Genomic DNA, 72,089 nt, shown 5'->3' on the forward strand with positions numbered 1-72,089 from the left:
TGTGGACACGATAATTCCCGGAGTAATACTTCCAAAACATTTGTTGTTTGCCGCTATGCCGCTTCAACAAAAAACTTGCAACTCGGCAATGTCTTGGTAATCACATCAGCAACATTATGATCTATCGAAACCTTCAGCACTCGGACTTCTCCATGCTCGATTACTCCTCTGACGAAATGCAACCTCACATCGATGTGTTTGGTTCACTCGTGATATGTTGATTTCTTCGACAGGTATATAGCACTTTGAGTAACACTTTTAACAGTGATACCTCGACCTTGAAGTTTTAGCTCTTTAGCAAAACCTTCAAACCACAATGCTTCTTTTACAGCTTTAGTGAGGGCAATATATTCCGCTTCAAGGGTTGGTAAAGCAACAATCTTCTGAAGTGTTGCTTTCCAACTCATTGTTGTGCCAAACATAGTGAAAACATATCCATAAATAGATTTTTTGAAATCAAAATAACCTGCCTAATTAGAGTCAACATATCCTTCAACTACTACTTTATTATCTTCACCCAAAGCTCCACCAATGATTTCCAATGAGGCTTTCCAGGATTCTCCATAGACCTGCTTACAAGACTTACTGCATATGATATATCTGGTCTAGTATAGATCGTAGCATACATGAAAGAACCTACTATATTAGCATATGGAATAATATTCATATAAGCTCTTTCGACATCAGTACTGGGACACTGATTTATACTCAGCTTGAATTTAGGGTTTGCCAGAGTCACAACAGACTTCGAATTCGACATACCAAACTTTTTGAGAATCTTTCATAGGTATGCCTCTTGAGATAAGCATAATTCCGACTGCTTTCTATCTCTTCGAATGTCAATCGCAAGAATCTTGGATGCAGCTCCCAAATCCTTCATATCGAACTCCTTATTAAGTTCAGCCTTCACCTTCATTACATCTTTCACATTGTTGCTTGCTATGAGAATATCATCCACATACAGTAACAAAATACTCCTTCCGGTCTCAAATATAAGCAAATTTGCAAAAAAGCTCACCCTTTAAGGAGAATGTCTCAATGAATTTAATTCTTATCCTCTTTCTAATTTTACCCCTATTTTTTGCTTTGGAAATTGTTACAAACATTTAAAATGTAAACAATTGTAGGGGTATATTTGGAATAGTGACATTGAATGTAATAAATATTGATTTTTTTGCTTATATTTAAGACCATAGAATTTTTTTTGTTGCATGTGTTTGAGACCGGAGGGAGTAACAAATGAATTACCAGGTAGAAATCACACGTAAGCACAGTGGTCAAACTGGCTTCTAAAAGAAACTTATGCATGCCATGAACTTGTCGAATCTCCTATTCCACTATCGAGGAGATTGTTTCAGTCCATATAACAATATTTTTAGCTTCCACATATAATCTTCCTTCCCCTTTTCGACATACCCTTCAGGTTTCTTGATCAGTTCTCAAGTGTGATTATCATGAAGAGATTTCATCTCATCATTCATGGTCTTCAGCCATTTAGTCTTATTTTGACTCTTCATAACTTCATTCTAGTCTCTAGGTTCTTTGTCTAAAACCTCACTTGCAGAGATTAAGGCATAAGCTATAAGATCTGCATACCCAAGTCTCTGAGGTGGCTTGATGACTCTTCTCGACCTATCTCTTGACAATAGGTAGTCATCAACAGTTTCCTCAACTTCCTCAGCATCTTCTGCTTCTTCTTCGACTTCATATAGGATATGCAATTCAGCATCAACATGCTCCACCTTAATAGGAATCTCTACCTGTTCCATCTCTTTGTCAGATATTTCTGCACTTCGACCAATATCATCATTTTTCTTAAAAGTCATTTCAGCTTCATTGAAAACTACATCTCGACTGGTGATACTCCTCCTGTGAACTGACTCTAGGCACCATAGCCTATAAACTTTGACTCCTTCAGGGTATCCCATGAACATGCATTTCAGAGCTCTAGGTTCGACCTTGTCTTACCTAATGTGAGCATAGGCTACACAACCAAATACTTTCAGTTTATTAAAATCTGGTGGATGTCCCGACCAAACTTCTTCAAGTGTCTTCATATCTAACACAGTCGAAGAACGTCTGTTTATTAGATATGTTGTTGTTGAAACAGCCTCAGCCCAAAACACCTTCTTTAACGCAACACTAGTCAGCACGCATCTAACTCTCTCCAAAATAGTTCGATTAAACCTTTTAGCCAAACCATTTTGTTGTGGAGTACCTGCAGTAATTTTATGCCTTGCAGTACCAGAGGCAACACAAAAATTGTCGAACACCTCATTACAAAATTCAAGGCCATTATCGGTTCTCAATCTCTTGACCTTTCTGCCAATCCGATTTTCGACCAGAGTCTTCCAACTTTTGAAATTCTCAAAAGTTTCATCATTAGTCTTCTGGGTGAATACCCATAATTTTATGGAATAATCATCTACTATGGATAGAAAATACCTTGCTCTTGAATGTAATGAACACCTTGCAGCCCCCCAAAGATTAGCATGGATGTAAGCATATAATCAGAGAATAAGCGTGCATATAATTCCAAAGGGTGTCACATCGACATTTTCAAAAACTAAAAGCTTTTAAAAACCGACAACATTTATCCACAATATACAATACACCTGGTCATTTCAATAAAACTTCTCATTTAATCATAATTCATCCAGGATATGCATTCACAGCGGAAAATATTAAATTTACTCATGTACTTTATAAAATGATTCATGTCCCATACCATGATCATATATCTCAATAATCATCTCAACATAAAATAAACCATAATCAGAATATTTGGCTTAAAAGCCTCTCAACAACAAGTAGCCAAATAAACAGGTTCTCAAGTCATAACATAATACATAACCAAATAGAAACATGAGTTCAACACGACTAGTCTATATACCCAGTGTTAGATGACCAGAGCATCGACTCACTACCTAATCGCCAACACACACGGAAGAAAACTCTGGTTAGATCGCACACGAGCTACTAAACTCCAGAACATGCATGTCGCCAAACGAGGGCAACATTAAAACATAAGGGTGAGAATATGAATCATTACGAAGAAATTATAATAAGATACAATGGTTAAGATCAACAATTATAGGAATTTATTATACCATGCCTAATCATGTAAAATAATACAATTCAATATATTCACATATATTAAGCATTCAACAAGTATAAAGAGTTTAATATTTTAATTCCAATATTATCTTTCCAATTATGCACATATCCATAATTATCACATATTCACACATTTAACCAAGTATGTATCCAAACATCACCCATTTCAATTATCAAACTCATACACATATCACAACTACATCAATTTCACATATTCAATCATCGCATAACTCTAATGTGACTCAATGCAAGATATGTGACACTATGCATGTGGTACCGCAATGTGAACCCAATGTTTCACTGCTTTCCGATTCAATATCTAGAACCCAAGCCACGCTTCCGATCCGGACAAGATCAAAGCCACCACGTATGTTTCCAATTAAGGATCAACGTATTTTACGTCTATTTCCATTCAAGGATCACCGTCTATTACCATGTGAACTCACAGTTTCACCGCTTCCACAATAAAGCCGACTATGCCATGAATGAATGTATAATTACCAAACAACTATACAATTAAGATTATCTCATCAATCTTAACTAACCGCATACCCATAATAATTCAACTCTATGAATTATATATCAAATTGTACACAACATTCACAACGCATTGATATCAATCCACATAATAGAAACAATATTCAATTATGATTCACAAAATACAATTAACATTAGTAAATCATACAATCTCATGTTAATTCATATTTCCAACAAAATATAAGAATATACTTCCAAACCAAGTATCAACTCATTAGTATTTAGCCAAAATATAATTACGGTCAACTTTCTGAAATACCGTAAGTTACCGACAACCAAATAATCAATTCAATATCTATTACATTCCAATCAATTATACTTATTGAAATTAATTTAACTATTAAGTAAATCAACTAATTATTAATTACACTACATTAGTTCCAAGTTACTAATTCATTTTCTATTCCAAAACTAATATTTAATATAAAAAATATTTAAATCCACACTATTTCGGTCGGTTCGTAAATATCACATTTTCAACAAAACAACACAACCATGTTAATCTACTAATTAAACTTAGCTACCACGTAAATTTTCATCAAATTCTGAACAACTAATTATACCGCTTAATTCGGCTATTCGATCAAACAGGACTATTACTATCTCATTTCTATAATATATATCATTATATATTCTCTTTTGTAAACCATGTGCCAACATGGAGACTAGTATCACCTAAACACTAAACAGAATATAAAAAAAAAACAAGGAATATATGTTATAAAGATATATGTGATAAGGCTTAAGCTACAATAATCAAAAGATAATTCCCACGCCAGGATACTCTCGCTACAGTAAGGTAATGCCATAGTATATAAAAGAACAAGCTACAGGAAGGTACATACAAGACGAAACCGCAACACAGTATTGATATATATATATATATATATATATATATATATATATATATATATATATATATATATATATATATATATATATATATATATATATATATATATATATATATATATATATATATATATATATATATATATATATATATATATATATATATATATATATATATATATATATATCGCCATTTTTATATCAATACATGGAATAGAAGAATATAATGCTACAGGATCTACTTACTATAGTATCAATATATGTCAATTCGTGATTCTTAATCATTCCCTAATTTCATTAATGGATCAATTTTTAATATCCAAACATTTTTCTAACATCAATTTTTGAATTTCAACCAACAATAAACCTAATCATGTTAATCTACCCATTGACCCAATCATACTAACCCATAATAAAATGGATTATCCCCCTTACCTCTTCAATTTCTTCAACCCTAGCTTGTTCTTGTTCTTCCCCTTTCTCCTTTCTATTTCCTTTTTTTCTTTCTTTCTCAGCCTCTCTCTTTGCTATCCGTGGGAAAATGAGAGAAAATGTTACCTCTCACTAACCAAACCTCTACTAACTATGTCATAGTGGGCCTCAATATAACACCCTCTATTTACTCCTAACTCCAATAAATAAGCCCAATAAAATATATACTATATATTATTCTACTTTAGTTACTAAATTAAATAACATCAATAATTAAATAGACACAGATATATACACCAAGTTAATTAATATAATCAATTATTATACTATCTAACAATCAATTATTAATTAACACACCAAATAAAGTCAAATAAAATAGTAAAATAAATATTGATAAAATCCTCTAATAACTCAATGTCTCATATTTCCGGTCAAATCTTAATTACTTGGAAAATTCTCAAAAAGCTAAATATTAACTCATTAATATTTCTAATACTAAAAATATTAAAATTTTCGATTAAATATCGATCCACTATCCCGAACTAATACCGACTAAATCGTCCCAAAAAGCAAAAATTTCAATAAACATCACAAATGACTAAATTAAGAAAATAATTATTTTTCCGGGCGTTACACCTTTCACTGACATGGCCCAATCTCATGTGTCAAATTTGTGTCTTCAACAAAAGTTTCATGGATGCAACATTTGTCGAACAACAACTTCAGCCTCAAGGCTAAACAAGCCTTGTTTCTTCATGCCTCTTAAGACTTCCTTCGACCCCTTCATGACTTTTAGGATGCTTTTCTCTCCTTGGAAAACATATTCTTTCTTGTCGAATTCACCAAGAGAAATCAAATTTCTCTTTAAATCAGGTACATACCTGACTTCAGCCAACAACTTTATTGACTCATCATGGAACTTGAATCTCATAGATCCGACACCTGTATTCTTGCAAGCTTTGTTGTTTCCCAGCAATACATACCCACCATCTTAATCACATAATTCCTCGAACAAGTCTTTGTTTGGAGTCATGTGCCAAGTGCAACCTGAATCCAAAATCCACTCCTTACTAGAGTCACTGCTCGAAACCACAAGAACATCATATGAGTCGAAATCATCTTGAACAATGGTTGCGTTATCATTATCCTTACCTCCATGATCTTTCAAGAGTTCAGAGCACACCTTTCTTGTGTGACCCTCCTTCTTACAATGATAGCATTAAATATCAGATGCTTCGCCACTGTAAGACTTTTGCTGACGTTTACTTTTCTTCTTGTCAAACTTATCATCCTTTCGCAAGAATTTTCCCTTAACAAAAAAACCTTCACCAACCGTCAAAGGTTTATGCTCCTTTCGTTCGTCCAAGTCCTTAGAATACAAGGATGATTGAACTTCTTCGAAGGTCAGGGAATCCCTTCCATACAAGAGAGTTTCTTTAAAGTGGACATGTGTTCTAGGAAAAGCGCACAACAACAACAACGTTTGATCTTCACCATCGCTCTTCACATTAATATTTCAAAGATTGAGAATCATCTTGTTGAACATATCCAACTGCTCAGCCAACACTTTATCTTCAATCATCTTGAATGGATACAAAGCTTGCTTCAGGTATAGTCGATTTACCAATGATTTGGTCATGTACAAATGTCATGCACTCGGTTTTTTACCGTACCTTTCGCGGAGAGATACGCGAACTGACTCTTTTCTTTCTGCTTTTGTGTTTTTGAAAATCAGAGAGTCGCCACCGACTTTTATTTTATCCAATTAAGGAAAGGTTTATAAAAGAAACAGAAAAAGACCTTTAAGAAATTCTGGGTAAGGGGGTAGGTTATACAAAGGGAAGGTGTTAGCACCCTTTGTATCCATGGTTATCCATGGGCTCTTTAATTTGCTTAGCTCACTTCTTTTGAATCACTTCTCTATTGCCTTGAAATGCTTGTATGTGGTTTCAAATACTTTTGTAAATTGCCTTTGTAATGATCCTTGTGCGGATGTATACAAAGTGTTTTTATCTTTCAAAAGATGTTTTTGAAAAAAGAACGTTAACTTCGTAATGATCCTCGTTTGGATATATACAAAGTATTGTCTTTTTTTGAAAGTTTTATTTTGAAAAACAATGATATATGAGAGATTTGTTTGTTTTGATCTGAGCAAGCAAATTAGGAGGTCTACCCTAAGTTATAAGGTCTTTTCCTATTTCCTTTAGAAAACTATCCTTTTACCGGATGTAAATGAAAGTTCGATTTTTGCATTTGAAACAGTAGAATTTGATTCTGATTTTGAAAAGAGTAAAAGAGGGATTACACTAAGAGGTGCAAGTGTGATTGTGTTTTGATTCAGATATTTTATTTTTGAAGTTAGTGATCTAACGATTCAATTTTATCTTTGGCATACACGCAGTTTTATATGTACTGAAAATTAAAATGCGGAAATGTAAAATGTGGAAAGTAAATCTACGCTATTACATCGATTTTGCGGGAATGTAAACTACGCTATTTACATGAATTTGACAACCTATACACTTGATCTATGAATTTAAATTGCAAGAAAATAAAAGAAATATTTTTGGATTTTTTGATGATTAATTTTAATTAGAATTAATGCATGATTAATTTAATTAAAATGAGAAAAAGATGGAAATAAAATTTAAACCTAAAAATTAAGTTCAAAATATGTTTAAAATGCTTATTAATTAATTTTAAAACAAAACTAATTTTTTTGGAATTTTTGAAATTGATTTTGAAATTATTAAGTTAAATAATCATATAATTATATAAATAATTACACAAATAATTAAAACTTAAAGAGAAAATTATTCTACATATGTACAAAATTAGTCTATAATATATAAACTATATTTAATATAAAGAACAATTTTTTTTTATGATTTTTTGATTGGTTAAAATAATTAAAAGATAAATATATACATATTATCTAATTAGTTATGCAAAATATTTAAATTATGAAGAAAAATAAAATATTTTTATATCAGAAAATAAAGTATTATTTTATCAACTTAAAAACATTTTTTGTGCATTTTTTGGATTTTTAAAACTATTTTAAAATAATTTTATAAAGAAAATTAAATAAAAATAGAAAATATATAAACAATGATCTGGTGTGGTTATTAAATGAAGTCCATGGTGGGGGTGCGCGTTTTGATGCGTTGGATAAACTGCTGGCATGATCTGATGGTTCAGATTTTGAGGAACACGAGGTGTACAAAACCTGCAAAACACAGAATCACAAGTTATTTTAAAAAAAACACGCGCGCGCTCTGTCCAATGAGGTGAGGACACCTCATCATCTTCAACCTCTCGCCAACACATTTAACAGCGTTTTTATGAGAAAAGCGCTGTAATAGATGAGTTCTAAACCTGCAAAATAGCGAATGGGGGTAAACATGAATAAAAATTTGGCGCGACATGTCCATTCGATTTGGCTTGATTCACTGAGTTCGAATATGCCATTAATTTTGCTTAATTTTGCTTCTAACGAAAAGCCCTAAAATTGAGTTCACAAACCCTAGAATGGTATCTTCGTGTATATGCAACCAAACTGCAATTAACTATCCAGAAATGATCAGAACCCCAAACTAAACTTAAATATGAGTCTACATCTTGTTAAATATGCATGTGTGATGAGATTTTTGTAAGTTTTAGTTCGAGCAAACCGTGAGGTCTAGTGGACGGTTCTGAGTGTTCCAAGGCTTGAAACTGATTGGAATGTATTCAATGATGCTTGGGGATTGTATTTGAGTGTTTAGTTTGAACTGAAACAAGCTAGAAATTAAAATTCGAATTTTAGATTTCTTTAAAAAATTCAAGTTGATACAAGTATGTTACAAGCAAGGCTTAGGTTCTGAATTCGTGTCTCCTCTATTACTGAAGTGTGATAGCCCTTATATAAGCAAGTAAGTGCTTAGAAACTAAGCTAAAAGCATTAAGTGCTTTTGTTGAATTTTTGAATTTTTTAATATATGTAGCTTTGAATTCAAGCCACCATAGCTTGAATTTTCCACACCTCTTCTGCTGTACTTCCTTGGCTGCAGAATATTGAATGATCTTTGATGAGTCATGCTTAGAAACTAAGCTACACATTATCCTTCCATTTCCTTTTTTAATTTAATCTTAAATATGATAAAATTAAACCAAAAAAGGAACAAAAATGATGTGGGCTTTGTCTTGGTCGTGGGAGGCCCTTCTCATTATGGGAAACATGTTTGGATTATGGAAATTAGGCCCCATTTGGAAAAAACACATTTTTGATCAATGTTGATTTCATGCATTTTCCCAAAAAATGGTCAACTTCAACAAGGCATAAATCCTTCAATTTTTATCATATGAAGGAGATCTTGTACTTTTTGGAAACCTCAAAGAGTCCTCTAACCAATGTCTTTGGTCTCATGTCAAAATGATTTTCCATGCTCCTTGTGTATCCTTTTGAAAAAAGTGACTTTTTGTTGACTTTGAAAATGACCTGTAATGTCTTGATTCATATTTTTCAAATGGTGAATCTAATGACCATGGGACCAATTGCATTTGAAAGATAATTGAATTTCCTTCAACATGAGATTTGGTTTGAATTTTTTGGATGAAGGATGAGAGAGTTATGACCAGTCAAAGTTTAGTTGACTTTTTAGGAGAAAACCCTAATTTTGAAACTTAGGGTTTTGTTGATTTTTGATCTTTCCTTGATGAATTATGATCAACCAATGATCAAATGATGAATCCTTTGACAAAATATGGAATTTGACAAAAAAAATTCATTTTTGACTGTCTGTTGACTTTTTGGTCAAACGGGTCGTCTGTTGACTGTTTGAGCTGCTGACTGTGCGTCTGAGTGAATTGAAGTTTGAAAATTTGTATGATGGTACTTTGAGATATATGGAGGTCCATGAAATCCATTTGAGGTCTCAAAAACTTGTTCTCCTGAAAAAACAAGAAAACCCTAGTTAGGGACTGTTTGTGTAGGAGACAGTTAAGCGTACCTGATTTTTGTGCAGTGCTGAGTCTCTGCTAATCATGTGATATTCAGAAGACTTCTAGGACAAAAATCTTGGAATTTTGAAATGCAAAAGTTTGATTTGATTGATGGTACAAAACACGGAGAATTGCACTGTCGGCGGTTTGACTGTCAAATGACTGTTCAGGCATGTAGCAGTTAAAGTGAAAATTCAACAGTCAAAGTTAATATTTTTGTTGTTTTTGTTTTGTTTTTTTTTGTTTTGTGTTAATGATGAAAATTTATTTACATGAGTGGCTAGTAAAATACAGACATAGTAAATAAATAATAAATACTGTATGCGAGCAAAATTACCAATAAATCATTTAATGCACAGAAAAATAAATATTTAACTGGCAGAAAACACACAAAATATTATCTGGACAATTAAGCAACAATATGACAAATAGTACGACATTTAATACTGACAGTACAAATATTACATACTATAATGAACAGTACGACGAGTAAACGGTACATTAAGAAATAAGAGATACGGCAAACTTTAAGAATGACGATTAATAACCCATGCTACAAACAGTAACATGTAGATGATTGGGAGTGTCAACATCCCAGGTCCACATTTTTCAGGGCTATGCAGACAGAAGAAGGACATGATTACCACCACGACGGTGATGATCATAAGAAAACACGTTTCCATCCGCTTCGCCATTTTTGTCGGGGAAGAAGAGAGAATGAATATGAAGTGGGAAATTGAGAGATGAGTTAGAATTTGATGTGAGATTTTATGGAAAAAATGAGAGGTATTTATAGAATGAAAAGAAGGATAGAGACGTTGGGGAATGAAGTGATTCCGTACAAAACGTAAATTTGAGTGGAAGTGAGATTTGAAAGAAAGTGTATGATAGTGTTGAAAAAAGAGAGATGTATATAATAAAGTTAGGATTTGATTTTGAAAGAATAGATTTGAAAAGAGATTTTGAAAATAATGGAATATAGTACAAAAATTAGTGGGAAACAAAAAAATTAATAATAATTTACTTGTTACCAGTACAGTCTGAATCCCCGGACTATGCGCCTGCAAAAGATTTAACTCTGTACCAATTGCGTCAGTACTATTTATCTGTAAATAAATATCAAATAAATAGCGTATGTGAAGTAATAAACAGTAATTGGCGTTTGCGTAAGAATAAATTCAACAGCGAGCCAAAATACCGTATAAGAAAAATTCTAAAAACCAAGTATTCATAAATCAGGATATAAAAATCCAAGATTATGTGAAACTCTTAATTTTTAGATTGAAGTTTTCTTGAAAAAAGATGCGGGCAAATTTTGGGGTATAACAACAAACTTTCAAGTTTCACCCATAACCCTGATGTCGTTGTCTCCTTCGATAACTGTCGAAGAACCTTATCACCAAGGCTCAACAAGATTTCACTATGGGCTTTCTCTATCATGGTCGTCATTTATTTTTCCGTTAAAGCATCATCCATAGTTGTCGCTCCCTTCAACGTTTCCAAACAACCCTGCTAGACCAGTAGGGCTTTCATCATCAAGTGCCATAGACCGAAATCGTTCACTCCGGTGAACTTTTCAATCTCCTACTTTGTTGAAGGCATCTTCTCCATGCTCACCGCACCAATTTGTTGTGAAAAACGATGTCAAAATCACAAAGTATAATAGGTTTCTTTTGGAAATTAACCCACAAGGGCAAGAAAAAGTATGGGAGCAATAAGAACACAAAGATTGGTTATAACTGCTATTCTTTACTTTCTCTATCAATCAAACTTACAAGTGTTACAAGAATAACAAATAACCCTCTCACCCTAAATTAGGATTTGTAGTATGCAATAATGAGAGACTAGTATGGTATTTATAATAAACCTAACATACTAAACTAATGAGTTTTTTTTCACAGATACCCATTGCAAGCTAACTTAGGGTACAAGCTAAATTAAATAATAGGACATAACAAATAGACCCAATTAGTCATGCTAACAAACCTAGCATTTTCGACAATTACATGCTTGACCATACTTCGACTGCATGTTAATCTTTGTCGAACTTGTCGAACCTCGAAGCTACCCTTCAATCCAATAGAGTTCGATCCAATATCTCACATTCTTGTATTCATCTTCTTCAAGCTAAAGCTTATCATAAATTTTTTGAGTTTTTTTATCTCCTCATATGGTATCAGTCACATACATTGATTGATTCCTCTTTTTCTTTGAATTTCTATGTAGATTATTCTTCGATTCAACACCAGACCATTACTAATGATTCTTCTTCTTCTTTGAATCTCTATGTGTATTATTCTTTGTTTATCGCATAATACTTTTACAACACCATTACTAATGATTCATTTATTTCATTTTTAGGATTGAATCCTCCAGCACTTCTCACACATATACAGTTGGTCATATGTTCAGACATACATGTTGAAAGTATATTGGAGTACTTTTATTTTATCGTTTCCACAGGGATTGATGTGATATCACCGCTGTTCTATAGTTTATATTGTTTTGAGTTAAAATTACTTTGGGTTTGGTTTCGATTTTGGTAACGGAACTCTTCGATCTCATACAAGAAGTGATAAACTAGATTTGTGGTTTTAAAAGATGGTAAAAAAAATGTCAAGATTAGGATTTAATAATTTACTTCATATGTATTTTCTTGATAAAGCATGTGAACTCATAAATGACAAATATAATCACAAATCTCACAATATGTTAGCTTAATATAGGTGAATATCAACTCACAAAGCTATTTCTAAAATTTATTTGTTGATAGATGAAAAACCTAGTTCAAGACTTGAAAACTATTTCTCAATAAGAAAACAAATCACATATACATATAAACACAAGGTTTTTCACCATATATTAATCATCACTTGTTAACATACAAAGGATCAAAAGAAATACATACTACAAGAAAAATTATCTACCTCTAATCTTGACACCAAGAAGGATTTAGCCACCCATTTCCATGGTGACTTGAGCAACAAGTAAACAATCAAGCTTTATGAACATCAAACTTAAAGTCTCAAAGATTGATAGTTAAAAACTTGATTTTAGTTAACAATGGAAGATTTAGGGCTTTTACACAGCAAAGGTTGATTTCTATGTCAAGAGAGAGAAAACAAAAGATGGAATGATCTCCAAATATCTACAAAGTACTTAAAATAGCATGGGCTTTCTGCACAAATTCGTCCGGCGGCCCAAAAGCAGCGCCGGGCGGAACCCACTAATACTCCCACGTGACCACCAGTAGCGCAAAAATGGGGGAACAAAATATCTTCTTCCGCCCGGCGAGCCTAATGCTCTGTCGGGCGCTCCAAGGCAGAAACGAGGCCAAAAATTCACCCCTTTCGCCTCCAGCTCGTCGGGCAGCTCATCGCCTCCAAGCCACGCGCCTCCAACACGCCCAACGAGCTTTCACAAACACTGACAGTGTCATCCAAAACCTCGATTCTTCAGCTTTTTTCCCAATTTTTCTGCACTTTTACAATCACCTAACACTAAAACACTAGAGAGCGCATTAAAAATATCAAATATTCACATTTGCCAAAATCACTTATTTACAATAAGCTATTTTACTAAAAAGCATAGAAAAGGGCTAAAAAGCGACACAATTCTACAAGAAAAACTAACTACAGTAGACACTTAACAATACACTAAGGATATGCCACATGCTTCTGCATTCTTCCGACTTAGAGGGAATTAGGCGATGGAGCCGTACCGAGTGTATCTTGACCACTTGGTAGCAGAGGACATACATTTCCATACTTACAGTCACCCACCGTGAGACACGTCCCTTTGACAACATACCCTTATACTCGAGATAGTTTACTTATGGTTCACGTCTATCCTCATATGCCTGAGCTTATCATGTCGCAGTTCGGCTATAGGAAATTTATTCTCATAGACCCTTTTGTGTATGCTCATCCCGCTATGACACATAGATATATGGATGCTATGTTTGATGATTATCTCAATCATCCAGTACGGGTGAGACACATAGTACCATAACTCCTAGTGACTAGAGCTATGCAGAAAGTTACATCAAATGGTTCTTCAGGGTGTCACATCCTTATATGATACAAGATGCTCCGGGAGATCCACCTAGGCCAGCTCATCAGGCGGTACTAGAGGAGAAGCAGGCTAAGAGCATATCATATTGTTGATATGTTTTCCTAGATGTCGCCGTATCATGGAAATTGGACACACGAGTATTGATAGAGGAATATTTTCATATGGCTTTGAGGCCAGAGACGTTGTAGATATCATAATGGGGAAGAATGTGAGGCATTGTAGTACAGGAGGCGGCGTAGGAACAAAGGGGGCCGAGTCCGTCATACGCAGTAGTTTCTAATACTTATATTAGGAGAACTATTATGGATTGTATTTTATTTTGACTTCGTTTGTACTCTGAATTTATTACTTTATAGTTTATATATGTCCTTTTTATCGTATCTATTGTATGATGATAGTATAGATATAATATCTCGTCAAATTCATCAAACCATACTTAAATCAATGTTAAAATTACTATCAGGTGTGGTTTTGGAAATGAATCTCCAGATTATGTCTGATGTGCATACAGAAATGCATCTTTGGAATAATTTATGTCAAAATAGAGTGTTGCACTAAGAAATGCATAGGGTGTTGCACTAAGAAATGCATAGGGTGGTATGGAGTTGTTCCAGAAATGCATCTTCAAAATAAACTTTAAATATAATATGGAACTCAACTCAAGTGGTGGTCATGATTTTGATGAAACAAAAAATACGTCCGAAAATACATATCAAAAATCATAATTTCAATTTCAAATTTTCATAGAGGACTTTTCCAATACTTATGGTGAGATTAACAATTCCCTTTTTATTCTGCCCTCCACCACCTATACCTCACATCCTATATTTTATTTAAACAATATATAAATGATTACTTTATTTATACATTTCAAAACATTTAGCAAATTTTTACAGCCTATTATGCAAATTTACAGTAAAACCCAAACTTACTGTAAATTATAAAAACATAAAATCTAGCTTTTTGTTGATAAATATAATACGCACTTATGCACTTTTACGACATTTATCAGCAATAGTTTCATTATAAAATCCAGGATGAGCACCACATTTTTTGTTTTCTTTTGCGTTTAATATTTTTCTTTTTATTACCTTCTGATACAGTAATGTGTCATTAAGAATTTGATAAGATTCTACACTAAACTAATTGAATATTATGCATATGTAATAAATTGCAATTCTATTTTTCTGCAAATAAAAAAGGATAAAATAATAATTTTAACCCTTCCACATTTTTAAAGAGTGACAAAAAGATAAGGTATGCCACAAATTTAAAAAAGAATTGCTTATTAATTGTTAGTTAGTCTAGTAGTCATTGGCGTTGGTAAGAAGAGTTACGGTTCGATCTTCCGCAACTGTGATATGAAGGAGAACGGAACCACTTGATATCTCACCTGGTAGAAAAACATCATATGCAAATCTAAAAATATCTTCCAAGTTTCTGAAATACACTTTCGGATGCAGCCTGAGTCTCCATGAAACACGTCCTAATTGAGTTTGATCCAAAAAATATTTCTAATTTAACAATCCGGTGAAACTTTCGGAAGTACATTTTCGGAGTTGTGAAGCGGGAATTTGAAACGCCGACATCTTATCAAAGAATTAAACAGTCATAAAGAATCATACACACGACTATACGGGAAATTTTTTTATGCAATTTATGAATCTCTTGTTCCTTGCATTAGTGGACCGGTACTGGAGAGAAAATGGACGCGCTTCCTTGAAATGAGTAATCTTATATCAAGTGTGTATGAAAGAGTATGTATTGATCTAAAAAGATATGGTTTCTCATAAACATTTTTTCCACTACACACTATCCCAACTCAAAAGTCAAATGATCGTATTATGTGTATTAGATGATTCTAAAAAATGTGACACTTTGTTTAAGTTTATTTGAAATCGGAATGCCATATACCACTAACTTCACCGGAGTGGACAACTCATTCAACAAGATTGAAAGAGAAAGAATTAAACAAAATTCAAAGGCACAATCACTCTAGATTTGAACGGTGACACATGTTTCGATTCATTTTAGCTTTTATTCGACAATGTATTTATGTTATTAGACATGTTTTGTATGTTATCTTGTCTTTATATTAATGAAGTCAAATATATACATTTTCAAAGATTTCAATATATTTTTAAATTTCCAAAATACTTCCATTCTAATCTAGATACTAATTCTGTAACTGATTCTATGTTGGGTGGTTCTAGAAATGCATTTCTGTAATATCAGGTTAGGGTGGTCTCGAAAATGCATTTCCAGAATTTTCCATGGTACATGGATAGAATTAGGGGTGGTAAAACGGGCCCGGACCGCTGGGAAAGCCTGTTTTACCCGCATTTTTTTGCGGGGCGGGGCAAGGTTTTAGGCCCGCTCTCTTTCATGTGTCCGCCCCGTCCCATTTTTTTGCGGGCATGAGCTTTTTCATACAATTTTACTATTTTTAGACCTAAAAGGTTCAATTCCCGCGAGCTTTCCCCGCCCTGCCCTCACTTTTTGCGGGACGGGACAAGGTTTTAGACCCGCACTCTTCAATATGCCCGCCCCGCCCCGTCTCGTTTTTTCGCGGGCTTTTGCTGGGCAGGCCTAAACGCGGCGGGCATGCCCGTTTGCCACCCCTAGATAGAATGTCTAAGGTCAATATTGGCCTAGAAGTTATATAAATATGAGTCTCTCATCTCATATTTTCTTACAAAATCACATTACACTAGAATGAACATAATTTTGCATGTCGTATATGTCTACTTCAACAACACAGAAGGTCTGATCAAGTTGGATGCGACAATTGTGAAATCGATCGAAAATATTATGAAGATGTTGAAATGTTCATCTTGATTTTCAAATATAATGTGTGATTTATGTTAACGATTATCTATGTAATTTTTTTTATGTTATCGATATTACTTTGTCTTCATTTCTGCATTTGTTTTGTTTATGCATTTCTTTCTGATTCAGTATATTCTAGAAGTACAACTCCGTAAGATTTACGGAGATGTATTTTTGAATTAAATTCAATTAAATAATTAGATAGTGACTCAAAAGTAGATGGGTTCAGTGTACCTAAAGTCCATTCGAAAATATATTTTTTAATTTTAAAAGTAGTTTTAATTTTTCACGAGGGTGTGAAAGCATCTTTAGAGTGTGTTAAGCAATTCTTTTAAAGAATGCAGACAATATTGCATTGGAAATTTCTTTACCCACCTCCTAACCTTCTTAGTCACCTCTGACGAATTTACCAAAATACCCCTTTTCTGAAATACATTTTCAAAAACGTACTTTTATTGGAAAAAAAGGTGTTTTCGAAAATGCACTTCCGAAAACACGAAAAAAATGTGTTTTCGGAGATACATTTTCGAAAACACCCCCTTTTTTGAGTTTTCGGAGATGCATTTCCGAAAACACCCCCTTTTGGGAGAGGGGTGTCTTCGGAGATGCATATCCGAAATATTCCAAGGCCAAATTGGTCTTGGAATGTTTCGGATATACACTTCCGAAAGAATTCAATAATTATTAAAAAATTAAAATCAAGGTGAATCAATACAATTAATAGGTATAAAATCAAGGTGAATCAATAAAATGAAGGTGAATCAATAAAATCAAGGTGAATCAAAATTTCCTAAACAATTTTAAAGTTAAAAATTATTTTACTAACTTATATAAATCAAAAACATTTTAATTTCATAAGTAAATTTTGAATTATATAGAGTTAAATATAAAATTTATTCATTAAATAAAATTAAGACAAAATCTTTTTTTAATTTTTTTAAACTAAATAAAAAATTATAACTCATTTTTAATTATGAATCAGAATAGAAATATATAAATATATAATAATAATTATTAATTTTGTAAGTGAAATATATAAATATATAATAATTATTATAAATTAAAATACTCATTTTTTTAATTTTTTTAATTATTATATAAATATATAAATATATTTATAATAAATATATAATAATTATTATATAAATATATAAATATATAATAATTTTTATAAATATATAATAATTATTATAATTATTATATAAATATATAAATTAAAACACTCATTTTTTTTAATTTTTTTTGTAAATATATAATAATTATTATAAATATACAAATATATAAGTAAAAAATTATAACTCATTTTGTAAGTGAAATTATTTTAATTTTTTTAATTAAAATTATTTTAAATTTTAAAATATGAATCAGAATATAAATATATAATAATTATTATTCATAACTCATAAATTATATCAAAATATATAATTATTATTATTCGTTACTCATAAATTATATCAAATTTATGATATGTGAATTAATTAATATCCTAAAATTAATTTTTGGGATTTTTATTTTTTTTTGTTTTTTCGGAGATTTATCTCCGAATTAATCAAAATTTCAATTTTTTGGATTTTTTCGGAAATGCACTTCCGAAGTCTGGAAAAATTTAGAAAAAAAAAATTCGGAAATGCATTTCCGAAGCGGGGGTAAAGTGGAGTTTTCGCTGGGGGTGACCCCCATAGGGAGGTGGGTAAAGAAAAAACTTATTGCATTTAACAACAAAAAAAATTAAAGAAAATATAGGTTGATTTTTGTTTTGAAATGGTAATAATGGAAAATTTGTACAATTTTGCTTTTTCGTTGAATTGTTGCGATTTTCAGAGATTTTAATAATAATTTTTTTAAATTGTAAAAACTTTAAAAAGTAAATTAAGAAAAAGGTTAAATTTATTAATTTAAAAATTTGGAAGTCTTTATTTAACATTAAAATAGATATTAACACCTCACAAAAAAATAGATATTTGCATTTTCAAAATATCAACTCTAAAATTTATTTAAATAAAATAACAATTTCCAAATTTTAAAAAGAAATGTTTTTTTTATAATTCATAGTAACACATAGTCAGATAAATTTAAACTGTAAGCCATTAATAGCAATGCACAGAAAGTTTCAATCACAACAAAGTATCTATTGTAACTTATAAATGAATAATTATAAGTACTAATGAGCTTAACTATATCACTAATCATTTGAAAGAAGTAAAGAAATAATACATAATGTAAACAAATTGCATTAATCCAAGAAAACACCTTAATCAATTGCACTAAAAAAACAAATAAAAAAAATTAAAATTCTAGCTCTCTCTTTAGAACCTACTAATAAGTCTCAACAACAAGAAACTTGAATCTTTGTTGTCAAATTTGATGTTTTTTGTTGCCTAAAATTCTCACCTTGGTTATCATCTGAAATCAAATGCTTCCTGAACATAGCTATGAATGCTTCAACTCTTTCATTCAATTCATCCTTAGACAACACTTCCACATGTTCGTCTTCTTCTCCATCATCATTCTCATCAATCTCATTTTCAACATCAACATAATGAATGGTACTAGTACTAGAACTAGTACTATTCCAACATTGTTTTTTGTAACACTCTTTATCTTCTTCAATTTCTTGAGAAAATTCACATGCTCCTTTCTTCTCTTTGTCACCATTTTTAACTTCTTCAACATTACTTTCATATTCTAAATTTCTTTTACTCCAATAATTTGGCTTCATAGACATGTAAAGAATGGCTAATAGAGTCACATTGAGGAAGAGGAATACATAAGAACGCCATTTTTCAACTAAGAAACTCTTTAGACAAACCATTAGAAGAAATGTACCTAATGTGAATATTATACTTTCTATACTATCTTCATTGAATTCTTCTTCTTTAGTTTCTCTCTCACATTCACTTTTCTTCATCTCCATATTGGAAGTTTAACAATTTCTTGATGTTTGCTTAGTGGTGTGAGGTAAAGAACTTGAAAACTTGACTATAAATGAATTGAGAAAGTGGTTTTCATGTGGAAACAAGAATGATAGTTTTGTTAGTGGTGTTGGGGACTTGATAATCACAAAGAAAGAGTGAAGTAGTGATGATGAGAGAATATAACAAGCCAAGATGTGAATGTGAGTGGTGTAAGGTGATGAGGAGACATAACACAAACAAGGAATGTTGCTTTGTCACAAATACTATTTGTTGGTATGATTTTCTTATCCAACATAGAATCAATTTAGAATTTTTGGTTTTGGGTGCAACACCAAATCCGCTCAATAGTCATTAGCCTTAGTAGTAATAGGTTTGTGACATGTGAAAAAAATTCTTATGATAAGAAAATATAGCAATTATGTAAGTTAGCACGTGCGGAATTTTGGATATTTTATTCTGCCACCTCTTACTTATATCTGGCACCTCTTTAAGTCATGCTTTGTACCGTTATATTCTTATTTAATTTTTTTTAATTATTTTAAAAATGTCGTATGTTATTGGATTTTTTCATATAATATCGATTTTTTAATTTGTGAGATTTTACATGAGTTTATACTGGATTTTTGTTAAAAATATCGGAGTTTATGAGTTTTTATGAAGAAATATCGTATATTTCCAAAATATCCGATAAAAATATAATAATTTTTGAAAAATATATGAAGAAATATCAGATTTTAAAAATAATTTGGTGCAAGACAATTGTTTTTCATGATTTTGCACCTATTACAGCTCTGTCTCTAGCGGTCAGTGACGGGAGGCAATGGACAATCAGGTTTCAACTTCACCTGAACCATATTGTTAACAAAACCAATTACAATAAGCTTTGCAAACATAGATGGAGACACCACTAGTGGGAATAAAGTGATGTTAAGGTTCTTAGACAACGAGACCAATATGACATTGTGTCTATAAGCAATAGGGTAACTCATATCAAGAATCTTCATACATTTGTCACGACCCTGAACTCCCAATGTAGTTACTCACAACAAACTCCTAACTTCAGAAACTGTGTCATAGAATATATTGGAGCAGTTGATGATTTTGATATACTTCACCATCTAACTGTATTTGAACCAAAGACTACTAATCTTCACGCAGTCCAAAAGTTGCAATAGCACAAAAACCACAATTTACATCAGGCTCCACATCAACAATGTCATCAATGTAGTCATGTAAGAAAGCTGAAAACTGAGTCAAGTAAAGATGTCTTGCAGACTGGCTAGACGGTTGACTTGGAGTTGGTTTTGTACATGATCTTTTCGTTGTCTGACTTCCCTGCGAGCCCTTAGCAAACTTCCACTATGAAGGATCAAGATGTACATCACTTTCTTGAATCTTTTTACTCTTCTTATTTCCCTTATTTGGCTTGTACTTCTCTAGTGTTATACGCATGGAAGTTGTGGATGGATGTGTTAGTGCCCGAATATTTTTTTCATTGCCCTTTGGCCAACTATATCTAATATACTGAAATACCTCTTCAACTCTTCTCACTCTTATTCTAAGTCCAATTATGTCTCATTATCTTCTTGACTGACTTCATGCTCTTCAATGTTTAATTTCTTTCTAAACACATGAATCAATTCTAATAGAACGGGCTCACGTTGTATTTGAAGACCTACAAGTTGACACGCACAAGGTAATTCATGTGAGTTATAATGAAGCAACCACGTGAATCTTTTCCAGAACCAACGAATATTACTCTTTCCAGCTCCTTTGTGACATGATGTATACACTATCTTAAAACGAAGTCGTACAATCTAGAGTAAAATGAAATGTTACATTGATGCTCAATATTGGCAATATTTTTTTGAAATGATACTCTGATTGATCCTATTTGGAACTTTAACATGGTGTTCTCAGCATCCCAACTTCTGCATAAATCTCTCTGACTAGTAGTTAACATATTTTTGTGTCTCCAATGAATAGACTCGACTCTAAAAACATAATTAGAAAAAATGTTATAATTTGATAATTAGTATTGTAATACAATCAAAGTCATAACGATGTACCTATTTGTTGCCGGACTCCCAAAATGAGTCACTCTATTAGCTCAAGCAGCGACAAACTTTTTTTATAGGGTGTCAACCATGTTTCGTGCACATACTGAACAAATAAAGGAATATTGACACATACTACCTCAAAATGCTTCAAGTGTTTCACAAACTCAGACCCCATATTCGAATACATGATTTTGTTCCATATATCCATAACATCTTATTGCCTATTAGGTGCGACATAGTCCTTACACTTCATACTAACATTTTTTTAAAATATGGAACAGACACAACCGATACAATGAATATGGAAAAACAACTTCCATGGAATTCATCAACGCGAGTTTCCAATCCATCACCACAACATTCGGTAGCAACTTCTCAGATACGAATAACTCTTTCATATTCTTTAGTGTCCATGTGAAGTTTTCCTCCCTTTCGTGTTCCAAATAGGAAAATCCAATCGAAAACGTAAACTTCGTTGATGTAACACCAACAATCTCAAGTAGTGGAAGCTGGTACATGTTTGTTTTGTATGTACAGTCAATAATCAACACAATATGAAATTTAATCAACAGCTTTCCAGTTTTCAGTTAAAAGAAAAGTTATATTTATGGGGGAAGGCATTACTTATTTGTTTTGTATGTACAATAAAAAATCAACACCAAATAAAACATGTTCAACAACTTCATTGAATTAGGATGTGTCTAAAAGATATTAGTAACAACTTTTGTTTCGGGCCTGTTTTTGAACCAATACATGTATTTCTCATCATGAATTAGACTCACTAGATGTTGCATTTTAGACAATGGACCTTTCTTACTAGTCCTGCTTGTAGATCATACCTTGTACACCTGCATAATGCTCATTAGGTTTTCAAAATCTCTATATTTCAAAGCAACAAATATGTACTTAGGAGCTATATTGTCTTTTGTCATATCATTCACAAACAATCTTCCATCATGTTTTAAACAGTCTAACATTTCATGTACATCTAAATTCATAGCTAGTTAATAATTACGAAATTCTCGTGTCCATCATGCTTTTGAAATTGTTAGTTACAGATTTGGATAAACTTGTTTTATAAGTCATTATTTTATTTTATTTATCAAATTTTTTAATGGTCGGACTCACGCATTTATAAATATGAAAAAGTAGACACTTTAATATTTAAATTCATATTCATTCGCATATTATCTTAAAAAATCTTTATTTTATATCAGAATTTGAATTTTTCTCTCCATTATATCCTATTATTTTATTATTTTACCAATTAATAGCAACCTAGAGAAAGTTTACATACTCACCAAAAAAAAGAGAAAATTTAAAGTACAACAAAGTATCTGTTGTACAATTATAAGTACTAATAAGCTTAATTATCACTAAATAATTCGAGTGAAGTGAAGATATAATTAATAAAGTAAAGAATATGTCTACAAATTGCATCAATCCAAACAATCTAGTACCAAGAAAACATCCTTAATCAATTAGACCAAAATAACAAATAAAAAACAAAAAACAAAATCTAGCTCTCTCTTTAGAACCTAAAAAGTCTCAACAACAAGAAACTTGAATCTTTGTTGTCAAATTTGATGTTTTTTGGTGCCTAAAATTCTCACCTTGTTTATCATCTGAAATCAAATGTCTCCTAAACATAGCTATGAATGCTTCAACTCTTTCATTCAATTCTTCCTTAGACAACACTTCCACTAGGGGTGGACAAATGAAGACCACCCGGTATTACCCGACCGAACCGAAAGAGTTTATTAGCCACGGGTCGGTTTAATGCGGTTTTCGGTTTTTATCGGTTCACTTATATGGGTTTCAATGGATAACATCAGTCGGATTCGGTTTTAAATATTTCACCCGTCGGAATCCGAACCCGACCGGAATAAAAATATTATTATTATTATTATTATTATATTAGTAATTAGTAATCAGTTTATGTTAAGGCCCAGACATTTGACCCAAGTTAGCCCAATTTCAAAAACCTATTCATGTTCTCACTTCTTCAATCAGTCTTTGTTTTCTCTCTGAGTTTCTAGGGTTTTCGCCGCCGCTATTCAACATCATCCCTTCGTTGAACTTCAAGCCACCAAGCCACCGTTGGTTTTTTCGTTCTCTCCTTATAGCTCTATGTAAGCTCTCTCTCTCTCTCTCTCTCTCTCTCTCTCTCTCTCTCTCTCTCTCTCTCTCTCTCTCTCTCTCTCTTCATCCATATAATTTCTTCTTTCTTTGTTAGTAGACTCGATGAGTTCTGTAATGTATTTCCGATAATAATGATGTTTTTATACAATGTTTCCTTCTTAACAGAACACAAACGTTTTCAATGGCGAACATACCCTCAAGAACGTTTTCAATGCTGTTGTAACCAACAGGTACTACTTGGAAGTTTTCGATAATGTTACTCTTCAGATTTTTATGCATTTGTTAACTAATGTTTTGAATATTAGACCATGTTGTTACTTTGTTAACTAATGTTTTGAATATTATTTGTCTTTTCAGAGTTTTATTTTGGTTCAAGGATTCTTCCACTTAATACAAGGTGATTGTCATAATTTTTCAATCTTTTTCTTGTTGATTTTTATTTTCTGTTTTTAATTGATGATTACCTTGTGATATTACCTTATGCTAATGTATATATTTAAATTTGTTTGGCCAAGGAAAAGATGCAATTCACACAAGGAGTTCAAAACATTCATGTTGATGGGAACACACAAGGAACTAGGAGCTTTCAAGATCATTGTAAGTGTAGATTATGTCTAATGTATGTAGTAGGTTATTTAGTTTCTGAACTTGTCTATGTTAAGTCACTGTCTATTAAATAATATATCATTGTTTGTATCAAATTATAATGTTAAGAAAAATGGTCCATTAAGTATATTATCTTATTTTTTTCATTGATCAGTACCTTTGGTTTTTGTTGGAAGAGCCGTGTCCCACATATATGGTAACTATGGTCTTTACTGGTTGCTATGGCCTATATATGGTGTATGTATGGTAGCTATTTTGTTTAAGTGTGAATTTCAATAGTTAGAATGGCATGGTAATCATTTTGTACTACTATATAGTAAGAATTTCAATATACTATTTTTCTATAAATTTGCAGAGCTGCTATGGCATGGTAATAAGTGTACTTATTGTTTTAGAGAATTGTTTATTTGGTGATCTTTAGAAAATATAAATGTGTAGAAATGCTTGTATCAATGTGAATGTTAAGTTTAGGAATGTGTATGTAAAGTAACTTTTTTAAAAATGTTGCAGCTGTACCTTCTCAACCTAATGATACAGTCATGGAGCAAGACACTCCAACAGCAACAGCACCCATTGAACCAACCGCACCACTTCCTCCTATTAGTCGGAAGAAAAGAAGAGCTAATGCAAATTCTATTAGAAAGAGGTCTGAGGTATGGGACCACTTTAATCTTATTCCTAATAGTGATCCCGCTACTGCGGCATGTAAGTATTGTCATCAAAAGTACATGTGTGACTCTAAGAAACATGGAACGTCAAACTTAAAGAGTCATATGAAAACATGTCCTAAGTATCCGTTAAACCTCTCAACCGACCCTACCCAAACCGTATTGACATATTCAACAACTCAGGGAGGTGTTTTGGTTCCAACATCTTCTAGGTTTGATCCTTTAGGTTGTAGAAAGGGGTTGGCTTACTTTATCATTTTAGATGAGAAGCCATTTATTACAGTTGAAGGGGATTCAAGTACTTTTGTAACCAAATGCAACCCCAATTTACTATACCATCAAGGAGAACCATAGCTAGGGATTGTTTTCAGATATATCTTGATGAAAAAGTGAGGTTGAGAGCGTTATTCAAGTCTGATTGTAGTAGGGTGGCAATCACAACAGATTGTTGGACTTCCGTTCAAAATCTTAACTACTTAACCCTCACTGCCCATTTTATAGATAAGGATTGGCAATACCAAAAGAGGATAATTAGCTTTGCGGTTATTCCAAATCATCGAGGTAAAACAGTTGGTAAGAAGGTTGAGGATGTGTTGAAGGAGTGGGGGCTGAAAAACATTTCTACTATTACAGTAGATAACGCGGCATCAAATGATGTTGCTGTTAAGTATTTAGAGCAGAAAATTAGAAACATGAATGGACTTCTGTTGGATGGATTTGGGTTTCACATGAGGTGTTGTGCTCATATATTGAATTTGGTCGTGAGAGATGGATTAAAAGTAGCTAGCACCTCAATTGCAAGTGTTAGAAATGCAATTAGGTTTGTAAGATCTTCACCCCATAGAGCTTTAAAGTTTAATGAATGTGTGGGTTATGCCGAGATTACATGCAAGAAGTCGGTATGTCTTGATGTTTCAACTCGATGGAACTCGACATATTTGATGTTAGATGCGGCTGAGAAGTTTGAAAAAGCTTTTGATAAGCTAGAAGATGGAGATGAAGACTATAGGGATTTCTTTGACGGTGGTGATTCCCCCCTACTAGTCAAGATTGGGATAATGTCAGGGTCTTTATTAAGTTTTTGAAGAATTATTATGAAGCGACAAAGGTTTTTTCTGTTTCCACTAAAGCGAGCTTGCATACGGCGTTTCCGTTCTTGGCTGGAATTTACGTTGAACTTAAGGAATTAAACATGGACCTTAATGGATTGTTTGCTAATGTAGCTAGGGACATGTTGGATAAGTTTAAGAAATACTGGATTGATATCACTAAGATGAACCAACTCCTCTATTTCGGTGTTATTTTTGATCCCCGATATAAGTTACGATATGTGGACTGGTGCTTTAATGATATGTATGGAGAATCTTCAGAAACTAAGAAATATTTATTAGAAGAGATCAATAACAATCTCTCCAAAATTTTCATGGTTTACAAACAAGCCAATGACAATGCTGAAGGATCTGTCCAGTCTATGGCAGCCACTGTTTCTCATTGTGAAACTGCTGCCAGCATCGAAGTACCGGCACATGTGGCTAGACAGAATGCATTTCAGCAACACTTGCAGTCTATGGATTCAGTTGAAGAAGAAACTGAGCTACAGAGATGTGTGTATTGAATCCATGAATAACACAACCAACCACTTTTTGAAAGAATATCAATTTTTGATTTTGATCCAAGAGACTTTTGAAAGATGTGTGTATTTTGCATCAACTATCAAGGTAGCCATCTCTTCTCTTTTTTACCATTGTTATTATCTTCCTTGAAATACTTGTTCAGAAGACCTGTTTAATATCTGTAACAGATAGCTGATTGGAAAGGGATCGGAACGAATCCTCCGCTGCAGAATCTGGCCATAAGCATTCCTAAGTTTCTGGCCCGTAAGTCAAAGAAAAGCTCTTTAGTTTTATTTTTTATTTCAGCAGTCTAATATTCTTCTGCTTTGTAGTCTAATTTTCTATTCCCTTTTACCTTGCAGCCTCAATATTGCTCTGTCTATTCTGCACCTTGCAGCCTCAATATTGCTCTGTCTATTCTGCATGTTGAGGTGTGTTTTACATTCTGAAGTATACGTTGAATTAAAGTCTCTTTTTGGTTCTAAATGAAGTCTCAAATGCTTTATGTACAGAATTTGATAAGTAACATTTCTTATGGTCTTTAGTTATAACATCTTAGTGTACTGAATTTGATTAGTAATCTTTTTTAGTTATAACATCCAAGTTTTATGTGATATTTGAATGTAAATGGTTGTAATGTGATATTTGAATGTGAGTGCTGAAAAAAGTATAGAAAGAAATACTTATAGAATGCAGCTTATCCTGGTTTAACATATATGATGAATACTGAACAAGTAGGGGAAAACAGATTTGGGTAAGTTGAATTTAGTAAGTAGCATGTGATTGTTGCTGAATTTAGTGTACTTGTTGCAGATTTGGGTTAGCATCTTAATGCCTTAATGCTCATGGAACTCACCTGGCTTTACCATATAGTAAAGGGATTAATCAAGACAATGTAGGCAACCCAGTTCAGTTCATGGTTAGTATGCTTCTTTATTTCTAATGTAAACATGATTCCACTTGAAATTAAACACAAAAACATAACAGACAGACTAAGAAAACAGTCCTAAATCTTCATATTGTGTTTTATTTAAACTCTTGAAATTAAACTATCTATACATATTGTGTTTTGTTTAAAAATCTAAATCTTCATTTCAACATGGTAGACCTGCATCTGTTGCTGCACCTTCTCCAGCTACAACTCTTAGTGTTGTTCTTACTCCTGCTTCTCTATCTTCAGCTACTGCTATGTAAGCATCTTTAGTGCTGCTCTTACTCCTGTAGTTTTGTATATTGAATGTGAGAATACAATTATCTTGATTCTTCCATTAAACCCTGTTAATGGTAAAATGATAAAATTCTTTGCTGGAATTATAAGACTGACTTGCTGAATATATATGTTGCAGGATTGAAAAAGAAATTGGAAGAAATTAGAAGAAATTGGAGCTCTTGGAGAAAAAGAAATTGATTAAATATAATTGGTTGTGTTGTTATATTAAAATAGTATTGGTTGTATTAATGTTGAGCAAATATTTGTAGACTCAAAAACTAATATTTTATATGGTTATTTTATAACTTATGCAATATAAGAATTTGGTTGAATTTTAATCTGAAAAATTAATGAATTCTGATTAATTCATCATTCAGCTCATATTTAAGGGGGGGGTGTGTGTTATGACTTTAACTTAGTCAGTTTTTTTTTTATAACTCAGCTCATATAAAAAAAGTGTTTGAAAATTTTTAAAATTGGCCCATTATGGCCCAAAACGCAACAAAAAAATTAATTGGGCCCAACAATATCCGACCTGTATAACCGAACCCGAAACAATCCGAACCCGTGTAATCCGAAAACTCAATTGGACTGCATTGGGCCATGTTCTTTCACCCGAGGGTTGGGCCGGTTTGGAGTTTTGGGCCCGAACCCGAACCGGCCCGAACCGATGTCCACCCCTAACTTCCACATGTTCATCTTCTTCTTCATCCTCATCAATCTCATTCTCATCAATCTTATTCTCAACATCAACATGATGAATGGTACTAGTACTAGTACTAGAACTAGTACTATTCCAACATTGTTTTTTGTGACATTCTTTATCTTCTTCAATTTCTTGAGAAATCTCACATACCCTTTTCTTCTCTTTGTCATCATTTTTGACATCTTCAACATTGCTTTCATTTTCTAAATTTCTACTACTACAATAATTTGGATTCATTGACATGTAAAGAATGGCTAATAAAATCACATTGAGAATTATAAACACATAAGAACGCCATTTTTCAACTAAGAAACCCTTTAGACAAATCATTACAAGAAATGTACCTAATGTGAACATTATAGTTTGTATACTATCTTCCTTGAACTCTTCTTCTTTGGTTTCTATCTCACATTCACTCTTCTTCATCTCCATATTGGAAGGTTAGATTTTTTTGTTGTTTGCTTAGTGTTGTGAGGTAAAGCACTAGAAAACTTGACTATAAATCATTGAGAGAAAGTGGTTTTCATGTGGAAGCAAGAATGATAGTTTTGTTAGTGATGTGGGGGACTTGATAACCACAATAAAAGAGTAAAGTGGTGATGATGTGAAAATATAACAAGCCAATATGTGAATATGAGTGGTGTAAGGTGATGGGGAGACATAATACAAACTAGGAATGTTGCTTTGTTACAAATACTATTTGTTGATGATTTTCTTATCTAACTTAGAATCAATTAAAGGGTGTTTGGTTTTGGCGTGCAACAATAAATCAGCTTAAAAGTCATTAGCCTTTGAGAAATGATAGGCTTGTGACATAACCACATAGTGAACAGAACATTTACGATAAGAGAATCTCGTAATTATGTAAGTTGGCACATGGGAATTTTGAAATAAGATTGATCGGTCTATAACTCTATATTACTGGCTAGGTCCATATTACTGTTTCGGAAGTTATATTTTCTTAGAGGATTACTTTTTTCACCTTTAGGAGTGATTTTCTCCTATAGTGAAAAATGACCGTTGTTTTTAAAATTTGGAGATGCATCTTCAAACGTATATTTTTTTACACACTCTTGAATGAAAATTGTTGACCTATTTTTATTTTACCAAAATTTAGTCCATGTTTGGATTGACTTCTACAAACCCCAAAAGCACTTCTAGTCCACTTCAACTTGAAAATTGGTTGTTTTTTCTTGTTTTTTCAAAATCAATTCCCCTCCTCCAAAAGCAATTCTAGTTGAAGCTACATTTCCTAACTTTAGAGTTTAGGAGAATCATTTCTACATTTATTATATATTATTTATTACAATTCTTTTAAATTTTCCTTCTTTACCCTCTTTAATTTTCATCAATTACTTCTTTTCTTTTTTATTTGTATTAGAATTTATTACGATTTTGGTAATTATACAATTCAAAATCAATTTTGTTAAAACTATCCAAACAACATTAATCAGTAACAATCACTTCTATATCATTCCATCCAAACATAAATCAACTCTTTTAAACTCAATTCTGTTGAAATCAATTCTACCAAACTCAATTCTATCAAAATCAATTCTATTCACCGCCAATCCAAACACGCCCTTAGTTCGGAGATATATCTCCGTATTAATATTAGGGTGACCTTAGAGATGTGTCTCCATAAATCTTCTTAATTCAAATTTCACGGAGTTTTGCGAAGAAGCATCTTCGGGTGCATTTTATTCATAAACTCGCGTCAGACTCTTCCCTCTTTCTTCTTCATTTGCTACAAACTCTTCCAAATCTCATTTGAACTCTTTTGTTGCAAAGTTAGTTCAAGTTCATCTTTCAAGATCACTTAATCCATTCTACTGCATTTGTTGCAAAGTCATTCGTTTCATTCAAACCTATCGTCCTCAACTCTAATTTGGTAAGTTTCTCATTTCATTTCTTTATTTGAGCTTTGAATGATGATTTTGGTAGCATAGATCGTTTAAAATGCATTGGATAGTAGTACATTCAAAATAGGTAGTTGGTATAGACATGGATTCCCATTTGGTTGGAGTTTAAGGAATTAATGGGGTTTCATCCATTTCTGCAACTCACGAGATCATCTAGAGATGCTTTTCCAGAATTTGTCTGAACTGATTTTCGGAGATGTGCCTCCGGATTTGGCCTAACTTCATTTTGATGTGATTTTCTAGTTTTATTACAGTTACAATGAATGAAAACAACCAGGAAAAAATTATACTTGGTCGTGTGTCCCAACACGCGTCTATACGACGAGAGAGGGCCAGGAGCAAAACCACAAGGCCACGAGTCAATGCTATTTTTTTAATTTAATTTAATCGCGAGTGATAGTGATATTTTTTTACAAAAGCGTTTATGTTTAAAATCCATAAACCACAGAAGGAAGATTTTGGATTTGGAATAGCTCGAAGATGACTAATTCAAGAATGTTATCTGCTACTATGGACTTGTCGATTTATGTGTTGTTGCGTACAAGACCCTAAACCATGGTATGGAGGTGGTATTTTGCAAAGAAACGACATTCAAATACGTCATCTTTCCACCTTCCTCTTAGCGAGATGACCATTACCCTAGATGACGTCAAATATCTCCTACATCTTCCCATTAAAGGAAAATTATTAGACCCTAGAAGGCTCAATCGAGAGGAAGCCAATGAGATGATGGTTACCTATTTGAGAGTTCATTCAACTGATGCTGCAAATGAGGTATCTAACACCAGAGGTGCTCATGCTAGATTTAAATTCTTGGAAGAACTTTATAAAGACCACCTACATATGGTCGTGGATGCCGAAAATGAGCAGATTTACTAGTAATCCAAATGGTGAGCATTGGAAGGCCATCACAAGGATTTTCGATTATATTTTGAAAACCAAAATCTCGACCTCTATTATGGTAGGTTTCTTGCCAATTAAAAGGATATACCAATGTGAGTTAAATATCGAGTGTTGGGGATCATAAATTTCCAACTAAGTGGATATTTATACTAGATGTAGGTGCAATTTCTTGGAAGAGCAAGAAACAAACATATACTACTCTTTCGACCATGGAATCAGAGTTTGTGACTCTCGTTTCCGCATGTCAAGAAGCTGAATGGTTTAGGGACCTTCAATTAGAAGTTTCATTGGCTAAAGACAACGTTTCAAAAGTGTTGTTACATTGTGATAGTCAAGTCAATTTAGCTAGAGCATTTAGTAGAGTGTGTAATAGAAAATCTAGGCGCATAGGTCATAAACAATCTTTTGTGAGAAAATTGATTAACGATGGAATCATCCCACTCACATATATTAGATCAAGCTATAATTTAGATGATCCCTTTACTATACCACTAACCATGGATTTAGTAAAGACTGCCTCGAGAAGTATGGTATTGAAACTCTTTGAATAAGAGTTCCAACAAAGGTAGCAACTCAATATAAAGTTAAGAAAACCTTAATCTAAAATTTAATAGGTAACAACAAGTAGTTGATTTGTATGTTTATGCGACATAATTCAATAATATTGACTATTGTATATTAAAGTGGGCACATCAGCTCAACAAATTATGTTTTAGGAGGAGGTTGCAAATTTTACTCTTGTCAATGAACTTTTTATATGTAATTGATCAATTTTATAAAAAAATAACTTGCAAAAATTAATTGTTTAGAACTAATTCACAATAATATAAATTTTTATCCTACATCAGTTTACCTTTAATTATTTATAAAAAATAATGATTTTATATATTATATGTATATTCTTAAAAAAAAAATATTTTGTATTATCAAAAATGATTATGACAAGTAAAAATTTATCAACCATCTCAAACTTTCATAATAAAATATTTAAAATTTTATTATTGATCAACTCTCATATATATATATATATATATATATATATATATATATATATATATGTATGTATGTATTGTTAGATTTTATTTTATAATTATATATTAATAAATTAAGTTATTACATTGAAAATATTTTTGATTTAAGGCCTAATTTATTATTTGTAAACTTTTATAATATTTTTCACTAACTCTACTTTCTTCATGATATTATATTAATTCTTAATAAATTCTTTAAATATTTTTTAATGAGAAATATTAACGTTTTATTCAAAAATATATATTAGTATGAATAAATATCAAAGTACGTCAGATACAAGTGCAATCACGTCTTTAACGTAATTTTTTAAAATTGTGAAAGTATCATAATTATAAATATTTTCAAAATATAAAATTATAAATATTTGTATTTCTCTATAATTATGATTATAAATTGACACATGTTACGATTGATTCAATAGCTATGAAACATGACAAAAACTATATAAATAAATATGTTCTACAAGAAAAAATCAGAAATAATAATTGTATGATTTACATTTCAGCCAAAGTATTTATTAATAATTTTGAGCTAAATAGATGACTTATTTACAACGACTTTATTTATGTGTTTTGAATCCATTCGATTCGAGGATGTATCTTCAAATACATCAATAATATTTTTGACTTTTAAGAAATATGAGACGCACTCTATAGGGTGAAAAAAGTAACCCCTTTAAAATATAATAAAGCCCAAAGTGACTTTAGCACATTAGAGTTTTAAGGGTTTGTTTGGCCCTATATTAATAAGTGGCCTTTTGGTTGTGCAAATTTTGAGTTTTATAAGAGAATTTCTTTGTAGACCTTCTAGGGAATAACCCCTGCGGAAAACTCAAAAATACCCCTACTTCAGAAATGTATTTTTGAAGTAATTTTTTTTTTAGATTTTCTCAGAATTCGGAAATGCATCTCCGAAAACATTAAATGTGGGGTGTTTTTGGAGATGCATTTCCGAAAGCTCTGAAAATTAAAAAAAAAAACGTTGAATTTAAGTATCAGGTGTGTGTCGATTTGACGAGATTTGGATTTTCGGAGACATTGTTTCTGCTTCATAGTCGCACGCCTTTGGACGCGTCTAGCCGCATCATTTGTCAGTGGACGGCACGTCATACAAATGAGGCGGATACTTGGTCGGATCCTTTTGTTGAAAGAATGGCGGAGTTTGAAGAAATGATGAAGCAAGAGCGTGAGGAAAATAGAGAGCGGTCGAAGAACTTACCGGTTTTAGATTTAAGCGCCACCGATTGGTTCGGCGAATTTTAGTTTTTACCGGACCCTTTTTGTTTGTAATGACCGGGTGTGTGTCATTTTTTGTATGTATTATCGTTTAGAATGTAAAATCAAACCGATTCAATACATATATAATATACCTATACTTTATGTTGTCATTGTTTATGTTTTGCTTATGCTTGGTTGAATTTGTCATTATTTGTCAAAACAGACTGCACAGCTCAAGACTCAAATTTCAAATTTGTTTCTGCTTAATTCGGATATATATTTTCGAAATTTAATTGTTTTTGGGCTGTTTTCGGAAGTACATTTCCGAAACATCCACTGAAAGCAAGATAGGATTGTTGGGTCATTATTACTCCAATAAGTCTATAAATACTACTACATTCCTTTTCATCAACATCAAGCCACAAAACAACAATGACACAAACCTACTCGTACCTTGTGTTTGTCTACTTCAGCAGTGGCTACCCGATGCCGTTCCAATTTCGCTTCTCGCGCGACACGCCGTTTGCGGAATTGATAACGTCGCTCAACACTCTCTTGCAATATCCGGAAAATCGGAAAGTTGTCAAGCTTGAGTACTGCTCGCCTTCGCTTCACGACGAGGGAGACGTTCAGTTCACCCCATTTGAAGTCAAGAACGACGAAGATTTAGCGGTTTTGTGGACAACTTTCGACCGATTTTTTTCGAACGGTACGATCGAGTTGGATGCAAAACTTCAAAGATCGGGGGCCGACGTTATCAAAATGTTGACTCATCCTCACCTATCTGTGTTTAACAATATGTAACTTTAATTTTATGTTATGTGATGTTTGTAATTTTCATGCTTTATAATAAATCGAAGCGTTGTTGTTTGTTTCATGATTTCTGTATCAGAGAAGATTTCGGAAGTACATATCTGAATTCTTCCAAGGGGGGTGAATTCGGAGATGCATCTCCGAATTCATCTTTTTTCTGGAAAATAACTTTATTTCGGATGTGCATCTCCGAAATCACATTTTTTCCAAAAAAAAAAAGTGTTTTCGGAAGTGCATCTCCGAAACCACCTTTTTCTTCATAAAAAGTTGACTTCGGAGATGCATTTCTGAAATATAGGGGCATTCTGAAAAATTTGCCGCGGGTGACCAAGAAGAGTAGGAGGTCTACAAAGAAATTCTCCTTTTTGTTTAGCATCTCTATGCTTATATCTCAAGAAAAACAGCTTTTTACGCATTCAAGCACTCACTCTATTTATAATTGTTGGATCTTAATTATAGGATTCAAATAAATAACATTACTTTTATATAATAATAAAAAATATATATTAAATTTAATTAAAAATCGTTTGATCTTGATCAGACAATTAAAAAAGTTTGACTTTATGACTGCAAATAGGGATGACAGTAGGCAGAATCTAGACAAGGTACTATAGTATCCTTCCTTATATCTACAGATGAAAAAAATCCATGTACTCGAGCCCATACTCGTTTGGACACCAACTTTAGCACACATACCCGTGCTGGCGTGCCCTATGGATATATAAGTAGCGTGTTGTACCTGTTACCCGCATTTCTAATAAAAATAAATAGATCAATCATAAAATATCATATCATATTAAGTTTTTAAGAACATTAAAAAGTTTTCAAAAAGTACTTTGTTGGATTATGAAATAAAAAAACGCATGTATTAAATATGTAATGGTTTAACATTGAAGTATTTTTTGAAATTGATAGACATACATTTTTATAAAAATAATATAAATTAAAATATATGAATATATGGTGTAGGGGAATGGGGCAGGTTAGGTATTAAGGTGTTCAGACCTGCACTCATATCTAGACCTGCACTCATATCTGTTTATTTTAGTGGATAATTACTCGAGCTCATGCTCGTATATATTTTTGTGGGTTTTTACCAACCCATTATAGATATTTTTTTACAGGTATCTACTGAATTTGGATCAAATTATAATCCCTAAATGTAAAGAGTCTTTAACTACAACAAATCATAGTCCATATCTCACATCCCTACATTATTATATGTGGAATGACTATATTCTCCTTAATATAAAATAAGTAAAATAAATATAATAAAATTATTTCATTTACACATTTCAAAATATTTGGTAACTTTTCGCATTTTTCCACAAGTTCGGCTTTTCTTTTAAACTCTTACACTTATAATGCATATTAAGTTATATTGTATCAAAAATGCTATTTTGATACCATATCATGACATCAACACTTACATCTAAGCATACGATGAATAATTTTTTTTTTAATTTTTTAAAATAAAAAATAATATGTTTTAAAATTATTTTTATAATACAAATATAAAATTTATCATTAATCAATTTTATTGTTACATTAAACATAAAAATATATATTATTAGCCACATATATATTATTAAATCAATAAAATGCATAACATTAACCAAGTTAATATTTGGTTAATATGAAATGTAGTAATTCGTCTTTACATTCCATTAACTAATTTTATTTGTTATCTTTCATATATTTCATACTTTAATATCAGAACTTGGTTAATAGAATCTAAAGATTGGTTATTATATTTTATAATTTAATGTCAGTATTTGGTTAATGTGATATATTTTATTGTTTAATGGAATAATAAACTTAATTAATGAATTATACGTAAAATATGTGATCAATAACATATATTTTTATAATAATGCAATAATAAAATTAATTAATAATAAATCGTATATTTATGTTACAAAAATAATTATAAAAATCAAAATATTTTTATAAATATTATTTTTTATTAAAGTTTATAAAAAAAACGTTCTTCACCATTTAAATACAATGAACAATAATTGATGTAAATATTAGTGTCAAATTGGATGTCAAGATGCATTGCAAATATTATATATATGCAATGCATTTTTACAATATTTTGATATAATAATACGGTATAAAGTATAAAAACAATTGAGTTTTATATAATTTAAACAACTTGTCTACAAATTGCATGAATCCAAACAATGTAGTGCGTACCAAGAAAACATCCTTAATCATTTAGATCAAAATACTAAATAAAAAACAAAAAAACAAAATCTAGCTCTCTCTTTAGAACCTACTAATAAGTCTCAACAACAAGAAACTTGAATCTTTGTTGTCAAATTTGATGTTTTTTGGTGCCTAAAATTCTCACCTTGTTTATCATCTGAAATCAAATGTCTCCTAAACATAGCTATGAATGCTTCAACTCTTTCATTCAATTCTTCCTTAGACAACACTTCCACATGTTCATCTTCTTCTTCATCATCATTCTCATCAATCTCATTCTCAACATCAACATGATGAATGCTACTAGTACTGGAACTAGTACTATTCCAACTTTGTTTTTTGTAACATTCCTTATCTTCTTCAATTTGAGAAAATTCACATGCCCTTTTCTTCTCTTTGTCATCATTTTTCACAACTTCAACATTGCTTTCATTTTCCAAATTTCTAGTACTACAATAATTTGGATTCATTGACATGTAAAGAATGGCTAATAGAATAACATTGAGGAAGAGAAACACATAAGAACGCCATTTTTCAACTAAGAAACTCTTTAGACAAACCATTAGAAGAAAAGTACCTAATGTGAACATTATACTTTGTATACTATCTTCATTGAACTCTTTAGTTTCTCTCTCACATTCACTTTTCTTCATCTCCATATTGGAAGTCTAAATTTTCTTGTTGTTTGCTTAGTGTTGTGAGGTAAAGAACTAGAAAACTTGACTATAAATGAATGTGAGAAAGTGGTTTTCATGTGGAAACAAGAATGATAGTTTTGTTAGTGATTTTGGGGACTTGATAATCACAAAGAAAGAGTAAAGTAGTGATGATGAGAGAATATAACAGGCCAAGATGTAAATGTGAGTGGTGTAAGGTGATGAGGAGACATAACACAAACAAGGAATGTTGCTTTGTCACAAATACTATTTGTTGGTATGATTTTCTTATCCAACTTAGAATCAATTAGAGAGTTTTTGGTTTTGGCGTGTAACACCAAATCCGCTCAATAGTCATTAGCCTTAGTAGTGATAGGTTTGTGACATAGGCACATAGTGAAAAAAATTCTTATGATAAGAAAATATAGCAATTATGTAAGTTAGCACACGGAGAATTTTGGATATTTTGTCCTGCCACCTCTCACTCATAACACCTCTTTGAGTCATGTTTTAAACCATTGTACTCTTATTTAATTTTTCTGATTTTTTTAAAAGTGTCGTGTGTTATTGGAATTTTTATATAATATCAAATTTTTTAGTTTTATGGGATTTAACATGAGTATATACAGGATTTTTGTTAAAAATATTGGAGTTTATGAGTTTTTATGAAGAAATATCTGATATTTCCAAAATATCCGATAAAAATATAATGTTTTTTGAAAAATATATGAAGAAACATCGGAATTTTCAAAAAAAAATCGGTGCAAGACAATTGTTTTTCATGATTTTGCACCTTCACTACAGCTCTGTCTCTAGCGGTCAGTGGGCAATGGACAATCATGTTTCAACTTCACCTGAATCCAATGATTGTTGTTAACAAAACCAACTATAATAAGCTTCGCAAACATGGATGGAGATACCACTAGTGGGAAGAAAGTGATGTTAAGGTTCTTAGACAACGAGACCAATATGAGACAGTATCTAAAAGCAATATGATAACTCGTATCAGAAATCGTCATGCATTTGTCACGACCATGAACTCCCAATGTAGTTACTCGCGACGAACTCCTAACTTCAGAGACCGTGTCATAGAATATACTAGAACAATTGATGATTTTGATATACTTCACCATCTAAGTGTGTTTGAACCAAAGACTACGACTCTTCATGCAATCCAAGTAAATTTGCAATAGCACAAAAACCACAATTTACATCAAGCTCCACATCAACAATGTCATCAATATAGTCATGTAAGAAAGCTGGAAACTGAGTCAAGTAAAGATGTCTTGCAAACTGGCTAGACGATTGACTTGGAGTTGGTTCTGTACATGATTCGTTGTCTGAATTCCCTGCGAGCCCTTAGCAAACTCCCAATGTGAAAGATCAAAATGCACACCACTCTCTTGAATCTTTTTACTCTTTTTATTTCCCCTCTTTGGCTTATACTTCTCTGGTGTTATACGCATGGAAGTTGTGGATGAATGTGTTAGTGCCCGAACAATTTTTTTCATTACCCTCTGGCCAACTATATCTAATGTACTAAAATACCTCTTCAACTCTTCTCACTCTTCTTCTAAGTCCAATTGTGTCTCATTATCTTCTTGACTGACTTCATGCTCATCAACGTTTAATTTCTTTCAATACATATGAATCAATTCTAATGGAACGGACTCACCTTGTATTTGAATATATGCAAGTTGACACGCACAAGGTAACTCATGCGAGTTATAATGAAGCAACCTCGTGAATCTTTTTCAGAACCAACTAATTTTACTCCTTCCATCTCCTTTGAAACGTGATATATGCACTATATATCTTAAAACGAAGTCGCGCAATCTGGAGTAAAATGAAGTGTTATACTGATGCTCAATGTTGGCAATACTTTTTGTGAAATGATACTCTGATTGATCCTATTTGCAACTTTAACATGGTGCTCACATCATCTCAACTTCTACATAAATCTCTTCGACTAGTAGTCAACATATTTTTGTGTCTCCAATGAACAAACTCAACCCTAAGAAACTTAATTAGAAAAAGATGTTATAATTTGATAATTATTATTCTAATACAATCAAAGTCACAACGATGTACCTATTTGTTGTCGTGCTCCCAAAATGATTCACTTTATTAGCTCATGCACCGACAATTTTTTATAGGGTGTCAACCATGTTTCGTGCACCTACTAAACAAATAAAGAAATATTAACACATACTACCTCAATGCTTCAAGTGTTCCACAAACTCAGACTCCATATTTGAATACATGATTTTGTTTCATAGATTCATAACATGTTCTGGCCTATTAGGTGCGACATAGTCCTTACATTTCATACTAACATTTTTTAAATATGTAACAGACTCAACAGATAAACGGAATATGGGAAAACAACTTCTATGGAATTCATTAACGCGAGTTTCCGATCGACCACCACAACATTCGATAGCAACTTCTCAAATGCGAATAACTCTTTCATATTCTCTAGTGTCCATGTGAAGTTTTCTCCCTTTCTTGTTCCAAATAGGAAATTCAATCGAAAACACCAACTTCGTTGATGTAACACCAAAAATCTCAAGTAGTGGAAGTTGGTACGTGTTTGTTTTGTATGTACATTCAATAATCAACACAATATGAAATTTAATCAACAGCTTTCCAGTTTTCAATTAAAGGAAAAGTTACATTTATGGGGGAAGGCATTACCTGTTTGTTGTGTATGTGCAATAAAAATTCAATACCAAATGAAACATATTCAACAACTTCATTGAATTAGGATGTGTCAAAAAGATATCAGTAACAACTTTTGTTTTGGGCCTGTTTTCGAACCACTACATGTATTCTCATCATGAATTAGACTCACTAGATGTTGCATTTCAGTCAATGGACCTCTCTTACTAGTCTTGTTTGTAGATCTTACCTTGTACACCTGCGTGGTGCTCATTAGGTTTTCTTGATCTCTATCTTTCAAAGCAGCAATTATGTATTTGTATTTGAGAGCTATATTGTATTTTGTCCTATCATTCACAAATTGTCTTCCATCATGTTTTAAAGAGTATAACATGTCATGTTCGTCTAAATCTATAGCTAGTTAATGATTATAGAATCCTCGTGTCCATCATGTTTTTGAAATTGTTAGTTATATAGTTGGATAAACTTGTTTTATAAGTTATTATTTAAATTAGACTCGCGCATTTATAAATATGAAAAGTGGAGAAATTAATATTTAAATTCATATTCATTCGCATATTATCTTTAAAAAATCATTATTTTATTTCAGAATTTGAATTTTCTCTCCATTATATCCTATTATTTTATTATTTTACGAATTAATAGCAACCTAGAGAAAATTTACATACTCACCAAAAAAAGAGAAAATTTAAATTACAAAAAAGTAGCTGTTGTACAATTATAAGTACTAATAAGATTAATTATCACTGATAATTCGAGTGAAGTGAAGATATAATTAATAATTAATAATTAATAATGTAAAGAATATGTCTACAAATTGCATCAATCCAAACAATCTAGTACCAACAAAACATCCTTAATCAATTAGACCAAAATTACAAATAAAAATAAAACAAAAAATTCTAGCTCTCTCTTTAGAACCTACTAATAAGTCTCAACAACAAGAAACTTGAATCTTCGTTGTCAAATTTGATGTTTTTTGGTGCCTAAAATTCTCACCTTGTTTATCATCTGAAATCAAATGTCTCCTAAACATAGCTATGAATGCTTCAACTCTTTCATTCAATTCTTCCTTAGACAACACTTCCACATGTTCATCTTCTTCTTCTTCATCATTCTCATCAATCTCATTCTCAACATCAACATGATGAACATGATGAATGCTACTAGTACTAGAAATAGTACTATTCCAACATTGTATTTTGTGACATTCTTTATCTTCTTCAATTTCTTGAGAAATCTCACATACCCTTTTCTTCTCTTTGTCATCATTTTTGACATCTCCAACATTGCTTTCATTTTCTAAATTTCTACTACTACAATAATTTGGATTCATTGACATGTAAAGAATGGCTAATAAAATCACATTGAGAATTATAAACACATAAGAACGCCATTTTTCAACTAAGAAACCCTTTAGACAAATCATTACAAGAAATGTACCTAATGTGAACATTATAGTTTGTATACTATCTTCCTTGAACTCTTCTTCTTTGGTTTCTCTCTCACATTCACTCTTCTTCATCTCCATATTGGAAGGTTAGATTTTCTTGTTGTTTGCTTAGTGTTGTGAGGTATAGAACTAGAAAACTTGAGTATAAATCAATGAGAGAAAGTGGTTTTCATGTGGAAGCAAGAATGATAGTTTTGTTAGTGATGTGGGGGACTTGATAACCACAATAAAAGAGTAAAGTAGTGATGATGAGAGAATATAACAAGGCGAGATGTGATGTATGGTGTTGAGGAGACAAAGAAACATAATACAAACAAAGAATGTTGCTTTGTGACAAATACTATTGGCTATATTTTGTTAATGATTTCCTTATCCAACTTAGAATCAATTAGAGAGTGTTTGATCTTGGCGTGCAAAACCAAATCACCAATAGTCACTACTCTTAAAAGAGTGATAGGCCTGTGACATAGGCACATAGTGACCAGGATTTTTGTACTAAGAGAATCTCACAATCATATAGTTGACACATAGAAAATTGAAACAAGATCCAACGGTCCAAAATATTGATTTGTTAATTATATATCTTATTATATAATGCATTTAGTCAAGATCAATGATCGAAATTGTTAATTGTATAAATGTGTGAGCCCATCGAGACAAGTATTTTGGAATTGTCAGACCAAGATCAAATCGTCTATATTACATATTCAAAATAATATATAATGCATCATATAAATTGTTTAAGAATGATGAACAATAGATAGATCAAGGTTTGTCTGATGAAGGCAAACACTAATTTCTCGTCATTGGAAAATCCTTCAATTGGATAGAATATTTATTACAAGTTTGATAAATAGATATCGCATTATATAAATCGTTCGGAAACAATCAACCGTAAGGATTGTCAAATGTATAAATATGTGACTTTATAAAATTTACTATTTCAGACAAAATCCTAATTTTTTATTATCAAGAAATCTCACAATTTATATAAATCGTTAGATCAAAACCAAACAAGTATACATCTCATTATGAAAATCGCCTTATCAACACTTACAAGTTTTATCAATTGCATTACTTAGAATCCATTTTCAAACACATAGTGGTTGGTAGTTACTACGATTCCTCATTAAACTACAAATATATTTCATTCAACTTCAAGTTTAACTTTGCTTTGGTTCTTCAAATCTTGATGTATGCATTTTTGAAACAAACCTAGTGGAGTAAAAATGGGAGCCAATGATGTAGAAGTAACACTAGAAAAAGCAAAGCATCTAGAGAAGAGGGAATTGGAATGTCCTATTCAAAAACAGAAGGAACAGCTGGCCTATTTTGTTGTGAGTAAAGATCACTATTACATGCTAGATTTACTGTATGAAAGACAAAAAGAAAAGGTTGAAACGTGATGGACCAAAAGCACGCTTGATGTATGCATATAATCACAGAATATCCCCACATGTCTAATGATGTAAGCTATTTTTACCTTGCTGTGTTCTTACCTTTTTTTTTGTTGTGCAAAAAGGGACCAACCATAGTACATTGTATAAAGTAGAGTCCTTTTTGTGTTAGTAAGTCATTCATGTTTTTTGTAACTCGATATTCGACTTAAAGACATGCTAATATGATACTAATCTGAAAGATCAATTTCACCGTCCATTAGCAGATGATCCAATGGATTTCAGAGCAAAAATCTATATGAATTGATCCACCACAGAAATTGTGAAATCAAAATTTGAGAGATCTAGAAGAGCACACTTCTAAGTCTCGACTCCTGTCTTCACTTCCATACCAATCTCTTAAGAAATGAAAGTTATGCGTCTAGACTCATGTCTTCCCTTCCATACCAATCTCTTAAGAAATGAAAGTTATGCATGTGAAGAACCATGTAGGGACTTTGTATGGAACACCTTGGCTTTTTGTATATGGACCCACAATAGTGGTGAGCTATTATCTATGCTCATCAGAACTCCTCTCAGAAACAGAGATGCAAATAATAGAATTAACTTTATATGCATTTTTACTTTTTTAATCCATGTTACGAAAATTCAATACATCAGTTAGTGTTGCTTGTTTGTCAAGTATATTTTTATTATACAAGCATTCCCCAACAATAATAGTGTCCCAGAAAGTTGAAAAATAGATGGAATTATAATTCATGATTTTCAACTATTATACAATAGTGAGATAATTTAAAGAGTTAATGCTTTAGGCATGTGCATAGACTATTCAGAAGATGAAAACTAAAAGGGAAAGAAATTACTGATTTATTACTAATAATTCACATTTCACAACATTCAATTCATTAAGGAAACTTACATTGACATGAATGTATTGAGTGAGCCTCAACATGCCAACTCAAAATGATGGTGTTTTTAACATGATGACATCATTCATAACAAAAAGAAAGAAAAAAAAAGTATGATTGAGAACATGCCAAAACTTTTCAAAATGTAGTTCATAGACAAAAAGTATGAAGCATGCTGTTGTATAAAAAAACAACTTATGTGAGTGAGACTTGTAAGATGACTTTAATCAATTTCCACCAAATAAAAAGTTATATCTGAGGTAAACTGGTTGGAGGATCAGCTGGAATATCTGAACTTGCCTGCAATGTAAACAAACAAAGTCAACTAAAAATTCTAAAATAAATAAGAAAAAAAAAAGAAATTTTACCTATAATTATTTATTGGATAAAGAATCAGAAACCAAGGTTCAGTTAAAAGTAAGTCTACAAATATGTTTAATTTTTTTCTTAATTCTAGAACAGAGTTAGGATTTGTCATATACCTGAAGATATCTTGTTATCATAGCTGTAGTGCTGAAATTAAAGCCTTGAATTGGTTCTCCTTTTGTGCGAGATGCATTAAGTTGCTTTCTCACTTGAGTGGCTAATGACTGTTAACATCATGCAGCAAAAACAACAAAGAAAATGAAATTTAGTAACTGTTTGTTTTGATTGACTTGTTTTTTAAACTTACTATTGACATAAGCACATGTAAGACTATTTGAGAGAGCTTATATTCATAAGTTGTATTCAGCTTATTTCCAAAAACGCTCCCGCATATATTATGAAAACAACTTACAAAATGAAAATTCAAGGCATGACAGGCGTAGTGTTCATGCAAGGCACAGGAAAATGTCACTAATCAAATACATACCTTCCCTAGCTCCACTCCCCATTGGTCAAAAGAATTGATGCCCCATATGAAACCTTCGACAGCAATTCTGTGTTCATATATTGCCAACAACTGTGAATGCATAAAAACTGATATTAGAGCGAAGAACTCGATTTGTACAGAAAAACCAATTATATAAGTTCATGAAGGGCATAATTATAAACTATTTAAGGTCAAGAAGGACTTACTTAAAACTATTTATAACAAAAATTAGTTCACGGACTTGTTACTAATTATTGATAAGTTTATGGACCTGATTATAAACTTTTTTACTTTAAAAACCTATTTGAAAATCCTCAAATAGTTCAGGGACCACCAGAGTAAATAAATAATTTAAACCTTCTCAATAAACTCACTTTTGTATAAAAAATCCTGTGTAAATAATTCTTGAAATGTGTCTAGAAGGAGATTTTTTTGAAGAAATAGAATCTCAACAGTAAATTTTCAAACATTTTTGAGAAGTTGTTTTAAGTAGCTTCTCAGAAAAATGCTAAAAAACAATCACTTTTTACACAATCTAGAAAACACTTCATAAAATAATGAAACAAATGGATCCTTAACTAGTACTCCCTCCGTCTCATAATAAGTGTCTCATTTCCATTTTTTTCTTATCTCAAATTAATTGTCCATTTACAATTCCAATACATCAATCATTACTATTTTTCCACTATTATACCCCTATTTATTAACTTTCATGTTATTCAACTACTATTAATAGAGGTATTCTAGTAAATGACATTAACTTTTTTACTAAAACCAACACGTCCAATAATTTTCTTAAAAACCGCGCATTGCTCAAATAAGACATTTATTATGAGACGGAGGGAGTAGTTTGTTTTTAATCATTAATCATATAATATGAGCAGAAAATTTTCAAACCTGTCCAACATTATAAGCATTCAATGATGGAAGCAGAAGGCTGACAGAAGGTCGGTTGCCTGAGAATGTCTGCAGCCAAATGAACACATAGTAAGGGAACTGCTTACTGACTCTATAACATCAAAAGCAGTGCGGAAACAAAAAGGAAATTACCTTGTGTGACACAAGATGTGGAGGAACATTCTCTTTCTGCAATTGTTCTGGGGTCTGTAGAAAAGTTATTTAAATCCCACAAAACAAATCAAAATATTGCATTTAATTTACAATCAAGAACTGCCAAAAACATGTCAACATAGAAAAGTGGAGCACATCTCAAACCAGTCAATTAAAACTCTCTTAATCCTAGGGCTGAAAATGAGTCGAATGAGTCAAAAAAAACTTAGATGTTTGGCCTTTTAATTTTTATTTATTTTGAAAAGGAAAAGATTGAATTGCAATAAAAGTTATCCCAAGTATAAAATGTTTAAAGAATAACACAAATACAAAGCATAAAGTATTAACAAAACTGGCCACATTAATTTTATTATTATTTCTAAAAAATAATGAAGAACCCGGTCACAATTGACTTATTTTCTACTCTAGATCTTGAGAAAGAGGAATAAACTACCCTGCTTCATATTTATAAATGACAAATTGAAAAGCATAAATATACCTTGTGATATCCAAGGGCACCTTTGTTTACATTAAAGCATGAATTAAGTAAGAAGGGTAAGAATGTACCTTCCCGTAGGCAAGGGCATCTGGCTGTGCAAAAAAGTTTGACATTAACTCATCATGGTTGCTCACAACCTCTCCTGCATAGAAAAACGCATGAGTTTGAATTATATATCTCAAAACACAAAAAGAACCACTTTAAAATTTAAAAAAAAACACTAACCATAACATGGAAGTAGAGATTTTACCTTTTAAATAAACTGGTTGCTGACTTTTCACAACTCCAATAAAATCACATGGAATAACGCGTCCCTAGAAATTAAGATATTTAGATAGATATGTAATTTAACAACAAAGTTTGTTCATAAAAGAAACAACGTCAACACGTCCCTAGAAATTAAGATATTTAGATAGATATGTAATTTAACAACAAAGTTTGTTCATAAAAGAAACAACGTTAATATCTACACAAATCGATAAACAGATTGGAAGGCACATATACAAATTAATAAAATACAGAAATCATAATTCAAATATCACCTGGTGTATAAGTTGATAAAAACTATGCTGGCCATTTGTTCCTGGTTCACCGAAATCAATTTCACCGGCCTCAAACGGTAGAGGGGTGCCATCAATTGAAACACCCTTGCCATTACTTTCCATGCTAACCTAATTTGAGACACACTAATTATAAGAACAGAGAGGAGCAGCATTAAAAATTGCCTGAGGCTTCGTTCACATAAAAAAATAACAAACATACCTGTTGAATATGTGGGGCAAACTTTTCCAGGGCTTGAGTATAAGGTAGGATGGCCTGAATTTTAACCAGAAATATCAGTTATTGAAAAAATTTGTTAAGAATTGTCCCGAGTCAACAATAAACATTAAGAAAATAAAATTGACCAAATATTAGGTACTCACTCTGGCAGGATATCCAAGAAAGGAGACATTCCATACACTCAACAGTCCCAGAAGCACCTGGTCATGGACAAAATGTTATTAAAATGCCGTATAGATAAATAACTCTGAAGAACAGGAAATATGGGTGTGATTACTTAAATTTAATAATACGGTGTATTACACAGCAGAGTTCTGTCATGTACTATGAAGCACAGACTCCGACACGGACACCGGGACACGACACGACACGGACACCGATAATGTTGAAAACATAGGACACCGACACCGCTACATATAAGCCAATATTTGAGTTTCATTTATCCATATATTGATCAAAATTAATGTCTTTAATTCTTAATTGATAACATTGTTTCAATACATGTTTAACCCATTTAGATGTGTGAAGCAAAGAAAAAAAACAAATTTTTGTTTGAAACATTTGTCCGAGTTGTCGGACATATGTGGTATGAGTGTCATACGAGTGTCAGACACTGATTAAAAGAGTGTCGAAGCAAAGAAAAAAACCATTTTTTAGGGGACACTTGTCTGACTTTTCCGACACGTGTCGTACGGGGGTCATACAAGTGTCGGACACCGTGACATGCCTACTCCTAGAGGTGTCCGTGCTTCATAGGTCATGTATATATTGAATCATAACAAATATGAAAATTAATGTTACCCTATATACTATATTTACATGATACTGTAAGACTGTAAAGTATTAGTAAGAGAGAATTCAAATGAAAATTTAGTTCTCGAAATTGATGTTGTACTCTACTATATGACATAGTTAATGTTACTGTAAAAATCATTATTGGACCTTTGCCGAATAGCTTAAGCCTTCAGCATAGAATGAGCTTGTTAATGATAATTACTTTCTAGTCACTACATTGAAGTAAAATAAATGGCTTAAAGTTGGTAAAATATGTGCGGGAGATCTACAAAAGCAAAGAAAACCTAAAGAACACAAAGGTAGGGTCTTACAGGTATGTTTCTTTCAAATGGTTCTGAATACATATGTTGATCAATGCTGGAAGCTCCCTTCAAAAACCTTCACAAAAGAAATTCAGGATATAAAAAACCAAGCATATGAACATTGAATAATGCCTTGCCAATCATATAAAACAAAAAATAAGTAAATACAATGAAAAGATAGAACTTCTCAATAGAACTGCCATCAACAGAATAAGAAATCACATACTTCTCAACTACTGAGAAACCATATTGTAGGGATAAAGGAAACACTCCTACAGCACTGCAGACTGTAAACAACATATAAAAAATGGGTCAAAAAAATTAACAATTTCCTATTACTATGCTTTTTTTATTAAAACAGGCAAAATGCTTACCACTATAACGGCCACCAACCCAATCCCAAAATGCAAAAGCATTATTAGGATCGATGCCAAACTTTTCCACAAGCTGCAACAGAAATTAAGGCAATAGAAAAAGTAAACACATGCCGCGATAAATAAATTATATTTTCCAAACAATATTTCTGTAACTCAGCTAGCAAATGGCAAAAGAGAAAATAACATATGGCTATACCGCGAGATTTGTACTAACTGCGACCATATGTTTTGCAACTGCTGATGGCCTGAAGTAAAATTGAATCATAAGCAAGTCTTCATAATACTGTCAATTCTAGTTAGTATTTACCTTTAACATAAATGCAAATATATTTTGAAGCCAGTGGGGATATGGGGTGTGGCAAATATAATACTATAAGTTCAAATCAAAGGTCTGTTTAGATTGATAATTTGAATTTATCTACTGACATAAGCACGTGAGAAACTGTTTGGAAATAGCTTATGATAAGTCCATAAGCTGTTTTCAGGTTACTTACATGAAGCTCTTCAGAATAACTTACAAAAATAGCTTATAGCTTATTTGAAAAGAGTTTGATTTCATTTTATTTTTTGTTATAGTCTATAGAAATACTTTTTATATAAACACTTATATGTTAAGCCCTTAATTAAGTTGTTTATCTAAACAAAGCCCAAAGAGTAAAGCCCCCATATCCTATTGGCAAGTCTCTACAAAAAAATATGGAAAGAAATAGTAGGACACCAGAACCATCATTTTACTACAATTATTGATCAAATACCTTTAAAGCTTCACTTACCCTAAGGAAGCTATAATCCATTCTCTGAGTGTTCGAGCATTCAACATGGTTTCAGCAGTCGTAAAAGTCTTTGACACAACCACAACTGCAGAAATAAGAAATATTGCAACGTTATAAAACACAAGATGGATCAGCAGCAATCTCTTAAGTCAAATGTGAAGGAAAATAAGAAAAGTTGAAATGATCTACTTACCTAGTGTTGTTTCAGGATTTAATCCTGTGATTGTTTTAGCAACATCAATTGGATCAACATTTGCAAGGCTGCACATAGAAGCAAATACATAGAGGTTGATTTCATGTAAAGTCGTGGTTTCCTTAATATGTTAAGCTTTAGCAAGACAGTTCCAACAGCAAATATCACACAATTGCAGTAAGAGAAACGCTGTACATAAACACATATTTTGGCCCGAATATATCTCAAATTTCAGCCATTAAATTACACATTGACCCTTTGAAAAAAGATCATGAGATGCCTCTAATAGAAAGTCTGCCTCAGCCAAGTTTACAATTTACATTCACTATTACATTCTCTCAAGCATGTATACCAATCTTTAAGAATAATCAGCAGTGCACAAACTATGAGGCATAATTTAAATAATGCTTCTATAAAATGCATAGTATACTTAGATGGTATAAATCAGAAGTCAGACACCAAAGCAATTTTAGATACTTACAAGCGCAGCTGACGTCCTCTTGCAGATTCAATTGCTTCAGGATCTGTAAGATATAATAAATACATATTCAGCACTTGTTTGAAAGATATCATACATGGTTTTTGTGCTCATTTACATATGTACCAGAAAAGAGTACAAATAAAAATAAAATAAAGATTATATAAATGCCACTAAGAGAGCAGAAAGTGTCAGCAACCTGTTTGAAGAGCTGTGTGAACAAAGAGTGGACCTAAGAAGCTACCACCAATACCGATGGCAACGACATCCTTCAGTTCCTTTCCAGTAGCTCCGACCTGCGGAAATATGATTAGTTTAGTACTCTAATCTCAAGTTCAACAATGTCCACATAAAATATTGACAAGCATATTACCCAAGATCCACTGCGGACCCTCTCAGAGAACTCCTTGATCTTGTCCAGAACATTCCAAACATCTGGGACAACATTCTTTCCATCACTCTGTATAACCGCATCCCTTGAAGCACGAAGAGCTACATGAAGTACTGCTCTATTCTCAGTGCTGTTTATCTGAAAGTCCAAGAAAAATTACAAAATAAAATACGGTACCTCAGAAATGAAGAAATTTAATCCTTGATATATATTGTTTCCTAGATAAAAGGGTGGAATTTCAGAGATCATTTGATAAAGATATAATTGAGACTTAACGCCTTTATTTCAGATGACGGAAGAAGAAAACAACGCAGTTGAATTTGACATGAATATATGTTAGGAAACCAGAAATTAAATTGAAAAGAAAGGTTTGTTTTATCGAAAGATTGAGAAAGAGAAGGAGAGAGAGATCCTGCAAGGGCTTCACCTTCTACAGCAGAGTCAATCCTCTATTACTAAATGTTTACAATACTAAATACTTAATGAATTCCCTCTATTCTTGTATCCTCCTATTTATACAAACACTCCTTTAATTAACTTACTAAATCTTAACTACTTTAAGCCTCTATTTAGATAAACAACGTAACTAACCGCTTATCAATTAAGTGCTTATAGATAAACTATTTTATACCAAAAGATAAAATAATGTGAAATTGTTTTTAAACAAGCTATAAGTTATTTTTATAATCTATCCTGGTGAGCTTATAGAAATGAACAGGCTGAAAATAGCTTATGGGTTTGTCCTAAGCTGTTTTCATAAGCTCTCACTAAACACTAATCCTCCTTTATTTTATATTCTAACAGTATATGTAGAACTCATTGGATCAGTATATAAGTGCTTACATGCTCCCCATTGTACATCTGGTTTATTTTTTCCTTGAGGGATGCAACCTACATCACACCAACAGATACAATAATCAGTAATCAGATTGATCGCATTTCAGTTGGAATAACTTACACTTATAAAAGAACGTGGCTGACGGTCAGAATATAACACAAGCTGTTCAAATACCTAAAATGAAGGAACTGACCTCAGCCAATTTGAAAAGTTTTTCCCTTGTTTCAAGGGTGGCCTGCTGCCTTGAGTAGTCCAATAGAATTCCATCAAATTCACTTCAAAGAATGCAAAATTCAGAAGGTTATTACATCACACGACAAGTACACTAGTATTGGCTCAATTTGTTGCCGCGCACTAAATATTTTCAAATCCTCAAAACAGTATCTCATAAGTTTATTGTCACTACTAAAATATAAAATATCAGATTGTAAGATTATATAGCCTTATAAAGTAAGTGACATACACTGTCAGTGACTGTGATCTCTCTTCGTTACTCAATAGATCACGCAAATGGGACTTTTTAATGTCCTCAGCATGGTCCTATACAAAGGAGAAACATTTAATAAATGTCCACGATTTTTGCATTATTCATAATTAAGAGGTATTGTCCCTCACATACCTTCAACTCCTTCCATGCCTGAGTGTCAGAGATGAGAGTGGAGGAAGCCATTTAGAGCTTTAACTGATAGAACAATTTCCTGCAAAGAAGGTTCCCCAATTTATAATGTTATTTTTTGAACAATTTCGTATAACAAACAATCATACAAGTTTTCTGCACCCAACAAAACATGAAGACAAACTTACATATGGATAAAAAGAACAGTAAAAATGTGTAAATATCTACTTCAAAGAACCTCGGACTCAGTGCATAGTAACTGGTCAGATTTAATATATGAATCAAGTTAACTACACATAAGTGAATTCAATGTCAACTTCTATCTTGGAAACTTCCTAGGATAGAATGCCATAAATGTTAAGACTTAAGAGAGATTAAAATACTTTTAAGTTGGTAGGAGTGCGACAACAATGTACTTTCGACCTTTATTCCAGGTAATTTCTGATTGACAATAATGTATCTTGGTTTCATTAGAAACAAATAATTTTCTAATAATAAGGTATCGTGATTCTCTTTTGGTACACAAAGCTATCATATATGAAGCTGAGCCGCAGCACAAGTAGAACACCCAGCAATATAAACGAGCCAAGGATTATTCAAGCACTAAGCTCAATTTTGTCTAGGCCAAAAGCAACATGATAAGGTTGAAAAAATCAGCCACTAAAGCTTCCTTCTAGTTACTAATTCTGTGAATCAAATGCTATTAAATATATGTTTGGCAATATCCGTTTTTACAGTAACAACTCATGTCCAACCAAAAGCTACAACTAGTTGAATCACACTAACCACATTACCAAACATGCTACTATAAAATAATTAAAAATAAAAGGGATGCAACCAATTTTAGAATTAGGTCCATATAAGCATTTAATCAAACACTAGTTATGCATCCAACATTTAGTTTTATAGACAATGGATCTCCCATCAATCTATCAAATCACTTATGTTATGATTTCACACCCATAGTAATTATAACGATAACTATGAACATAAATTCTAAAAGGGATTCACACAAAATCTGTAAATTGGAATCAAAATCAATCATATTGAATGCATGAAAAATCCAAATAAAATAACAGCAAATTCATTGAATACACACCACAGGAACAGACAGACGCTAAAGAACACGCAGAGAAATGGATTTGAATCGTTACCTGAAAAAGGAATAGCGGAGGGTGGATTCAGGTTGTGTGGACGGAAATGCTATTTCACCTTTTGCTGTTGATGGCTCACAGATACTCAGATTAAGAGAAAGGTGCATGCCACATACCACTTTCATTATTTAATTACAATTATTACGATTAAAAAAGTTGTTTTACTTTAACATCAATTATTACATTGTTTTTTTTTTATTTGGTCAATACTATGAGCTATTGTGATCTATACTTATTTAAGTTAAATTTTGAATTTAGATTCTCTCTTAAATAAATTGTCTTTTTATAAGAGAAAAGGTTCATACATTAACGGTATAAAATAATTTTACACGGTTAACCAATCACAACCTTGTATTAGAATAAATTACACTTTAATTTAAAAAAAAAAAATTATTGACAAGGCACTTTATTAGTTTTCTATTGGATAACAGTGTAAAATTCAGTACATATAAATTAAGCTCTTTTTTTAATATTTTAGTTCAACTCATTTGGTTGAAATTTACATTTATTTATGGAAAAAAGGATATACAGTAGCAGTTTTACAATGTCAACCAATGACGATCATGAATCAGGCAAGTCAGACTGAAAATTTTAAAAAACTTGAATGACATATGAGTAGGGATGGCAACGGGTGCCCGCGGGTGCGGGTTTTATACTACCCAAACCCGCACCCGAAATTAACACCCGAACCCGAACCCAAACCCATAAGCTATTCGGGTGACAAAATAACACCTACGCCCACACCCGTTGGGTTCGGGTTTTTTCACCCAAACCCAAACCCGCAACAAAATATATAAAATATATTTTTCCTACAATTTTCTTACAACTTTCCATAAAATATATATATATATATATATATATATATATATATATATATATATATATATATATATATATATTCGGGTGTGATTTCGGGCACGGGTTTCACACTACCAAAACCCGCACCCGAAATATCGGGTGGCACCCGAACCCGAACTCAAACCCAGTTAACTCGGGTTTTCACCCGTTGATTCGGGTTCGGGTGCGGGTGGGCCCCGCGGATTTGGGTCTGTTTGCTATCCCTACATATGAGAATATTATTTGAATGACTTTTTTACACTTCTTTATTCATTATAAACTTTTTAAAAATGAGAATTTAGAAGTTACTTTAAAGAAAAAGTTTCTTTTGATAATTTTTTTAATTATTTTTTAAATCTCATTAACTATTGTAAAAAAAATAATTTTGCTTTTGTTAGCAAACACTAATCTTTTAAAAAAAGACTCTAAATGTTAATATCTAAATTATAAGGTACCTAACACATATTTATAACATGTTTACTTGTCATTTCTCTTTAACAAAAGAGGCGTGTTTACAAGTCAATAATTTAGAGAATATCTTAATTCATCTGTGACACTCTTAGACTTTGTTTGCGAGTTTGAAGGAGAAGGAGGGAGGATTTTGAAAATTAGAAAGGATTAGGTGAAAATAATAGAAAAAATTTGAGTATAAGAGTTTTGGAGAGTTTGATTTTATTTATAATACTAAAAACCCCTAAAATAGGGAACCCAAAAATTATACTGAATGAGAGTTTTGTAGGGCTTACATAAATTTTTCAAATATGTTTTAGGTTGTAATCTACTGTTTGGCATTTACTAAGAGATTGACCAAATCTATTATCTAACACTTACTAAGAGATTGACCAAACTCCCTAAAATGTTCTTCCCTCAAAAATAATTTATACTTTTGTTTCTCTCCCCTTCATCAGATTTCTCTCTCGTCTGAAAAACAACTCTCACCTTCTACTCATTCAACCCATTTCCACTCAGGTAAGAAGCATCTCTCTTGTCTGAATCCTTGAAGATGTGCATCTTTGGTTACGGTAATGATGTTGTTGCTGAAAGCAATTCCTTGAAACATGACATTCGAACGATTCCTTACAAAATTGACTTCACCGATAACGATGTTGTGGATGTTGTGTGTTTCATAGTGTTTATCATTCAGTTGTTACATCATCATTTGAAGAACATTATCATTTGAAAATATATTTTGATTTTTCATTTTCATTTGGAGAGGATCTACATAATTGATTTCTTTAAATCTTGCAGATCTAGGGCTAAAAGTGGATACATAGAGTAAATGAGAGTGACAAAGACAGATTGTGAACTTGAAGCTTCACGGTTTGGTAAGATGGTGGCCAACAATTTGTTATTCAAGGTTGAACATAGGGTGTTATGGTGAACAGTATGAAGATGGTGTGAATATGTTCGTGTTCATGTTCATTTTCTTCTTCCAGATCCAGTTTCTTACCTTTTCATATGATGGTTTATGTTTATTGTAGTTTTAGATTACTTGACATTTTTGTATCAGTTTCTTGACATTTTTTATCAGCTTCTTGACAACTTTGGATGAGTTTCATTGTTTTGGATATAAAATCATATAAAATAAAGTCTGAAACATAAAAGTTAATTTCCAATGAAAAATAAAGAATTAATCTAAGCAATGTTACCTCTCTATCCCAAACATGTCCGACGGTATGGTCGGCGTACCCTGTCAGCAGGGATAAATCGGAGGGACATCATCGGCTGGAGGTGGCACAGACCTATCCCGACAAGGTTTGCAGGAGGAAGACGTCTGGGGAGAATGTGGAACCTTGTTTTGCAGGTAATATATTTTTGTTTTCATGATGAAAACTATGATGATATTCAACATAGTAAAGATGCAACATGACGACAACTGTAAAAGATCAGAAAAAAGGATAACATGCAGCATAATAAAGATGCAACCATTAAGAAAGTCAATCAATGTACTTAAGCGGTTAAAGATGCAGGTAATGGGCTTGATAAAGGATTTACAAAGTTTCAGACATCAATAAAAGGTTTAGACAAAGGAAAAAAATATATTACATCTAAATCCTCAAGAGAAATCTCAAAGAAAGTATCGACACAAAAGAATCTATCAGACAAGGCTTAGAGGAGTCATTCTCCCAATTTAGTAAGTGAGTGAAAATTTTGTAAACGCAAAAGTATTTCTTTGTAGAAGTAAATTCCTATAAGCAGACACACACTTAAAATCTTTTTTATAAAATATTTTGAAAAGAATAAACCTTGAGAAGTATATATAAGTTGCAAAGAAAATGATGGGATTCAAAAAGCCAAAAAATATTTTTTGACTGAATCTAATCGATTAGATGTGCACGTTTTGAGGAACAATGATATTTGAATGCATTCAATCAATTAGCAACTGTTATATATCACTTCTTACCTATTTTGGAACTAATGGTTGTTATATTTAAATGATTTAATCAATTAGTATCAGTCATTTTTTATTTAATGTTGTTTCCTCTTTTGGAGGATTTCAAGTCTATAAACAGAGTTCTCATTCCTTGTTTCATTTTATCCAGAACTTAATTTGTGTATTAACACACACACTCTCTCTCTCTCTCTAAGTTTTCATTTTTCACTTTCTCTCACTAGTTCTTATCGTCAAATGCTTTTGTGAGTGTCATACCCCAAAATTTGCCCATACTTCTTCTCTTGCACAAATTCAAATCAAGGTACAAAGCTCCAAGAAACATTCTCCCATACAAGGGCACTGAACTAGGGTTTGATTAATTCAAAAGGAAATCAATGAATCAATGGCTTCAAGACATCTCATATGGCTCAATATATCCCAAATTATCTCCATGACAAGTATCAAGTCTCAAATCAAGGAATTGGTCACTCAAAAGTTCAGAAAATCAATAGTCGACTAGTTGACCTAAAAAGTCAACTATGGTCAAAACAAAGTCAAAACTTCTGATTTTTTGTCAAGATCCTCCTATTGAAGTATCATTCACCATTTGATCAAGATTTGATCATGGTTCATCAAGGAAAGACCAAAAACCAACAAATCAAAAAGTTTCTAAATTAGGGTTTTGTACAGGAAAAGTCAACTGAACTTTGACCAGCCATAACTCTCACATGGAACATCAGAAAATTTCCATCCAAAGCTCATTTTGAAGGAAATTTGATTCTCTACAATTTTGTCTCTCACATGCAAGTCTAAAAATGCTCCATTTGAGAGATATGGACTAAAACATTATAGGTCATTTTCAAAAGTCAACAAAAAGACACTTTTTTCAAAAAGACACACAAGGAGCATGGAAACTAATTTTGATATGAGACCAAAAGCACTGGTTAGAGGACTCTCTAAGGTTTCTAAAAAGTCTTAGAACACTTCCATACCTCAAAAAATGAGGGAGATAGGCCTTGTCAAAGTTGAGCTATTTTGAGAGGGAAAAAAGTGAAGGAATTGGAATTTTCTTGCTAATGGGCTTACTTTTTGAGATCCAAGCTTGTTCCTTATGACATTGAGAGCCCATAAATAATTTCCCACGAAATTGTTTGATTACATTTAATTTTATAGAATTTTTTATTCATTTAAAAATCAATAAAATTAAGAAAATCAAAAGATTTGGAAGGAGATTTGTTTTGAATCAAATACCAATCCACATTTACTCCAAATATCAATATAATTTCGTGCAAATCAGAATTGAAAGAGATTGAATCAATATTGGCCAAATTTAGAAGCTTTTATGAAGATTTTCAATCATATTTTCCTAAATCATAAATTAAAGATTCATTGAGATTCTATTCACAATTGTCAACCCTAAATCATCCATTATAAGTAGCAAATGCTCACAAATGCAAGGGTTACGAATTTCTGCAGCCAAAGAACCTCAAACCCGAGTTCAAAAAGTGTCAACAAATTCAAGATTCAATTTTGAGTTTAAGGCCAATTTGAGGTTTGCTATTGATTCAAGCACGTTCATGGGACATCATTGAAGGTTCTCCATTCATTCTCCAAGGCGGCAACGTTCAGAATTACCTCCTATCAATCACGGTTTGCACTTTCTGAAAATCCTTCGATCTTAATGATTCATGCATCCATATCAAAATCTAATTGCATACATATGTTTGTTATGATATACTGATTGATTCTGGAACTTTAATTGTGTTTCCATGCCGTTATGAATATTCCGCCATTGTTAGGGTTTTGGACCTTGAAATAGGGGTTTTTGTTTTAAGTAAAATTGGAACTAATAATTGGTACCACTAGAATCGTGAGACCTGGACGATCACGTCCATGGGGTCGCGAAACATTTCTTGTTGCGTTTGGTTGTATTCGTAGCTTGCAGGTTCTAGCTATGGAGGGCGTCCGTAGGTAAAAGTCCAACAGGGCTAACACGACGGACTGGCGAAGAAGACGATAACGTGGCGCTTCCCTAGTGGCCCGTTGTTGCACCCCAAAATTTTCCCTCTTCACTGTGCTATAAGTTATTAAAGACGTTTATTTCGTCGTTCAAAAATTGAAGAAAATAATAAAAGGGTTTCTCATCTTTGTTCAAGTTTGTTTCAATCGATTCTTCTGTGTGCATTGAAATGTGAAATAGGATTGGTTCATGGACTTCTTCCTCAAGTTACAAGTTTGTCTACATAGAATGACTAGATTTCATGTTAAGAGGTGTTTCTATGTCTCAATCTTTATCTCTATTAAAGAGGTCCTCAAAGCATCATGGTTATGTTAAAGTCATCTATTGAGGAAGACATTTTGTCAAAGCATGATATATGACCGGAAGATTCATTACAATTGAGACATCAATGTTCTTTTAAATTGGTCGATTGATTGAAGATCAAGTCACTTACGGTTTGAGAATTGAAGACAAGTTTTCATTAAATAAAAGATTCGAATTTATTGGTGAGTACTTGATGCCACGAGTGCAAATTATTCGAGACCATACAAATGTTCATGTTTGTCAAGAAAATTTAGAAGTTCAAAACAAGTATTATTTTTACTACAAGTTTACAAGTATCCATACAATATCCATTTATCATTCACTACAAAATCATTCAAATTATAAAGCCCACTTCATTACAAAAATTATATAAAAAATCGTGTTCAAAATCTAATTTCTTCATTACCTTCTTCAAAGTTCGTTCCAACATTAAAACCATTCCATTACAATTTCCAAGTTCCATTTCAACAGTACAAATATTCTACATATTTCCATTACACATCAAAAACCAGCTCCATGAAAAAACCGAATTGACATTATAACAGAAGGACACGGCTCAGCAAATAAAAGAAGTTCAGAACAGAAATTTCATAACAGAATACCAAAGAGATGTAACAAACTTTCTGGATCTTGAATCTTCATTGGTAACAAACTCCTTCAAAATTCCTCTTCACTTCATCATCAATCTGAAAAAAGCTTCACCGACGTTCATCGTTCTTGACTCCATAATCTTCAATCTTTCAATTTCCATTCAACTTCACCACACTTCAATTCAATCACCATAATCAGAACTTCAGGACACTTCATCATCATCTCAGAACCTCTCTTCAATCTCTGCATCCTCACGGTTTTCTTCCATTGAAGCACTACATCAACCTCCATCTTCGTTCTTCATCTGCGACACAACGATAACGCTGCAGAACAACAAACTCAACAATCATCATCTTCATCATCATTGCAAATCACGCAGCAACATTATACCAAGAACAACAAACGCACCAGAATTTCAGAATAAATCGAGAAAGCGAAGGAACTCTAAAGAAGAATCGAAGAACGAAAGCAATAAAACCAAAGCATACCTGAGCGAATCTTCTTCCGTCATCATCGTCTTCATCAATTCCTCGCCGCGATTCTTCATCAGAATTCTTCGATCTTTCTGAGTTTACTTCTCAGAGTATCCCAATCGTTGCATCACAAGAATCACATCAACAACACAAAGCAACGTCCTCATCCTCATCGCAACATCTCCATCACCGGATCGTTCTTCAACCTTATCCCAAATCTCTTCAATCTTCTCCGTGGCACAATCATCTTCCTCAGAGCATAATCACTACCTTCGCGTTCATCGTCATAACATGATCATCACCGATTGCAACATACCTCCGACGCAATAGCATGAAGCATGACAAAGAAGAAGAGATCGAAAGACTGAGACGGTGATGCAAGAGATGTGCGACGAGAGTGAGGCAGAAGGAGAGGCCGCGTACGGCGGTATTGTTTTGTTGATCGGAGAAGAGAGGTAGAATTCCGGCCGCCGCTGCCTCTACGATGAGAGTCTGAGTTGCAAACAAGTTCAATGGCCATAACTACGTAACCCTAATCCTCTTTGTTTTAATTTTCAATTTTAGTTGTGAGTAATTGTGATTAGTGAATTAATTGATAAATCTGACTGTTAATTGAATCATTAACTTGAAATGATATAAAAAACCTGAATTGGATCAAACAAAACTGAATAAGCCGTGGGCCTTGACCGAAAATGCTCCTTACACCACCCTTAAGCCCATAGTGCCAATTTTTGGCATGAATTCAAAACTGTAACAAAAACAAGCTGCTTTGGGCCAAGTTCTTTGGGCCCCTGCGCCTTGCACCAGATAGCACCACCTGATTTCACTCATAAACCCTCCTGAGCCCATAGTATTTCATGTTAAACTAGTGTTCTTTTATTAGTTTGTTTTCCATTTTATTTTTGTTATATTTTGACCTGATAAGAGAACATTAAATCAATTGTTTTTGTTATATTTCTTACATGATAAAAATGACATAAAAAACATGTACTATTTCCTTGTTAGATTTTGATATCTTGTACATAGTTTTGTTCTTTTATTCTTTGATAAAAATGTCATAAAAAACAATTTAATCTTGTTAGACTTTTGTTTAGGATTTACTTAGAATTTAATTTCTCTTATTTTCTATGGTCGGTGCATGCTTCCTTGTTATTACTGATTTGGTTGTTGAGATGTGCGAGGTACTTCGAGAGGGCCTTCGATTGCTTCGTGTTCCACTTTATTTGTGAGACACGAATTCGCTTCCGGTGCGACTTGACTTGTGTTGTGTTCCACTTTATTTGTGGGACACGGACTTATTACCGATGCGATTCACCTGATCTCTCATTCATTGAGATGTATATTCCTGTATCGTCTGGCTTGCGTTTCTCTTGCAGGTTGCTTGTGTGGTTGTGTTTGATACGCACCACATAGCGGTTGTGATTTATTTTCACACCGCATCGCTTTGATGCTTATGCTGGACTCCTGGCTTTGATGGATGTTAGATTACGTGAAGCTTCTTCTCTGCTTACGCTTGCTAGCTCATTGCGGATTTGCCATCCGTTCGGTATTGTCTCCTGGTCCCTTTTACCGCTTTCTCGCATCATCCTTTAACATGAGAAGTAGGACCTAGACATGCATCTGGCCAAGCCCTCGAAAGAGGCTCTGTTTTTGTTGGTGTGTTTACAATTTGTGCTTTGCGGCAGGGAGTCACGGTGTAATAAGTCCTATATGGCACTCCGTTAAGTCCTCATGGAAGGCACGCGGAAAGGGTTAGCAATCAACCCCCGCCTAGTCTCATCGAGTCTGTTCAGTAAGCGCACGCTACGCGTTGCTCGCTTCTGAACCTGCACAAGATCTTGTTATCGAGTATGTCAGGAAAAGGGTTCATGTAGCCGGACCCCCGCCTTTCCTATAGCTCGCGTCGCTCGACGTTGATGCTCGGTGTACGCACGCACCGTTTTCCTTTACGATCCGTGACGGCTTGGTTGCTGAGAGGGGTCCGCCCTCTTGTCTATGGCCCGATCATTTTCACGAGGTCTAATGCTTGGTTGACTTGGGTTGAGCTGCTCCCCTTGGCTATGGCGGGACCGCTTTTCTACCACTCGGTCATTACCGTTGGTTTGTTTGCTTTACGAGCGGATGCTCGTTTGTGTGATATTATTGTGTGCTTTTGCCTTTTCCTCCCGTAGGTTGCTAGCTTAGCTTAGACTTGTACCCTTTGTATGATAACATTAGGTAGCAAGCTTTCCCCCCTTAGCTTAGGTTTTCCTCATGCATTCTTTTAAAACACAAACCACACTCTTTGATTTTCTTTTCTTAAGAGCTTGTTATTTCCGCTCCATTCCCAAGCATAAGCCTCCAAAGGTCGAGCAGCGGAGTGTGAATGTAACTCGTTCACCTAAAAAACACAAAACAAACAGAAATTAGTTAGCCGAGCTACGGTAGCTCTGATTCTGCAAAACAGATACGTAGGCAGCGGGGTAGGGCCCGTGCGAGCATAACACTTTCTTTTCCCTACATTCTGCATTCATTTTAGTCCAGATTAGCGTAGATTTGTTACACACCCATAGTTTTAGACACAAGCGTGGATACCATCGGGTACGATGGGCGCGAGGGGTGCTAATACCTTCCCCTCGCGTAACCGACTCCCTTACCCTTTTTCTCTGGTCGTGAGACCGTTGTTTTGTTTTGTGGTTTGCTGGCATTCCCTTCCTTTTCAGGATAAATATGTTAGTGGCGACTCTGTTAATTTTCGCGGTAGCGACAGCTGGCGACTCTGCTGGGGACGTCTCGACCTATTGCGGGTCCGGACTTGGCGAGTCGATCCTAGCGCTTGTGTGTTTATCTTTGGGTGCTTTACTGCTTTGCATATTTACCTGTTTGCTTGCATTCTATGTGCGCTTTTACTTTTCTGCATCATATTCTGTACTGTCTGGATTTCTATCTGTGGGTGGGTGTTTCAAGAGGTAAAAGGCCCAATACCCAGGCTATGAGTGATACCATAGGAACTAGGAATAGAGTGGCCGTGACGGACAGAAGGCGTATGCCTGATTGATCTGATCACGTATCCACGGGCAGAGCTTGGTGGAATGAGGCAATATCGTATGATAACGCCTACATTCGATCCTCTGTTGGCTTTTTGACCTACCTTGGCCTAGATTTACCCGTGAGTGGGGCGGGAATCAATGATCATTATATAACAGGTACATTGATGGTGACTTTGGTTCTTGTTCGAGGGTTACCGCTGTTCTTGTTCGAGGGTTATTGTTGGTTCCTGTTCGTGGGGTACTATGGTTCTTGTTCGAGTGGTTTTGTTCCTGTGATGGTGACTATGGTTCTGTTTCTATTGATTATGGCCCGTGATCTACGGGGAGTTCCGAATTGGCGCCGAACCTTTGAACCTGTGCCGTGTGATTTCCCGGTATCCCAGATATATCCAGTATTTATGGTTCCCACCACTTTGCATCATTGCATATTTACTTTCCAAAATATGATGTACAAAAAATAACTAACTAGCATACATGTTCCTTCCATTTCAAAGGAATCATATCTTTAAGCCTCGTGTCGAGCTTTTCCATCTCTTGCTTGTCAAAAAAATCAAAACACGAGGATTCCTTGGAAATTGAATGAACATGGCATTGCACGCATATCATACATCTCATACATTTCATGCATAACAGGTGTTAAGGGTCGAGGATTTCTTATTCAGACTTGGTACTCTCTCCAGACTCGGAGACTTGATTTGTTCTTATTGTGTGTTCAAAGATCAGTCATGAAACAACTTTGTGGGGTGATCAAGAGGAAAGCTCAGTTGAGGTTCTTTTTGAAGACTTGTCTTATGCTCATTTGCTTCCATGCTTGCTTTATTTGCAACTGGTTAAGCTCCGCACTGTATGGATGTCTACAGATTCTATGCTTGATGACACTAGGTGTGAATTCTATTCTGGGGCACCTGGTCGTGATGTTAGGACCTACAAGTCTTTGAAATTGCTTGGGGCTCCCGCACGAGGGATAAGCAAGACATTGTCTATCTTGAGCATTGCACCATTTGCATTGCTCGAATCCCTAAAGCACTTACAATTTTCGTGTGACTTCGCCAGAATCTTCTGTCAAGCAATTATCAAAAGTGTTCTGCAAAGACACCTCTCATTCTCAAGGATCTACTTCACATCCTGAGTCATCTCCTCATGGAGTTTTCTTTTCAGCAACCTTTGCTTGTCAACGGAGACAAAAAAAGTATGAGTAACAAGCCGACATGATCCCAATGCCTGGTGTTCAGTTGCTTTCCTGTTTGATGGAATTTCAATCGGTTAAGATTTGTGCTTTGGGTGTTTCTTACCACAGATATCCCTCCTGATTTCGATGACAATAGTCGGTGTTTTCCATTCTAGGGGCACCTGATCATAATGTCAAGCTTTATAAGATGTTGAAGTACAAAAAGTCCAGAACTTGCTCGATGTAAAGATGTTTGAGTTTATTCATAATGGTTCCTACCAGCAAATCCCATTTCATCTGTTGCAAGTAGAATGTTTGTTCTTCCTCGAGGAAATGACTCATGAGAATCACTTGCAATTGGTACTGCCAGAGGTTTCCTTCACGACAGTTGTTGTGTGTTCCAAGTAACGACTTTGATGACCAAGCGGCAGAGGTTATTGTTGTTCGCTGATAGTAATACAAGTTTCCTCCATTCATGATTGTGATTTCTGTTTCAGCAGCCATATTTAGGGCTCCCGACTGAGGGATAAGCAAGACTCCGTGTTCTTGAGTTCGCATCATTGGCAGCTCAAATCCCTAAAGCATTCACAAACTTCAGTCGCTATATGTGGGGCTCCCGACCGAGGGATAAGCAAGACGCCTTGTATCTTGAGTTTGTGCACCACTTGCATGGCTCAAATCCCTAAAAGCTAAGCACTTACAAATTATGTATGGCTTTGTCAAAATCTTCTTCTGGGAAGTAATTTGAAGTGTTCTACAGGAACATATGCTGATGGTGGGTGTGTTTTCCACTATGGGGCACTTGATTATCTGATTGAGGGCTGTAAGCCATTCAGAGACAAGATACAAGACCTGATTGACACTGAGGCTATCACATGCACTCCTAAAGGCCAGAATTGAAGTTCTCCTCCAACTCAGTGGATCTTTTGAAGCAATAAGTCCATACGGAGAGGATCTCCTCAACATTGGCAATTTTTGAATTCATCATGCATGTTCATGTTTAAGCTTTCTTGTTTTGTTCAATACTGTTTGTATGTAAAACTTGTTTATTTTGGAACTATAATCATAATGCATTGGATATGTTTGTCTTGAAAAAAATCCATTCCCTTTTGCTCCTATATGTTTCTATATGCTTTTTGTGATACTTAACTCTTGCTACATAAAGCATGATAACTCCGAAGGGAGAATGATGAACATAATACCAATAACCTCAAATGGTATGCTTTTGAGTAAAACCCTGTTGATGATGTACAGGCATTGCTTCAAATCCCAAACACTGGAGATATAAGGAAGTGAAACCCTCGTTAACCCCTCTGAGCCTTCGAAGTAGGAGTTTTCTTTTCCATGCGAAAAAACCCTTATTTTTAACCCAGGGGCAGGGTAGTATTCAGTTAACCTGATCGAGCATTCAAAATTCATCAGGAGCACACATCTAAGGATACAATAATGGCTATCTTTCAAAAGGTTGAGGAAAGTCAAATCCACAACAGTTATCCCTCGTCTCAAGAGGTCGAGACATCAAGATTATCCCTTACATCAGGAGGACGAACGATGACGATACCACAATGGTAATTCTTCATCTACCAAGAATTCAGGCAGTCACGATCACTTCCAATAAAGCAAAGGTAGTGCGGGATCACACGACTTGTCAAAAAAAAAAAGAGAAAGAAAAAAAAGAAAGAAAGAAGAAAAAAAGAAAGAAAAAAAAGGAAAAAAAGAGAAAGAAAAAAGGAAAAAAGAGGAAATGATAATGAAATTGTTAATCAAGGACAAAGTCGTGTGATGTTAAATCAGGGGATCAAGAAAGGTGAAGTGATTGCCGTGTCCAGAAGACCTCATTGACTCCTCAATCATTCACAAACTCCTCTTTAAAGATGAAGGCTCGTGTCGAGTTAACTGAACATAGGATTGGAGAACATCATGAAGGGGGTGGGCACCAAATAATTTGAGCCTAAAAATCCTTTTTTCTTAAACCGTGAACCTGGCCACGTTATAACCCTTAAAAAAAGTCCTAATTGAAGCAGGGTTAATTCGAAAGCATATTGTACACGAGAATACGGTAAACTGACTCCTAGGAGATCCGCTAAATGCTTGGGTTGGTATCACACCATCTTTTCTTTCTTTCATAAAAAATCGATGTTATGACATCCTTTCAAAAAGTTTCTTTAAACTTCGAGATAAACATACTCTTTGCATTAGAATTATATTTCTCATAATAAACATTCTTTGCATATGAACAAGTGCTTAACATCAAGAAAGTTTCCATCATGAACTTCAGATGAAAAGTTTATTCCTCCCAAAGGACAAGTTGTCTTCAAAACTCCGTTGAGAAGAGGCAGCAATATTTTAAAGTCTAATCACCCTCAGGGGCATAAAAGCGTTTGATTACTCTATCGAGTAAGTTTTCAATCAATCTGAGGCAATCAGGTCAAGATTCGAAGAATCTCTCAAAATGCTGAATAATTAGGGGCATTCACTCAAGCACGGTCAAACCTACTTACAATACAAGTCAGGCGGGGGCATGGTGCCAAAATTCTTGATACTGGGGCAAGTCAGTTTGATATGAACAGATATCAGAAGATGATCCTTATAAGATGAATCTCTCCAAATTCCCTACAGGCTGGGGCAAGACACTATGCATTGGCATTTTATCCTCATCAGGAGGTGTTCAATTTAAAGTTCAGGTGAGCTAAACAACTTATGAACTTGAGAACCATCAGGGTCGTCATCCTCAACAGCCAGAAGCTGAAAGTCCAATCTTTAGTGGCATCTCCTTGCATTTCAGTGTGATTTTCAAATCCCTTCCAGAGGTTGCAACTGTTGCTTATTGGTGTCCCTTAACCAGATTCATGTCAGGTGGACATCGAAGTCCTTTGCTTTCCGACCCTCGAGTCGTGAGTTTCCAACCCTCGTGTTGTGATTCCTTTGCTTTCCGACCCTCGAGTCGTGAGTTTCCAACCCTTGTGTTGTGATTCCCTTGCTTTCCGACCCTCGTGTCGTGAGTGTGATTCCTTTCCTTTCCGACCCTCGTGTCGTGAGTTTATCTCCTTTCCGACCCTCGAGTCGTGAGTTTCCGACCCTCGTGTCGTGAGTTTGATTTCATTTTTGACCCTCGAGTCGTGAAATTCCGACCCTTGTGTCGTGAATTTCTAACGATTGCGGATAGTTGTCATATACACTCCAATGTGTCTATAAGCCCGTTACTTGTTGGCATCTTTACAATCAACATGAATATGCCGAAACACTATGATAGCCAATGCCTATTTGGTCCCTTTGAAGTCAACGCTTGCTTGATCCATTAAGCCCACATCCTGGTGGCGTTCCCTTGAAGAACTAATGCCTGTTTGATGCTCCGAACGATACTTGTTTGGTGTTCTAATCATTGCTTGCCTATCAGCTCGTTGAATCCATTGCCTGTATGGAAAGTTTCAAAGCTCAGATGTCTGACAATCTGTTTGCTCTTGCATTTTCCCATTGTGGGTACGTCCTTGCAAGCGCTTCACATCAGCATATTGGCAGACATAGCTATGAGAGATTCTCACTCCCCAACCGAGTGCATCCTAATGAGAGATTCTCATTCCCCAGCTGAGTATATCTGGATGAGATTTTCTTTGTTCCAAGATTCTCATATCCTCATCAAAGCACATCTCAATGCAATCTCCGTGCTTCAAAGGTCTTATTCCCCGGTGGAATGCCTTCTCCCCAGTTGAGTCATGATTGGATGGTATCTGATTCTCCGGCAAGCTCTTAATGAGGTTCCTTGCCCGAATGCCTCATTCTCCCCAGTAGAGCGTTTCTCTCCCCAACAAATTGACCTGTTTTCCCCAGGAGAGTCATCTTATTCCCTAGTGGAATGGTCTTAACAAAGGTTCTTATGCTAAGTTCCTTATCCCCAGCGGATCTCTCATCTCCTCAGTGGATCGTTATGCAGAAGTATTCATCTTCCCCACTGAATCTTTCCTCAGCAGAGGTTCACATGTATCCTCAGCATAATCTGTTTCCGTCAAGGATTTCTCCAGCGGAATGCGTTCCACGCAAGCAAGTTGGTTACTCTCCATCAGAGTTGTCTCCATGACTTGCCTTTATCTCCACATTCCTAGAGTGTCGAGAATTTGCTTCTCCTATGAAGTTTCAAGGGTATTCCCTAAGCAGTTAATTGGGATGTCCATATCCCCAAGCAGGATTTATTCCCCAGCCAGAGCTCGCATCCAAATTTGATCGTCTCCAGCAGATTTCTGATTCATCTCTGTCAGCTCGTAGTTTGTGACTTCTAGTCACTTATCTTGTCCTCCCCGCAGAGTTCTATAATCTCTCCAGGATTTCTTCAGCAATTCAGTGCTCCTCCGTTGTCTCCCCAAGCAACGTTCGAATCATGCATCATTTGCATTGCATTCTAAAAAGCATATAGCGTCTTCCTTCTCGGAAACGTTATTCCGTACACATTCATACATGCATCATGCATAAATCATATCATATCTGTTTCTTTCTACAGGAAAGTTATCCAGATTCAAATGCTCCTTAGAGAGCAATATTCGCCTAGTCATTACAGGCGCTTATCCTGATGTTTTGAATCAGAAGAGGATTGTTCTACTTATTTTCTGGCATAGCTCAGATCAGTTCAAAGACATTCCTATTCCCGATGCCCCCAGATCGGTGGAAGATATTTGTTCCTATCCTGATATCCAGCTCAGTTGAAGGAACCGCCTCCGGATCTCCCAAGATCTTCCGAAGGAGCAAGCCCTCTGATACATCAGATCAGTTGGAAATATCTACTCCCTGACGATTTAGTTCGTTCAGAAGAAGAAACTCGTCTGCCCAGTCATGATGCCTAACCATCAGTTGAAGACGCTTTCTTTACCCGGCGTACACAGTTCGGAAGAAACATCTGTTCCTATCCTAATATTCAGATTCAGATTAGTTGAAGGAACCGCCTCCGGATCCCCGTGGTCTTACGAAGGAGCAAGCCACTGATATCATCAGATCAGATGGAGATGTTTTCCTGATTGACTTTTTCATTCAGATGAAGATTGTCCTACTTATTTTCTGGCATCATGTCCAGATCAGTTTAAAGGCATTCTTTCCCCGGCGTACACAGTTCGGAAGAGATATTGTTCCTATCCTGATTACCAGTTCAGTTGAAGGAACCGCCTCCGGATCCCCGTGGTCTTACGAAGGAGCTAGCCGCTAATTCCCAGATTAGTAGGAATATCTACCTGATGATTTAATTGCATCAGAAGAGATGTCTGCCCAGATTCCCAGATCATGATTCCCAGATCAGAGATACTTATTACCCGTTGATATTCAGATCAACCGATGTATCTCCTTCGATTCCCAGATCGACCTAAGACATCTATCCCGATGCATGTTCGGAGACATCTGCTACGTCTGATATTCAGATCAGTCGAGATGTTCCTTCTCTTGATGCCCAGATCATTTGAAGTGTTTCCCCTGCCTGTGGGTGCCCGTTCCTTCTTATCACAAGTTGGAGCATATTTATTTGTCCAGATCAATTGAAGTTTTTTCTCCCTGCTTGCGGGGTGGTACATTCCTTCTTATTGCAAGATGGAATCTTCTATTGATCAAGAGTGCAAATTTTCGAGTTCATTCTGGTATTCAATCTCCTTCCACCTCAACGGTTCGAAACCTTCGTTTCTCACTCGTCAGGTTTAAGAAGTTTGAATAGGGGCAGCTGTTGCACCCCAAAATTTGCCCTCTTCACTGTGCTATAAGTTATTAAAGACGTTTATTTCGTCGTTCAAAAATTGAAGAAAATAATAAAAGGGTTTCTCATCTTTGTTCAAGTTTGTTTCAATCGATTCTTCTGTGTGCATTGAAATGTGAAATAGGATTGGTTCATGGACTTCTTCCTCAAGTTACAAGTTTGTCTACATAGAATGACTAGATTTCATGTTAAGAGGTGTTTCTATGTCTCAATCTTTATCTCTATTAAAGAGGTCCTCAAAGCATCATGGTTATGTTAAAGTCATCTATTGAGGAAGACATTTTGTCAAAGCATGATATATGACCGGAAGATTCATTACAATTGAGACATCAATGTTCTTTTAAATTGGTCGATTGATTGAAGATCAAGTCACTTACGGTTTGAGAATTGAAGACAAGTTTTCATTAAATAAAAGATTAGAATTTATTGGTGAGTACTTGATGCCACGAGTGCAAATTATTCGAGACCATACAAATGTTCATGTTTGTCAAGAAAATTTAGAAGTTCAAAACAAGTATTATTTTTACTACAAGTTTACAAGTATCCATACAATATCCATTTATCATTCACTACAAAATCATTCAAATTATAAAGCCCACTTCATTACAAAAATTATATAAAAAATCGTGTTCAAAATCTAATTTCTTCATTACCTTCTTCAAAGTTCGTTCCAACATTAAAACCATTCCATTACAATTTCCAAGTTCCATTTCACCAGTACAAATATTCTACATATTTCCATTACACATCAAAAACCAGCTCCATGAAAAAACCGAATTGACATTATAACAGAAGGACACGGCTCAGCAAATAAAAGAAGTTCAGAACAGAAATTTCATAACAGAATACCAAAGAGATGTAACAAACTTTCTGGATCTTGAATCTTCATTGGTAACAAACTCCTTCAAAATTCCTCTTCACTTCATCATCAATCTGAAAAAAGCTTCACCGACGTTCATCGTTCTTGACTCCATAATCTTCAATCTTTCAATTTCCATTCAACTTCACCACACTTCAATTCAATCACCATAATCAGAACTTCAGGACACTTCATCATCATCTCAGAACCTCTCTTCAATCTCTGCATCCTCACGGTTTTCTTCCATTGAAGCACTACATCAACCTCCATCTTCGTTCTTCATCTGCGACACAACGATAACGCTGCAGAACAACAAACTCAACAATCATCATCTTCATCATCATTGCAAATCACGCAGCAACATTATACCAAGAACAACAAACGCACCAGAATTTCAGAATAAATCGAGAAAGCGAAGGAACTCTAAAGAAGAATCGAAGAACGAAAGCAATAAAACCAAAGCATACCTGAGCGAATCTTCTTCCGTCATCATCGTCTTCATCAATTCCTCGCCGCGATTCTTCATCAGAATTCTTCGATCTTTCTGAGTTTACTTCTCAGAGTATCCCAATCGTTGCATCACAAGAATCACATCAACAACACAAAGCAACGTCCTCATCCTCATCGCAACATCTCCATCACCGGATCGTTCTTCAACCTTATCCCAAATCTCTTCAATCTTCTCCGTGGCACAATCATCTTCCTCAGAGCATAATCACTACCTTCGCGTTCATCGTCATAACATGATCATCACCGATTGCAACATACCTCCGACGCAATAGCATGAAGCATGACAAAGAAGAAGAGATCGAAAGACTGAGACGGTGATGCAAGAGATGTGCGACGAGAGTGAGGCAGAAGGAGAGGCCGCGTACGGTGGTATTGTTTTGTTGATCGGAGAAGAGAGGTAGAATTCCGGCCGCCGCTGCCTCTACGATGAGAGTCTGAGTTGCAAACAAGTTCAATGGCCATAACTACGTAACCCTAATCCTCTTTGTTTTAATTTTCAATTTTAGTTGTGAGTAATTGTGATTAGTGAATTAATTGATAAATCTGACTGTTAATTGAATCATTAACTTGAAATGATATAAAAAACCTGAATTGGATCAAACAAAACTGAATAAGCCGTGGGCCTTGACCGAAAATGCTCCTTACACCACCCTTAAGCCCATAGTGCCAATTTTTGGCATGAATTCAAAACTGTAACAAAAACAAGCTGCTTTGGGCCAAGTTCTTTGGGCCCCTGCGCCTTGCACCAGATAGCACCACCTGATTTCACTCATAAACCCTCCTGAGCCCATAGTATTTCATGTTAAACTAGTGTTCTTTTATTAGTTTGTTTTCCATTTTATTTTTGTTATATTTTGACCTGATAAGAGAACATTAAATCAATTGTTTTTGTTATATTTCTTACATGATAAAAATGACATAAAAAACATGTACTATTTCCTTGTTAGATTTTGATATCTTGTACATAGTTTTGTTCTTTTATTCTTTGATAAAAATGTCATAAAAAACAATTTAATCTTGTTAGACTTTTGTTTAGGATTTACTTAGAATTTAATTTCTCTTATTTTCTATGGTCGGTGCATGCTTCCTTGTTATTACTGATTTGGTTGTTGAGATGTGCGAGGTACTTCGAGAGGGCCTTCGATTGCTTCGTGTTCCACTTTATT

General features: G+C 33.8%; 5 protein-coding genes and 2 long non-coding RNA genes across 7 annotated transcripts; 2 read left to right on the top strand and 5 right to left on the bottom strand.

Moving 5' to 3' along the window:
- Window positions 1-19,079: 19,079 nt before the first annotated feature.
- Window positions 19,080-19,753, bottom strand: LOC131627013 (uncharacterized). The gene has a single exon (XM_058897850.1). The coding sequence runs from the start codon at window positions 19,736-19,738 to the stop codon at window positions 19,151-19,153; it is 588 nt and encodes a 195-aa protein (XP_058753833.1). The 5' UTR covers window positions 19,739-19,753; the 3' UTR covers window positions 19,080-19,150.
- A 3,498-nt stretch (window positions 19,754-23,251) lies between these two features.
- LOC131627014 (uncharacterized) lies at window positions 23,252-29,188 on the bottom strand. Its single transcript, XM_058897851.1, has 2 exons — window positions 28,717-29,188; window positions 23,252-23,496 (listed from the first exon to the last, which is right to left on the bottom strand). Exons 1-2 carry the CDS (start codon window positions 29,174-29,176, stop codon window positions 23,348-23,350), a joined length of 609 nt encoding a protein of 202 aa, XP_058753834.1. The 5' UTR covers window positions 29,177-29,188; the 3' UTR covers window positions 23,252-23,347.
- Window positions 23,807-25,173, top strand: LOC131627016 (uncharacterized). Its single transcript, XR_009291381.1, has 5 exons — window positions 23,807-23,931; window positions 24,107-24,171; window positions 24,299-24,338; window positions 24,457-24,538; window positions 25,058-25,173. It is a non-coding gene; the product is annotated as an uncharacterized LOC131627016 (long non-coding RNA).
- LOC131627015 (uncharacterized) lies at window positions 26,825-27,807 on the top strand. Its single transcript, XR_009291380.1, has 4 exons — window positions 26,825-26,933; window positions 27,017-27,092; window positions 27,191-27,259; window positions 27,642-27,807. It is a non-coding gene; the product is annotated as an uncharacterized LOC131627015 (long non-coding RNA).
- Window positions 29,189-36,799: 7,611 nt separating the features above from the next.
- LOC131627017 (uncharacterized) lies at window positions 36,800-37,521 on the bottom strand. The gene has a single exon (XM_058897852.1). The coding sequence runs from the start codon at window positions 37,499-37,501 to the stop codon at window positions 36,923-36,925; it is 579 nt and encodes a 192-aa protein (XP_058753835.1). The 5' UTR covers window positions 37,502-37,521; the 3' UTR covers window positions 36,800-36,922.
- Window positions 37,522-40,996: 3,475 nt separating this feature from the next.
- Window positions 40,997-41,828, bottom strand: LOC131627018 (uncharacterized). The gene has a single exon (XM_058897853.1). The coding sequence runs from the start codon at window positions 41,709-41,711 to the stop codon at window positions 41,115-41,117; it is 597 nt and encodes a 198-aa protein (XP_058753836.1). The 5' UTR covers window positions 41,712-41,828; the 3' UTR covers window positions 40,997-41,114.
- A 2,046-nt stretch (window positions 41,829-43,874) lies between these two features.
- On the bottom strand, window positions 43,875-53,193 carry LOC131627048 (glucose-6-phosphate isomerase, cytosolic-like). Its single transcript, XM_058897886.1, has 24 exons — window positions 53,038-53,193; window positions 51,887-51,965; window positions 51,731-51,807; window positions 51,461-51,542; window positions 51,273-51,320; window positions 50,412-50,567; window positions 50,238-50,334; window positions 50,042-50,084; window positions 49,561-49,628; window positions 49,368-49,452; window positions 48,791-48,839; window positions 48,592-48,664; window positions 48,444-48,504; window positions 48,227-48,293; window positions 47,264-47,320; window positions 47,103-47,156; window positions 46,883-47,011; window positions 46,591-46,654; window positions 46,409-46,482; window positions 45,842-45,895; window positions 45,689-45,757; window positions 44,792-44,881; window positions 44,421-44,528; window positions 43,875-44,238 (listed from the first exon to the last, which is right to left on the bottom strand). The coding sequence occupies exons 2-24, from the start codon at window positions 51,935-51,937 to the stop codon at window positions 44,188-44,190; spliced, it is 1,707 nt and encodes a 568-aa protein (XP_058753869.1). The 5' UTR covers window positions 51,938-51,965; window positions 53,038-53,193; the 3' UTR covers window positions 43,875-44,187.
- Window positions 53,194-72,089: the final 18,896 nt, after the last annotated feature.

This window comes from Vicia villosa, unplaced genomic scaffold (genome assembly GCF_029867415.1).
Source record: "Vicia villosa cultivar HV-30 ecotype Madison, WI unplaced genomic scaffold, Vvil1.0 ctg.000345F_1_1, whole genome shotgun sequence".
Lineage (NCBI taxonomy): Eukaryota > Viridiplantae > Streptophyta > Magnoliopsida > Fabales > Fabaceae > Vicia > Vicia villosa.

What these genes read in the sequence shown, in the direction of transcription:
- LOC131627013 (XM_058897850.1), bottom strand. Translation starts at nt 19,738, where the DNA reads ATGGAGATGAAGAAAAGTGAATGTGAGAGAGAAACTAAAGAAGAAGAA.
- LOC131627014 (XM_058897851.1), bottom strand. Translation starts at nt 29,176, where the DNA reads ATGGAGATGAAGAAGAGTGAATGTGAGATAGAAACCAAAGAAGAAGAG. An exon ending in TGAACATGTGGAAGTTAGGG is followed by an intron (nt 23,497 to 28,716) that starts GTGGACATCGGT and finishes CCCTAGTGGAAG; the next exon opens with TGTTGTCTAAGGAAGAATTG.
- LOC131627017 (XM_058897852.1), bottom strand. Translation starts at nt 37,501, where the DNA reads ATGGAGATGAAGAAAAGTGAATGTGAGAGAGAAACTAAAGAGTTCAAT.
- LOC131627018 (XM_058897853.1), bottom strand. Translation starts at nt 41,711, where the DNA reads ATGGAGATGAAGAAGAGTGAATGTGAGAGAGAAACCAAAGAAGAAGAG.
- LOC131627048 (XM_058897886.1), bottom strand. Translation starts at nt 51,937, where the DNA reads ATGGCTTCCTCCACTCTCATCTCTGACACTCAGGCATGGAAGGAGTTG. An exon ending in AGGCATGGAAGGAGTTGAAG is followed by an intron (nt 51,808 to 51,886) that starts GTATGTGAGGGA and finishes TCCTTTGTATAG; the next exon opens with GACCATGCTGAGGACATTAA. An exon ending in CATTTGAAAGAAACATACCT is followed by an intron (nt 47,321 to 48,226) that starts GTAAGACCCTAC and finishes GTCCATGACCAG; the next exon opens with GTGCTTCTGGGACTGTTGAG.